Source organism: Moschus berezovskii, chromosome 3 (genome assembly GCF_049115385.1).
Source record: "Moschus berezovskii isolate FMDL1 chromosome 3, NW_MosBer_1.0, whole genome shotgun sequence".
NCBI lineage: Eukaryota > Metazoa > Chordata > Mammalia > Artiodactyla > Moschidae > Moschus > Moschus berezovskii.
In genome coordinates, this window is record NC_142462.1 from 47912619 (window position 1) to 47984707 (window position 72089).

A 72089-nucleotide genomic window follows, 5' to 3' on the forward strand; every position below is an offset into this window, starting at 1 on the left:
GGTTTTGTATCATGTTACTTGATGGAATTTGTTTACTAATTCTGTCTTTTTTTTCTTTTTTGGTAGAATCTTTAGGATTTTTTGCATATAATATCAAGTCATCTGCAGAGACAGTTTTACCTCTTCCTTTCCAATTTAGATATCTTTCTTTTTCTTATCTGATGGATGCAGCTCAGACTTCCAGTACTATGTGGAATAAAAATTGTGAGTGGTCAATCACCCTTGTCTTGTTACTGATCTTAGAAGAAAGTTTTTCAGTTTTTCACCATGGAATATGATGTTAGCTGTGGGTCTGTCATAAATGGCCCTTATTATGTTGAGGTACGTTTCCTGTAATTCTGTTGGAAGTTTTTATCATAAATAAGTGTTGAATTTTGTCAAATGCTTTTTGTATATCTCTTGAGATAATCATGATTTTTATTTTTCATTTTGTTAATGTGGTGTATAACATGGAATAACTTGCACATGTTGAACCATCCTTGTGTCCTTGGGATAAGTTCCACATTATCACAGTGTATAATCATTTAAACGTGTTGTTGAATTTGCCTTGTTAATGTTATGTTGAGAATTTTGCATCTGTGTCTACCAGGGATATTGATCTGTAATTTCCTTGTGCCTTTCCTTATGTGGTGTTGGTACGATGGTTTTGCTGGGCTTGTAATATGAGTTTGGCATGTTTCCTCTTCTGTTTTTGGGAAGAGTTGAGAATTTATATCAATTCTTGTTTGAACGTTTCGTAGAAATCACCGATGTTGTCAGATCCTGAACTTTTGTTTGGTGAAAGATTTTAGATTTCTTAATTCAAGCTGTTTAATAGTAATTGGGGTATTCAGTTTTCTGTTTATGATTCAGTCTTGGTAGGTTGTATGTTTCTAGGAATTTATCTCATTTATTTTAGGTCATCAAATATATTGACATAATTGTCAATATTAGTATCTAAGTAACCTTTGTTTTTCTATGGTATCAGTTGTAATATTTCCTCTTTCACTTATGATTTTATCTGAATTCTTTCATTTATTTGAATTTGTTTTGGTGCATGTAGCCAAGGTGTTTTTTGTTTTGTTTATATTTTCATAGAATCAGCTTTCAGTTTTGCTGATCTTACCTACTGTCTTTTAGTCCCCATTTGTTCCTGCTCTATTTTTATTTCTTTCCTTCTGCTAACTTTCATTTTCTAGTTCCTTGTGGATGAGAGAAACATTGGCTTTCAGATCTAGTTGTTTTATGTGCTCATCTCTCAAGTGCAGATGCTAAATGTTAGTATGTCTGATGTGGGGTTTAGACTTTTTCCTCCTTAGGGGGATGTTCCAGGTTAAATTTACTCTTGACCACTTCTTGACAATGGCAGGATTGTTTTGGATCCTCTTCTACCTGCCCTGATGTGGAGTTTTTCTCACTCATTCTATGTGTCGGAAAACTTGCTCAGCTAGTTTTTAGTTTTTTTGGAGAAAAATGTTCTTCACATTGCTGTAAGTTTGAAGTGTCTATGGGAGAACGTGAGTTCAGGAATTTCCTGTGTTGCTTCAGTTGGAACCAGAGTTAAATATTCTGATAACATAAATAATGAAGCAAAATAATAGATTTAAGCAAGAAATTATTTGTAGAAAAATGTCTGAATCCTTGTCACTCAGCTGTCCATTCGGTTGATTACTCCGCTGACTCCCCTCCTTGTACTTCTCTAAACATGCTGCTCAGGTGCTGGTGGCAGGGCTAGGGTGGGAAGGGCATGGGTATAAGCAAAAGGAAGTGAACTGCTAATACAGAAAGGTTTCACAATCTTATGGGGCCTTTCACTTTAAAGGGTTGTTAAGATATCTGTAGAAAAATATACAACATAACAGATGTTAATATTTCAAAAAAGTTTCAGAAATAAAAGTTTTAGAATCCTGTTCCCCAGTCTCTATCAGAAAGTGAACATATTTAATAATTTATCACAATCCAAATTTCCATTTTAAGAAGAAATCATCTTCTTAAAAGAAGAAGATTCCAATTGAAGGTTCCTATGAAGTCTCCAGCAATTAAATTATCCTCTTTAATACTTAGGAAGTGGAGTTATCAGTTCAGTTCAGTTCAGTTCAGTCGCTCAGTCGTGTCCGACTCTCCGCGACCCCATGAATCGCAGCACGCCAGGCCTCCCTGTCCATCACCAACTCCCGGAGTACACTCAAACTCATGTCCACAGAGTCGGTGATGCCATCCAGCCATCTCATTCTCCGTCGTCCCCTTCTCCTCCCGCCCCCAACCTTTCCCAGCATCAGAGTCTTTTCCAGTGAGTCAACTCGTCGCATGAGGTGGCCAAAGTATTGCAGTTTCAGCTTTAGCATCAGTCCCTCCAATGAACATCCAGGATTGATCTCCTTTAGAATGGACTGGTTGGATCTCCTTGCAGTATAAGGGACTCTCAAGAGTCTTCTCCAACACCACAGTTCAAAAGCATCGATTCTTCGGCGATCAGCCTTCTTCACAGTCTAACTCTCACAACCATACATGACCACGGGAAAAACCATTGCCTTGACTAGACGGACCTTGGTTGGCAAAGTAATGTCTCTGCTTTTTAATATACTATCAAGGTTGGTCATAACTTTCCTTCCAAGGAGCAAGCGTCTTTTAATTTCATGGCTGCAATCAGCATCTGCAGTGATTTTGGAGCCCAAAAAAACAAAGTCTGACACTGTTTCCACTGTTTTTCCATCTATTTCCCATGAAGTGATGGGTCCAGATGCCATGATCTTTGTTTTCTGAATGTTGAGCTTCAAACCAACCTTTTCACTCTCCTCTTTCACTTTCATCAAGAGGCTTTTGAGTTCCTCTTCACTTTCTGCCATAAGGGTAGTGTCATCTGCATATCTGAGGTTATTGATATTTCTCCCAGCAATCTTGACTCCAGCTTGTGCTTCTTCCAGCCCAGCGTTCCTCATGATGTACTCTGCATATAAGTTAAATAAGCAAGGTGACAATATACAACCTTGACGTACACCGTTTCCTATTTGGAACCAGTCTGTTGTTCCATGTCCAGTTCTAAATGTTGCTTCCTGACCTGCATACAGGTTTCTCAAGAGGCAGGTCAGGTGGTCTGGGATTCCCATCTCTTTCAGAATGTTCCACAGTTTATTGTGATCCACACAGTCAAAGGCTTTGGCATAGTCAATGAAGCAGAAATAGATGTTTTTCTGAAACTCTCTTGCTTTCTCCATGATCCAGCGGATGTTGGCAATTTGATCTCTGGTGCCTCTGCCTTTTCTAAAACCTGCTTGAACATCTGGAAGTTCACGGTTTACATATTGCTGAAGCCTGGCTTGGAGAATTTTGAGCATGACTTTGCTAGCGTGTGAGATGAGGGCAATTGTCCGGTAGTTTGAGCATTCTTTGGCATTGCCTTTCTTTGGGATTGGAATGAAGACTGACCTCTTCCAGTCCTGTGGCCACTGCTGAGTTTTCCAAATCTGCTGGCATATTGAGTGCAGCACTTTCACAGCATCATCTTTCAAGACTTGAAATAGCTCAACTGGAATTCCATCACCTCCACTAGCTTTGTTAGTAGTGATGCTTTCTAAGGCCCACTTGACTTCACATTCCAAGATGTCTGGCTCTAGGTCAGTGATCACGTTATCGTGACTATCTTGGTTGTGAAGATCTTTTTTGTACAGTTCTTCTGTGTATTCTTGCCACCTCTTCTTAATATCTTCTGCTTCTGTTAGGTCCATACCATTTCTGTCCTTTATCGAGCCCATCTTTGCATGAAATGTTCCCTTGGAATCTCTAATTTTCTTGAAGAGGTCTCTTGTTTTTCCTATTCTGTTGTTTTCCTCTATTTCTTTGCATTGATCACTGAGGAAGTCTTTCTTATCTCTCCTTGCTATTCTTTGGAACTCTGCATTCAGATGCTTATATCTTTCCTTTTCTCCTTTGCTTTTCGCTTCTCTTCTTTTCACAGCTATTTGTAAGGCCTCCTCAGACAGCCATTTCACTGTTTTGCATTTCTTTTCCATGGGGATGGTCTTGTTCCCTGTCTCCTGTACAATGTCACGAACCTCCATCCAGAGTTCATCAGGCACTCTATCTATCAGATCTAGTCCCTTAAATCTATTTCTCACTTCCACTGTATAATCATAAGGGATTTGATTGAGGTCATATCTGAATGGTCTAGTGGTTTTCCCTACTTTCTTCAATTTCAGTCTGAACTTCGCAATAAGGAGTTCATGATCTGAGCCACAGTCAGCTCCTGGTCTTGTTTTTGCTAACTGTATACAGCTTCTCCATCTTTGGCTACAAAGAATATAATCAATCTGATTTCGGTGTTGACCATCTGGTGATGTCCATGTGTAGAGTCTTCTCTTGTGTTGTTGGAAGAGGGTGTTTGCTATGACCAGTGAATTCTCTTGACAAAACTCTATTAGCCTTTGCCCTGCTTCATTCCGTGCTCCAAGGCCAAATTTGCCAGTTACTCCAGGTGTTTCTTGACTTCCTACTTTTGCATTCCAGTCCCCTAGAATGAAAAGGACATCTTTTTTGGGTGTTAGTTCTAAAAGGTCTTGTAGGTCTTCATAGAACCGATTAACTTCAGCTTCTTCAGCATTGCTGGTTGGGGCATAGGCCTGGATTACTGTAATATTGAATGGTTTGCCTTGGAAATGAACAGAAATCATCCTGTCATTTTTAAGATTGCATCCAAGTACTGCATTTCGGACTCTTTTGTTGACCATGATGGCTACTCCATTTCTTCTAAGGGATTCCTGCCCACAGTAGTAGATATAATGGTCATCTGAGTTAAATTCACCCATTCCAGTCCATTTTAGTTCACTGATTCCTAGAATGTCGACGTTCACTCTTGCCATCTCCTGTTTGACCACTTCCAATTTGCCTTGATTCATGGAACTAACATTCCAGGTTCCTATGCAATATTGCTCTTTACAGCACCAGACCTTGCTTCTATCACTGGTCACATCCACAACTGGGTATTGGTTTTGCTTTTCCTCCATCCCTTTATTCCTTCTATAGTTATTTCTCCACTGATCTCCAGTAGCATACTGGGCACCTACCGACCTGGGGAATTCCTCATTCAGTATCCTATCATTTTGCCCTTTGTCACTGTTCATGGGGTTCTCAAGGCAAGTATACTGAAGTGGTTTGCCATTCCCTTCTCCAGTGGACCACATTCGGCTGTGGTCCATGTGATCAGATCGGCTAGTTTCCTGTGATTATGATTTCAGTGTGTCTGCCCTCTGATGCCCCCTCACAATACCTACCGTCTTATTTGGGTTTCTCTTACCCAGGGCCGGCGGCCGAGAGGAGCTACCCCACGTCCAACAGGCGGTGGCTGCGCTGGCGCAGGAGGGCCGAGAGGAGCTACTCCACGTTCAAGGTCAGGAGGGGCGGCCTTGAGGAGATACCCCTCGTCCAAGGTAAGGTACAGCAGCTGCACTTTGCTGGGGCGGCTGTGAAGAGATTTTCCACGACCAAGGTAAGTGGAGTTATGCTGACTACTTATTTCCAATCGTTCACGTACGCTATCTTTCCATAACAAACGTAGTCCTCAACTGTGTAGAATGAATGTAGTATTAACAGTAGAACAGTAGCTGTAACCATGGCTCTATGAGCCTAGGTAGGTCCAAGCTCAGTTCTCTTCTCTGCATTGGCCTTATTTATGTTTCTGTTACTATATAAATGTTCATCCTTCCCTAGAAATAAGTCCTTGTCTTTGTATTCTCCTCTCTTGCCCCTGATGCTTCTCCTTCTCTAGATGTCTTCCATGCAGGCAATCCAGCCTATTGTTTTGCCCAGAGTAAAGTTCTGTTCAGTTCAGTTCAGTCAGTCAGTAATGTCTGACTCTTTGCGACCCCATGGACTGCAGCACGCCATGCCACCCTGTTCATCACCAACTCCCAGAGTTTACTCAGACTCGTTTCCATTGAGTCGGTGATGCCCTCCAACCATCTCATCCTCTGTCATCTGCTTCTCTGCCAGCCTTCAATCAATATCATCAGGGTTTTTTCCAATGAGTCAGTTCTTTGCATCAGGTGGCCTAAGTACTGGAGTTTCAGCTTCAGCATCAATCCTTTCAGGACTGATGAATATTCAGGACTGAATTCCTTTAGGATGGACTGGTTGGATCTCCTTGCTGTTCAAGGGACTCTCAAGAGTCTTCTCCAATACCACAGTTCAAAAACATCAGTTCTTCGGTGCTCAGCTTTCTTTATAGTCCAAAAATCACATCCATACATGACCACTGGAAAAATCATAGCTTTGACTAGACAGACCTTTGTTGGCAAAGTAATGTCTCTGCTTTTAATATGCTGGCTAGGTCGGTCATAACTTTCCTTCCAAGGAGTAAGCGTCTTTTAAATTCATGGCTGAAATCAGCATCTGCAGTGATTTTGGAGCCCCCCAAAATAAAGTCTGTCACTGTCTCCACTGTTTCCTTATCTATTTGCCATGAAGTGATGGAACCAGATGCCATGATCTTAGTTTTTTGAATGTTGAGTTTTAAGCCAACTATTTCACTCTCATCTTTCGCTTTCATCAAGAGGCTCTTTAGTTCTTCACTTTCTGCTATAAGGGTGGTGTCATCTGTATATCTGAGGTCATTGCTATTTTTCCCAGTAATCTTGATTCCAGCTTGTGCCTGATCCAGCCCAGCATTTCTCATGATGTACTCTGCATATAAATTAAATAAGCAGGGTGACAATATACAGCCTTGACGTAATGCACTCCTTTCCTATTTGGAACCAGTCTATTGTTCCATATCCAGTTCTAACTGTTGCTTCCTGATCTGCATACAGATTTATCAAGAAGCAGGTCAGGTGGTCTGGTATTCCCATCTCTTGAAGAATTTTCCAGTTTGATCCACACAGTCAAAGGCTTTAGTGTAGTCAACAAAGCAGATGTTTTTCTGGAATTGTCTTACTTTTTCAATTATCCAAAGGATGTTGGCAATTTGATCTCTGGTTCCTCTGTCTTTTCTAAATCCAGCTTGAACATCTGGAAGTTCATGGTTCATGTACTGTTGAAGCCTGGCTTGGAGAATTTTGACTGTTACTTTACTAGCATGTGAGATGAGTGCAATTGTGTGGTAGTTTGAACATTCTTTGGCATTGCCTTTTTTGGGGACTGGATTGAAAACTGACCTTTTCCAGTTCTGTGGCCACTGCTGAGTTTTCCAAATTTGCTGGCATATTGAGTGCAGCACTTTGACAGCATCATCTTTTAGGATTTGAAATAGCTCAGCTGGAATTCCATCACCTGCAATAGCTTTGTTTACAGTGATGCTTCCTAATGCCCTCTTGACTTCACATTCCAGGATGTCTGGCTCTAGGTGAGTGATCATATGGTCATGAAGAGTATAGTTCTACTGTGTATTCTCTCCACCTCTTCTTTATGTATTTTGCTTCTATTAGGTCCATATCATTTCTGTCCTTTATTGTGCCCACATTTGCATGAAATGTTCCCTTGGTATCTCTAATTTTCTTGAAGAGATCTCTAGTCTTTCCCATTCTATTGTTTTCCTCTATTTCTTTTCATTGATCACTGAGAAAGGCTTTCTTATCTCTCCTTGCTATTCTTTGGAACTCTGCATTCAAATGTGTATGTCTTTCCTTTTCTCCTTTGCCTTTCGCTTCTCTTATTTTCACAGCTATTTGTAAGGCCTCCTTAGACAACCATTTTGCCTTTTAGCATTTCTTTTCCCTGGGGATGGTCTTTATCCCTGCCTTCTGCACAATGTCACAAACATCCATCAATAGTTCTTCAGGCACTCTGTCTATCAGATCTACTCCATTGAATCTATTCCTCCCTTCCACTGTATAATTCTAAGAGATTCGATTTAGGTCATACCTGAATGTTCTAGTGGTTTTCCCTACTTTCTTCAGTTTAAGTCTGAATTTGGCAATAAGGAGTTCATGATCTGAGCCACAGTCAGCTCCTGGTCTTGTCTTTACTAACTGTATACAGCTTCTCCATCTTTGGCTGCAAAGAATATAATCACTCTGATTTCAGTATTGACTATCTGATGATGTCCATGTGATAGAGTCAACTCTTGTGTTGTTGGAAGGGGATGTTTGTAATGACCAGTGCATTCTCTTGGCAAAACTCTATTAGCCTTTGCCCTGCTTCATTCTGTATTCCAAGGCAAAATTTATCTATTACTCAAGGTATTTCTTGACTTCATACTTTTGCATTCCAGTCCCCTATAATGAAAAGGACACCTTTTTTGAGTGTTAGTTCTAGAAGGTCTTGTCGGTCTTCATAGAGCCATTTAATTTCAGCTTCTTCAGCATTACTGGTTGGGGCATAGACTTGGATTACTGTGATATTGAATGGTTTTCCTTGGAAACGAACAGAAATCATTCTGTCGTTTTTGAGATTGCATCCAAGTACTGCATTTCGGACTCTTTTGTTGACTATGATGGCTACTCCATTTCTTCTAAAGGATTCTTGCCTACAATAGTAGATATAAGTAGTAGTGGTCATATCAGTTAAATTCATCCATTCCAGTCAATTTTAGTTCACCGATCCTAAAATGTTGACATTCACTCTTGCCATCTCCTGTTTGACCACTTCCAATTTGCCTTGATTCATGGACCCAACATTCCATGTTCCTATGCAATATTTCTCTTTACAGCATTAGACTTTACTTCCATCACCAGCCTTATGCACAACTGGCTGTTGTTTTTGCTTTGGCTTCGTCACTTCATTCTTTCTGGAGTTATTTGTCTACTCTTCTCTAGTAGGATGTTGGGCACCTACCGACCTGGGGAGTTCATCCTTCAGTGTCCTATCTTTTTGCCTTTTCATACTGTTCATGGGGTTCTAAAGGCAAGAATACTGAAGTGGTTTGCCATTCCCTTCTCCAGTGGACCACATTTTGTCATAACTCTCCACTATGACCCATCCATCTTGGGTGGCCCTACACAGTGTGGCTTGTAGTTTCATTGAGTTAGACGAGGTTGTGGTCCACATGATCAGATTGGTTAGTTTTCTGTGATTGTGGTTTTCATTCTGTCTGCCCTCCAATGGAGGATAAGAGGCTTATGGAAGCTTCCTATTGGAGAGACTGACTGAGGGGGAAACTGGGTCTTGTTCCTGTGGGCAGGACCGTGCTCAGTAAATCTGTAATCCAATTTCTTTTGATGGGTGGGGCTGTGTTCCCTCCCTGTAATTTACCTGGAGCCAAACTATGGTGGAGGTCATGAAGATAATGGGGACCTCCTTCAAAAGGTCCATGCAGGCACTGCTACACTCAGTGCCCCCAGCCGTGCAGCAGGCCACTGCCAACCCACACCTCCACCGGAGATTCCTGGACACTCACGGGCAGGTCTAGGTCAGGCTCTTGTGGGGTCACTGCTCCTTTCTCCTGGGTCCTGGTGTACGCAAGTTTCTGTTTGAGCTCTCCAAGAGTCTATTTCCCAGGTCTGTGTAAGTTCAGGCAGCTTTGGGATTGGGCTAAAGCTCTGTGTCTGTTAATATATTCCTTATAGTTTATGTGAATATACAACTCCAGGGTCCTGAAGAGTGCCTTTATTCCAATGCATAATTTCTATCTCATATAAACTCTGGTGAGTATCTCCAGAGTTTAGCATCTCTTCCCTACTCGTGACCTATCTCCTACTTTACATACAGTAAACATGAATATTTGTCATGTATATTGTAAAGCAAAGCAAATAACACATTTCAGAAATCTTGAGAGTACAAAGTTACTGCCACCTCACCCTCTATTCTGCCATATAGAACCTATGGATCCCTGTTACCATCTGACTATGCTCCAAGAATGCTCAAGCTACTGCACAATTGTACTGATCTCACATGCTAGTAAAGTAACTATCAAAATTCTCCAAGCCAGGCTTCAGCAATATGTGCACCATGAACTTCCAGATGTTCAGGCTTCTTTTAGAAAAGGAAGAGGAACAAGAGATCAAATTGCCAATATTTGCAGATCATCGAAAAAGCAAGAGAGTTCCAGAAAAACATCTATTTCTGCTTTATTAACCATGCCAAAACCTTTGACTATGTGGGTCACAATAAATTGTGGAAAATTCTTCAAGAGATGGGAATACCAGACCACCTGACCTGCCTCCTGAGAAATCTGTATGCAGGTCAGGAAGTAACAGAGTTGAATATGGAGCAACAGACTGGTTCCAAATAGGAAAAGGAGTACATCAAGGCTATATATTGTCACCCTGCTTATTTAACTTTTATGCAGAGTACATCATGAGAAATGCTAATCCAAACTCAGCACACGCACATTCACACAGAAACAAACACACATCCAAATCCATTTTTCATGTAAAAAATCTATGTCTCACGTATTAAAGGAAATATATTTTCTACTGGGTATTTCTAATGTATTTTACTTATGTTTGAGTATGAGTTATTGTTCCTTTTATAAATAATATATAGAATTTAGAGAAAATATGGTGAGGAATGATAGAGTTTAGAATATGCATGTATTTACCTATAGACACATAAGTCAAAATCATTTTCCTGATGCATTTCTGTATGAAAATTTAGAAGTAAATCCTTGATTGGTTATGCAGTTCTGCCATGAGGTAGATATGTAATTTTCATCCACTTCTTTTAAGAGTTTCTACTTTACAGCATCCAGTCCTACTTAGTTTAAGAAGTGAAGTTTCCTTTGTATTTCTCTTAGACTAGGATGTCCACAGACATCCTAATGCAAAGAGAGTAGACTTTTAAGTATCTGAAGAGAATGTCTCGGATAGTACATTTCCATATAGTTCAGTTCAGTTCAGTTCAGTCGCTCAGTCGTGTCCGACTCTCCACGACCCCATGAATCACAGCACGCCAGGCCTCCTTGTCCATCACCAACTTCCGGAGCTCACTCAAACTCATGTCCACAGAGTCGGTGATGCCATCCAGCCATCTCATTCTCGGTCATCCCCTTCTCCTCCCGCCCCCAACCTTTCCCAGCATCAGAGTCTTTTCCAGTGAGTCAACTCGTCGCATGAGGTGGCCAAAGTATTGCAGTTTCAGCTTTAGCATCAGTCCCTCCAATGAACACCCAGGATCGATCTCCCTTAGAATGGACTGGTTGTGGGAGGTTACTTTTTCCCTCCCAATTAAATGCAAGGATATTACATCAATATGTTTTGAATATCTTCAGATTTTCAAAATAGCATTCTGAATGGGTGGTATCTCAGTGTGAGGTTTTCAGGGTTTAGCCTGGCAGCTAACATGAGGAAACTAAATTATTCTGGATTTTATTATCCAACAAACTAGTTACCAATAGTTTATGCTATAAACCTGTGTGTAAAACACAGAGAAGAATGTGGTCTATCTTCCTTTCTATGGGGAGCCTTTTTAGGAGGACTTGTGGTCTCAACCAGTAGTGAACCCCTGCGGAGAAAATCAGGGTTTCCTACCAACATGTCATCTAATGAAAAGGAAAGATCCTTCATAATCTAGATTTCAAGTCCTGCAACTCTAAAGCATGGCCAAGTATCGTTTTATTTCCTTTTCCCCCAACTGGCTCAAAAATTAGCTAAGGAAAAATCTTGTTAAGGTTGAATTTAGAAATAATATTTCAGAAGGAAAGAGAGATTCATAAAGAAATAAAAATTCAAATAGAATAATCAGATAGAAAACTAGAGTAAATGTTTTGTGACACAACAGGAATTGGACAAAGCACAGGGTTTTGAGGAACAGCATCTTTTAATGTTTGAAACCAGTCTTTCTGAGGTGACTATGAAAGCAAGAAATATTACAACAAATAACTGTGAATGCACATTATATACTTGATGATCTTCCACACAATAATATCTGCATTATCCTTTACACCTCTTAGTACTAGCACAGCATTCTGAAGTTTCCAAGCATAAGCTGTATGCAGCCTAGTAGAAAGATGAAAATTAGCTCAGATTTCCAGAAGAGCTGGGCTAGGAAAGCCCAGCTAGGTGGCTAGGTGGCTCAGCTGTTAAAGAATCCACCTGCAATGCAGGAGACCTGGGTTCAATCCCTGAATTGGGAAGATCCCATGGAGAAATAAAAATACTGGATCATACCCAAGCCACATCTGTAGAAACTGAAATCCATTCCATTCCATTGTGAACATGTTGAATTTTAAAAGGTGCTTTTATTGTTGTTCAAAGTATGGATTTTAATGACATTTTAATAATCCTTTGAAATGTGCTACTGCTCAGTGCAAAAAAAAAAAAGTGAGTGACACTAGTTCTTCAACTATAAGGTGTATGTTGCAAAAATAAAGCCTATTAAATCTTCATTTTGTAGGTCGATATTAATAACGGTCTTGGTGCATAAAGACTCATTTGCTTCCTGGAAAGGAAAAGAAAGGTAAGTACTTACCAGAAAGCCATGGAAAAATGAAACAGGTAATGTTTAAATTCTGTATACTGAAGGTGTCATATTTTCTAGTAATTAGCCCAATTTCTCAAGCTGGAGAGAAAAATTCTGTGATGCATTTCATGGATAAAGCAATTATTTTCCCATTCCAGGGAGCATGGAAGGTTCCTTCCCAGCTCTCAAGAGCTGCACACAATCAGATAAGGAGGGTTACTCATTAAATCCACTCTGCATGAGCATTTACACTCCTTGCTATCCCTTCAGACCATCCTCTGTTTAGTTGTGTATGTACTACTACTTTAGAAAAGACTGTAGGCTTATTCTCTTTGTTGGCTTATTCTCTTTGATCCATTGAGTAAAACCACACCTTCACTCTACCATCTTTGCTTTATTCCCTCTAGTACATCCATCTCCTTATTTTTCAATTATTTATAAATCTTCCAAAAGGCATAATTATTGTGATATTCAAAACTGAGTCTTGTTTAAGAAAATCTGTTATCTGTGATTCTTCTAAATCTAGAAAATAAATTAATCTACGTAGAAAAATTTTCTTCTCTATCTGTAAAAAAAAAAAAAGGATATGTCATTGTGTAAAAAGAGCAGTAAATTTTCCTTGTAACAATCAGATGTTAAGGCAAACCAGTATATTAATACATGTTGAGAAAGGAACTCTGGGAAGTTTTCAGTCTTTCACCTTCATATAGCCAGGTACAGAACCATGATAACTGATGTTCAGGGCTCATTAAGCACTGATGAAATTATAGAGAACAATATAGAAAACAATAGAGAACAATATAGAAAACAATAGAGAACAATATAGAAAAAAATTTACCACTATTGCACTTCATTTTGAAAAGCATGTTTTCCCACTTGAACAAACTTTTATTATATTTTAATTTTTCAGTGAATGATCTTTTTGTTTATTATATACATTGTCTGGATTACTTTGTTTAATAATAACTCATTTGTTATAGACTGATGACAGGTCTTAAAGGTGATGCAATATATCCTTTATATGTTATGATGTGAGTGTATTAGTTTAGCATTTTGAATACATTCTTATCAAATAAACTGTAGGCAGAATTGTTCCATCTTTTTAGTAAGTAGTGACAGAAGTCAGAAAGATTGAGGTGCCTTCCTACACTCAAACTCAAAATCTCATAATAAAAAAAAAAATATTGGTCCAAATTTTCCACTTCATTTTTCTTGACATTCACTTTGACTGATCCCACACTTTGCAAATGGACAATTTTGCTCTGTTTAAATTTATGACTTTCTGAAATGACTTCATAATTTACAATGGATGCTAATGAATCCTTGCTTATTGGAAACTCATAAAATATTATTAGGGACTAGCTGTGATAATTCATGTAAAATAGTTACCATGACTTTGGCACATACTAAAAGCTCAGTAATTATCAATAGAAGCTCCAGAATTTCTACATAAGACAACTTAATATCCGCAGTTGGATTGGAAGTATATAGCAAGAAGACTTGTTTTAAGTTATAGTTTTTCATAGCAAGTATATTGCTTTTACTTTGATCGTATATATTTTTTGATGTTCCTGGAAAGATGGCAGATAGAAACTATGGGTCACACCTATGCCGTGTATGATTATTAAAGAAAGGCTTAGGGAAGATACATTCAGGCATTCATTCCTCTGTGTACAAGAGGGCATGTGCAGTAGTATCTAAAACACAGAGGCTTAAAACACCTCTATGCTGCTGCTGCTGCTAAGTCGCTTCAGTCGTGTCCAACTCTGTGCGACCCCAGAGATGGCAGCCCACCAGGATCCCCCGTCCCTGGGATTCTCCAGGCAAGAACACTGGAGTGGGTTGCCATTTCCTTCTCCAATGCATGAAAGTGAAAAGTGAAAGTGAATTCGCTCCGTCGTGTCTGACTCTTAGCAACCCCACGGACTGCAGCCTACCAGGCTCCTCCATCCACCGCTATAGTTTTTGCCAAAACTCGAATCTGTCTGTATTTATCTGATTTTTCCTGTAAACTCTGAGTAACTTAATTTTACTGTGTCAAACATTGCTTGTCTTCTGTTTTCTTGTACTGTTATATTCAATTTAAGCTCATGTGTTGTAATCATTAATTAGGGCTTCCACATTACACATTTGTGGTGCACATTGTGATTTTGGATAGCATGTATATAGGCAAAAATCCTGTTTATATTAATATGCTATTTTCATTTTGAAGTGGCATATTTCATTTTATCTCTATCATTTATTGTTTTCATTTCTCATTAATTTTTAGCTTACTTACTTTTCCTTTTTATTTTCTTTTCCTTTGTAATTCCAGTCTCCCCAAATATCTACCATTTTCAATTTTACATAAATTTCCTTCAGTTCAGTTCAGTTCAGTCGCTTAGTCGTGTCCAACTCTTTGTGACCCCATGAATCACAGCACGCCAGGCCTCCCTGTCCATCACCAACTCCCGGAGTTCACTCAAACTCATTTCCATCAAGTTGGTGATGCCATCCAGCCATCTCATTCTCCGTCGTCCCCGTCTCCTCCCACCCCCAATCCCTCCTAGCATCAGACTCTTTTCCAGTAAATTTCCTTAGTGATCTGTTAATTAGCTGTAATTTTAATATAATTAGCTATAAATAAGAAAAAGTACATATATAGCTTTTGTGCAATATGTGTGACAATTTCCTATTTTAGCCCATTCTTCCCAGATTCATTGATGTTTTAATTTTCATTAAGTATCAAAACTTCAAGGATGTATCAGAAATGATAGTTGGCCAGACATGTGCAGAAATATTTACAGCCTAACTTGTAACCCCTTTTTGATGAAATAGCAAGTAATATATAAATGAATGTTACTAAAGCCATATATATAGTTATATATTTTACTTACTTATTTTGCATTCTTCAATCTACATGCACAGTATGATATTGTAAAAGCAATAAACATCACTGCACCAACACTCATTAAGGTCATTTCTACCAGGCCAAGGAGGTTTATTTTTCCAGTCACTTGATTTCTGAACATTTCTGCCTTCTCATCACCAATAGTGGCAGTCTGCAATCAAGATAACTATTAGCATTATTTCATTTCATTAGCTTAACAAGTTACTCAAAACTCTGCACTTTTGTATTAGTCCTCTTTGAAAACACTGTGTTAGTTATCTTTATAAGACAAGCCAATGAAAGTTCTTTTGCATATCAAAGGAGGCAATAAACGTCAAGGTTGAATATTTAGAAAGAGAAATACAATTTTCCTCCCTTGAACATGTTTTATGCACTGACTTTATTGATCTATACAACAGTCTCATGGAAATATCTTTAAGGTTTCCAAAGCATGTTTGCTAGTGACAGAGGGAAATGGCAAAGGTCAACAATTTCTTTCCTCTAAAGATTTCTGCAGTGCTTTTCCTAATTCTATGGTTAATGGACTCCATGATTTGTACTAAAAATATCTTGTCAGGTACTTGGATAGACTGCTGACACCTACTCTTACTTGGTCATTATAAGCTTGACTTGCTTTTATTAGCACTACAATATTCACAGTGAGTTCTTGGAGTTACATATATCCATGCCTCTTTCCTACCATGAGCAATATAACAAGAAAAATGTTTTCTAGTCATATTATGAAAATAATCTAAAAGTATAGCAAGTACTTCATCTTCCAGAAATAATAGCACTGGAAACTAATGTAACCCTTGATATTTCTGTGTAGTTTGGTTCTCTGAAAATATTTATATATTTAATAATATATAAACTCGCTCATATAAGTAATAGAAGCATATAAAACTTCAAATTCTATACATGTATATTTCAAACATTGAAAGCTTTTTCTATGTAGGAAACTTATTGTTTTTGGTGACTAATAGATAAAAATACTAACCTCATTAAGCCAAAGAATAGGCACCAAATAGTTGTGCTTCAGACCCTTTAATGCTCTGTAATAAACATTAAAAATAATTATGAAAATATATACTAATACAAATATTTAATACAAATGTTAGTAACTGCTAGTGTAAATAAGTGTTCAGAAATTTCTGAACATTTTAAAAAATTCTAAAAAATTACAAATTACTGAGTTTCTTGATTTTTTTGTTCCCTGTAATGAATCATTTAAATTTTAATGTCTGTTTCTCAGACATCTTTCATTCTTATAAATCTTTCTAATACAGATTTATAACTAGATTGACTTTTTATAAGTATATATTTTCCCTTTTGACAATTTATACCCAGTAAACTTGAATTTTAAAATCAATTGTTATGGAAATATTTGGACAGCTAGCAAAATGAGCCGTGTCACCAAATACTAATTCCAGAATATGTATAAATGCCATTTTAATATGTACTAGATATAATTCTAAATTACAGATAAAAATTACAAGCATTTAGTAATTATTTCATGATATTAAGCCAAAGAGAAGTTTTAATTTTGTACTATTTCCACTTAATTTCATATATATACTCAGTTTCTAATAAGAAAATATTAAAAATTTAATGAACCTATTTAAGAGACTCACACAATATTTTTTGCTGGCTTAACTAGTATATTGATCTGCATCCGTTGTGCAAATTGTAAAGTAAATCCAGTTATCTAAAAAGAGAGAAACTAAAATAACCACCAATTTCTTTTAAATAATTCATTTATAATATCCAAAACTTATTGTTATAGAAACTAAGCTGAAACTGTAGTACTTAAAATGTATGAAATTTATTTATTAATTAACTGAACATATTAAATATTATGTACATAAAACTTCATAATTACATTTTATATGTAATATATACACATTTTATGTGTATATATGCACACACACACACAATTTCTTTGTCCAAACTACTATCAAGATTTTAGTTAGACTTGTGATATTTATCTGAATTGGTTTTGGGAAATCAACAATAGTAGTGAAATCTAGAATTCATGTAGTCAATTTAAATCCTGAACTATATATAGTCAAAAATATATTCAGTCAGAACCCATGTATCATCAGTATAATTACAGCATTACTTCTAGTATTATTTAAAATGAAATGTGGCTACTAAAATTCTGGCATGCCATTTAACTTTTGAAAAGAACATTTGAAATAAAAGTCAAAACTGTTACAGTACAGGAAACGTAATAGATTTTTCTTGATGCTAATTATAACATATCTTGCTTTAAATGCACATATACCAATAAAATCTTTTAGTTCCTTGTAATCTACAGTGTCCCTTCATATAAACAATATTCACAGTTAAGTATAAAATGAGCGTAAAATTGTAATTTATACTAAGTTGTTTTAATTCAATTAGAATCATATCCATCATTTCTATTCATGAACTATGAACAATTAGAAATGTTTATAAAACTTTATATGTTGAAAAACTAAAATAGAATTACTTTGGCATTTCATAAGCAACAATAGGAAGACAACCACCATTATTTTCCTTGAAATAAAAGTAAGTGAATATATACACATCACTCTATGTAGAATAGATAACCAATAAGAGTCTACTATATACCACAGGGAACTACACCCAGTATTTTTTAATAAGTGAAAATAATCCGAAATATATATATATAAGTATATACACATATACATAAAAATATGACTAAACCACTTTGCTATACACCTGCAATTATATGGCATTGTAAATCAACTATAATTCACTAAAAAATTAATTTATCTAGATTGTGATGTAATAAATATGATCAGTAAATGTGATTAACAGAAAGAAGAGAATTTAATTTTCTTTCAGTAAAAAGTACTAGACCAATCAGATCAGTAATATATTTGCTTACAGGTTCAACATCTAAGTACGTGCTATGTTCCTCTTCATTTGGACTTAAGCCTTCAATAGGTTCTGCAATTTCAGGACTTGCATGTAGAAAATGAGGAAGTGAAATGTACACAGGTTTTCCTGAAAACAGTGTTTAAGAAACATTTGGGATAAATTGTTTTCCTCATTTCACATAGCACTCAGGAAAGATTTCCTTGAAAATAAAGTTTCTAACTTAAAAAAAAAAGAAAAAGAAACAGAGTTGCTTTGAATAGAAATTGAGGGATAAGGATGAGGGAAAAGTATCACATCTGATCACTTTTGATCAAAAATAAAACATAAACTTCTGTTGTTCATCCCTTAAGTGTTTATTTTCAATATATAAAGCTTAGCTATTGAATACAAAGTTATTAATACAATCATGTACATTCATGTTTCAGGCAGTAATATGTCTTTGAGAATTTATTTAAGAGGCTTTTCTTTCTTTATTCTCACCTACTCCAACATGAAGAAGGTGAGCAAAATAAGAGAGACTCCCAATTCATTGATTGAATCAACTTTTGTTTCAGAGACATCTTGAAATATGCTCACTTTTATTTACCATTTCCTAGAGTAAAAAAATTTAGAAAAATGTCAGATAAGTTGGGATGCTCAGAGTATTCTGGGAATTATTTTCGTTTTTCTCGATGTCTAAAAGGAGCAGAGATTCTGCACAGAAAAGGAAACCATTAAAAATGAAAGGCTGCCTGGAATGGGAGAAAATATTTGCAAAGCACATGGTGCTGGAGAAGACTCTTGAGAGTCCCTTGGACTGAAAGGAGATCCAACCAGTCCATTCTAAAGGAGATTGATCCTGGGTGTTCATTGGAAGCTGAAACTCCAATACTTTGGCCACCTCATAAGAAGAGTTGACTCACTGGAAAAGACTCTGATGCTGGGAAGGATTGGGGGCAGGAGAAGAAGGGGACAACAGAGAATGAGATGGCTGGATGGCATCACCGACTCGATGGACATGAGTTTGAGTGAACTCCAGGAGTTGGTGATGGACAGGGAGGCCTGGCGTGCTGTGATTCATGGGATCGCGGAGAGTCGGACACGACTGAGCGACTGAACTGAACTGAACTGATTAACATCCAAAATATACAAGGAATTCACACAACTGAAAAAATGACACAATTAAAAAATGAGCATAGGATCTAAAGAGACATTTTCCAAAGTAGCTCAGGGAAGTATCAGTGTGGTTTTATCTAAACAAAGTTTTGCAACACTGAAACAACTGGGGCCTTGAAAGTGGGACAAAAATGGGAAAAAAAAAAAAAATCCTACTATTACCCTTACTTTCTGTCCTTACTGCTTTCTCACTTTAGATTTCTTGTAGAAAAGGAATCCTGAGTGAAGTTTACATTTTAAAGAATATTGCAGATTAGGTCATGAATTGTGACATGAGAACTTTTGCATACCTTCTTTGCATTTACTAATATCTAGCACACCATATAAGGTGCAATCCTTGGAGATAATTTTTTCTGTGCAGAAACAATGGTTGTCTGGATTTTGAAGTGGAGATGCAAAAGTCCTGGATGGTAGAACAAATCTATACACAGGGATTCCTTTTAGATTAATTTCAGCTCCAAACACAGCGTAAAATGACCTAAACACAGATAAGAAAGAGCTTCATTTGGGGAACCTCAACTTCATTCTGGAGATTTTTTTTTTCTTATTTTAAATTGTATATTATCGCTTTAAATTAGAAAAACTGGATATAATCTTGTTAGAATTCTTGCTTAATTCCCTTCTAGAAAAAAAGTTCTTGTGATCCTCTGTCCATGGAATTCTTTCAGGCAAGAATACTGTAGTGAATAGCCATTCTTTCTCCAGGGCATCTTTCCAACCCAGGGATCAAACCCATCTCCTGCATTTCAGGCATATTCTTTACTGTTTGAGCCACCAGGGAAGCCCATTTAAAGATATACCTGGGCTCAATACCTGAGTATGAACTATTTTTACCTTTGTTTTCCAGGTCTTCTGAAAATAATTTTTATTTCAAAATTACTATGGAGTAGTTATATTGAAGGTATTTTCAGAGCTACTTTCTTCTATAGATTAAATATTTATGTGACTGGGCTTCCTTTGTGACTCAGGTGGTAAAAAATCTACCTGCAGTGCAGGAGACCTGGGTTTGATCCCTGGGTCGGGAAGATCCCCTGGAGGAGGAAATGGCAATCCACTCCAGTATTCTTGCCTGAACAATTCCCTGGACAGAGAGTTTCAAATTCTTTTTCAGATTCTTTTCCATTATAGGTTTTAATAAGATATTGAGTATAGTTCCCTGTGGTTTACACTAAGACCTTGTTGTTTATTTTATATGGAGTAGTATGTCTATGTTAATTCCAGAGTCCTAGTTTATCCCTCTTCCACTTTCACCTTTGGCAACTGTCAGTTGATTTTCTATGTGTGTGAAACTGTTTCTGTTTTGTAAATGAGTTTATTTGTACCATTTTTAAAGATTCTACATATAAGTGATATCATATGATATTTGTCTTTCTCTGACTTACTTCACTTAATAAGGTAATCAGTAGATTCATCCTTGTTGCTGTAAATGGCATTGTTTCATTCTTTTTATGTCTCGAGTAATGGTCCATTGTATATATACACCAGGTCTTCTTTATCCATTCATCTGTTAATGGGCATTTAGATTGCTTGCATATCTTGCCTGTTGTAAATAGTGCTGCTAAGAAATTGGGGTGCATATACCTTTTCTAATTAGAGTTTTTGTCTTTTCTGGGTATATATTCAGGAGTAACATTGCTGGCAACACTATTTTTATTTTTTAAGGAACCTCCATTCTATTTTCCATAATTGCTGCACCAGTTTGCATTCTCAACAGTATAGAAGGGTTCCTTTTCCTCCACATCCTCTCCAGAATTTATTATTTGTAGATGCTTTGATGATGGTCATTCTAACTGGTGTGAAGTGATACCTCACTGCAGTTTTGATTTGCATTTCTCCGATAATTAGCAATGTTGAACATTTTTTTCACATGCCTGTTAGTCATCTGTATGTCTTCTTTGGAGAAATGTCTATTTAGGTCTTCGGCTCATTTTTTGATTGGGTTGTTGTTGTTTTGGTATTGAGCTGTGTCAGCTGTTTGTATCTCTTGGAGACTAAACACTTTTGAGTTTGACTGTGAATAATTTTTCCCAGTCTGTAAGCCACTTTTAGGTTTTGTTTATGATTTCCTTTGCTATGCAAAAGCTTATGAGTTTTATCAGGTCCTGTCTGTTTATTTTTGCTTTTAATTCTATTGCCCTGGGACACTAACCTAAGAAAACATTGCTACTATTTATGTCAGAGAATATTTTGCCTAGGTCCTTTTCTAGGAGTTTTATGGTGTTATTTCTTATATTTAGGATTTTAGGCCATTTTGCATTTATTTTTGTGTAATTGTATGAGTGTGTTCTAGATAAGTTACTCTGTTTCAGATTTTTCTTATTTTTGAGGAAGACCTGTATTGCTATAAACATCCCTCTTATGACTGCAGTTGCTGCATCTCATAGATTTTGTTTGATTATATTTTCATTGTCATTAGTCTCAAGGTATTTTTAATTTCCTCTTTGATTTCATCATAGATCTATTTTTTTTTTTTTAGTAACATGTTGTTTAGTCTCCATGTAATCATTTTTTCTCATGTCTCTTTTTTTGATTGATTTCTAGTTTCATGCCATTGTGGTCATAAAAGATGCTTAAAGTAATTTCTAAGCATCTTAGAAATTGTTACATTTGTTTGGGCTTATTATATGTCTTAGTATGTGGTCTACGTTTTAGAATGTTCCATGTGCACTTGAAACAAATACACAGTCGTCTGGTTATCTTAGGATGTAATGTTCTAAAAATATCAATTAAGTCTAATTGCTCTGTTATGTCATTTAGTATCTCTGTTGCCTTATTGATTTTCTGTAAGAACAATCCGTTCCTTGATGTCTGTGAGGATGCTGTGAACATACTGAGAATGAGGCTGCTTATGGTGGGGCCATGCCCTACCATTTTACCAGTTTTAGCAAAAGAAAGAATGTCTTGCTTAGAAATGTAAAAGAAGAAAATGATTTTCATTATGCAAAGTATTCTTCTACAACTTTCAATTTTTTTAAAAGCTTAATAACATATTATGAATTCTATATTTATTTTTGATACATCAAGAAAAACTTCCTAGAGAATATATTTTATTTTTCTCAACTGCAAGGAGATCCAACCAGTCCTTTCTAAAGGAGATCAATCCTGGGTGTTCATTGGAAGGACTGATGTTAAAGCTGAAACTCCAATACTTTGGCCACCTCATACATCGAGTTGACTCACTGGAAAAGAGTCTGATGCTGGGAAGGGTTGGGGGTGGGAGGAGAAGGGGACGACATAGAATGAGATGGCTGAATGGCATCACCGACTCTATGGACATGAGTTTGAGTGAACTCTGGGAGTTGGTGATGGACAGGGAGGCCTGGCGTGCTGTGATTCATGGGGTCGCAAAGAGTCAGACACGACTGAGCGACTGAACTGACTGACTGACTAACTGACTATGATTATTAAGTATGAACTTCTGGGTCTGTGTTTTGTCACTTGGTGAAAGAATTCTGTCTTACAGGACTATATCAGTGACTGTCTTACCTGCAAATGTCAGAGGAAAAGAATTGTAGTACCCGATTCTTCTCAATGAAAGGTGGAAATGTGGCTCCGTCTATTTAGAAATCAAGCCAATGGCAAGGGATTAGGTGGAGTATGTGTCCTAGAAAAATCTAGAAATCTTGATTTCAGCTTGGTTAAGAGAAATATAATGCAAACTGTACATATAACATTGATATTCTCCAGTAGCCACATTTTAAAAATAAAACAAGTATCAGGTATATTTTATCTCACCACCATATCCAAAATATAATTTTAACTTGTAATCAACATAATAATTAACAAAACTCCAGATCTAATATTTACTTACAGCCTGTCTCCATTTGTACTGGCTGCATAAGTGTGAATATGACTAGTAGCTACCATATTCAACAAGTCTATATACTATACACATTCACTGGTATCCATTCATATTAACTTTTCCTACTCCTTAAAAATAAAGTTTAAAATGTGTACAATGGCAAATCCACATGTTGTTAAAACTGATTGTGTTTATTTTTTGAAATCCTCACCAAATGGCAAGCCACTCCAGTACTCTTGCCTAGAAAATCCCATGGATAGAGGAGCCTGGTAGGCTGCAGTCCATGGGGTCGCTAAGGGTCGGACACGACTGAGCAACTTCACTTTCACTTTTCACTTTCACACATTGGAGAAGGAAATGGCAACCCACTCCAGTGTTCTTGCCTGGAGAATCCCAGGGACAGGGGAGCCTGGTGGGCTTCCGTCTATGGGGTCACACAGAGTCGGACACGACTGAAGTGACTTAGCAGCAGCAGCAGCAGCAGCACTTTTCTTACCTTGAGGTTCATTTGGAACCCCTGTTTGGTAAATGTTGTTCTTACTTTAAATAGTGATTCATTCATCTGCCCTAACAGCAGATTAATATTTTTAAGTCATTTATTGAATTCTCTCACTAAATAGAATTTCCTGAATATGGTTGGGGAAAGCACACATGAAACTGAAACTAAAAAGGACATTTGTTGAGTTTATTGAATCTCTGGTATGGTTATGAGGGCTTCCCAGGTGGTTCAGTGGTAAAGAATCTGTCTGCCAACCAAGATATGTGGGTCCGATCCCTAGGTCAGGAAGACCCCATGGAGAAGGAAATGGTAACCCACTCCAGTATTCTTGCCTGGGAAATCCCATGGACAGAGAAGCCTGGCCCACTACAGTTCATAGGACATCAAAGAGTCGGACACAATTTAGCACGTGCATATTATAGTTATAATCCATGGCATACAGTGGATATAAGAAGAAATAGCTAGATAATTCCTCCATTTACTCCACAAATGAATATCACCAAAATGAGCCACCACTGAATGTGTTTGTTCAAAACAGTAAACTCTATTCTTCAATTATGAATACATGCTCTTTTTTGGTAACTGCACTAACCTTGTAATCTTACTGCATTACACTTATACTCTTGTGATAAGTGAAATAAAACAGATGTCACAGTGAATTATGAATTAGATCATGATATTGAGAGAATGGAATATTGAATATTAGCTTAAATTCCCAAGATTGTTCCTGAATGGGCATTGTCTATGACTGCCTTCCCAACACTTTAGTAATAAAAGAAAAGAATGCATTGAAAATCTTTAAAAAAAAATCATATGAAACATCATTGAAGATTATGTCATAGAGACCAGCTATTACAGTGGGTCATGATCAGGACTGGAGAGTCCCTTGGACTGCAAGGAGATCCAACCAGTCCATTCTAGAGGAGATCAGTCCTGGGTGTTCATTGGAAGGACTGATGCTAAAGCCGAAACTCCAATACTTTGGCCACCTCATGCAAAGAGTTGACTCACTGGAAAAGACTCTGATGCTGGGTGGGATTGGGGGCAAGAGGAGAAGGGGACGACAGAGAATGAGATGGCTGGATGGCATCACCAACTCGATGGACGTGTTTGAGTGAACTCTGGAAGTTGGTGATGGACAGGGAGGCCTGGCATGCTATCATTCATGGTGTTGCAAAGAGGAAGACATGACTAAATGACTGAACTGAGATGAATTGAACTTTGCTTATCTTATGAATTGATCATAAGATAACTGATGTTAGGTAGGCTCTCTTTCTTTAATACATTCAAATGTAAACAAATATTATCAGTTTATGTCTCTTTAAGTTTGTTGAAGAAGGTAGAGGAAGTATTTCAAAATCATGATTAAAACTCCTTAAAGCCTTTTCATTTCATTAGTCTCTTTTCCTAGTGCCATAACCAAGAATCTCTTTCACAGGGTTTCATCAGATATCCTGGCCTGTCTAATCAACCTTTGCTCCTAGTTTATTTTACTGCTATTTTCTTCTTACTTTTAACTTTGTGCCTGATGCTCATGTATTTATGTTATTATCATTAATAAGTCCTCTACCTCCTTTTTAAAACAAAGTCTTTGTTTCTTAGTTTTGAACAAAAAATGTTTAATATTTTTTCTTAAACCCATAAAGACCCCTTTACTATTTAGAAGCACAGTATATTTCAACTTCCTAGGTGGCTCAGTGGTAAAGAATCTGCCTGCTATCCAGGAGACACAGGTTTGATCCCTGGGTCAGGAAGATCCCTTGGAGAAGGAAATGGCAACCCATTCCAGTATTCTAGCCTGGGAAATCCCATAGACAGAGGAACCTGGTGGGCTACAGTCCATGGGGTCGCAAGAGAATCAGATAGAACTTAGTGACTAAATAACACTGTCTGTGTTGTTCTGTCTGTGTCTGAGGGTACAGTATGAAGTTTATGCTTATGAAATTACTCGAGTTAGTGGTATTGGTACACTTGACAATTTATTGGCAGAAAGAACTACTTAGAAAGGAATTTCTTCATACACTTCATGACTCAAAGCACACTACAAAGCAAAGTTAACAATGGTTTTGCTGTTTTTTTTCTACGAGTGTTAAAAATTAAGTAAAGTAGACAAGTAAATATGCAAAACTCATCAGCACATTTGGAAAAGTAAACATTTCCCATGTTTGCTTTTTATTCCCTACCTTTTCATCTAACTTTGTATTTAACATTTTTCATCATTATTATATTACTTTTCTATAAAGTATTGCCTAACTGACTTTATCTCAGATATGCTGATGACACTACCCTTATGGCAGAAAGTGAAGAGGAACTCAAAAGTCTCTTGATGAAAGTGAAAGAGGAGAGTGAAAAGGTTGGCTTGAAGCTCAACATTCAGAAAACAAAGATCATGGCATCTGGACCCATCACTTCATGGCAAATAGATGGAAAAACAGTGGAAACAGTGTCAGACTTTATTTTTTTGGGCTCCAAAATCACTGCAGATGCTGATTGCAGCCATGAAATTAAAAGACGCTTACTCCTTGGAAGGAAAGTTATGACCAACCTTGATAGTGTATTGAAAAGCAGAGACATTACTTTGCCAACCAAGGTCCGTCTAGTCAAGGCAATGGTTTTTCCCGTGGTCATGTATGGATGTGAGTTTTGGACTATGAAGAAAGCTGATCGCTAAAGAATTGATGCTTTTGAACTGTGGTGTTGGAGAAGACTCTTGAGAGTCCCTTGGACTGCAAGGAGATCCAACCAGTCCATTCTGAGGGAGATCGATCCTGGGTGATCATTGGAAGGACTGATGCTAAAGCTGAAACTGCAATATTTTGGCCACCTCATGCGACGAGTTGACTCACTGGAAAAGACTCTGATGCTGGGAAAGGTTGGGGGAGGGAGGAGAAGGGGACGACTGAGAATGAGATGGCTGGATGGCATCACTGACTCTGTGGACTAGTTTGAGTGAACTCCGGGAGTTGGTGATGGACAGGGAGGCCTGGCGTGCTGTGATTCATGGGGTCGCGGAGAGTCAGACACGACTGAGCGACTGAACTGAACTGAACTGACTTTATAAACATTATACTGTTCTTCAGGGCTTCCCTAATAGCTCAGATGGTGAAGAATCCGCCTGCAATGCAGAGATCCTGGTTCGATTCTTGGGTTGGGAAGATACTGCAGAGAAGCGATAGGCTACTCACTGCAGTAGTCTTGGGCTTCTCTGGTGACTCAACTGGCAAAGAATGTGCCTGCATTATGGGAGACCTGGGTTCAATCCCTGGGTTGGGAAGATCCCCTGGAGAAGGGAACAGCTACCCATTCCAGTGTTCTGGCCTGGAGAAGTCCATGGGGTCACAAAGAGTCAGACGTGACTGACTTTCACTTTCTGCTTCTTAGCAACTGAAAGCTCACTTCATGGCATTTGATTCAAATAGCTTTTTATAATTGTACTTCTTCAACTAGTAGGCATATATTTGCTTTACTTCAAGGAGAATAATAAATTGGATCTAACCATACTCTAAATCTAAGTACATAGTACTTTTTCCTAACTCTAATTCAGAATGTTCATTTTTATATACATTTCTCATGGTTAGAATACAGGTAACCTTATTTTTGTTGCTGTTATTCTTTTCTCTCTCTTTCTGACCATCTTATTCAAAATAGAGCTCTGCTTGAAAGTTCACTGATTCTACTTCAGCTTGAAGTCTTTGGAGGCATAACTTACCTTTTGTAATTATATTGATATTTTAATTCTTTCCATTTTAAATGATTATCTTTACAGTATTTACAAAAGGTGTAATCACTACTCTAAACTTCTCTAATGTTTTACTTCTGTGGTAGGAAGGAGTTCACTACATATGTACAAAGCAAACATTTCCCTGGAATGCAGTAAAGGCTCATCCTTGATGGCTCATTTTGAGAAATTTCATCACATTACACATACATTTACTAAGCCTACATAAAAATAGAGACTCTGAGTTACATTGTAGGGGTACAGAGATATGTAAATGCATACCCTATACTCCCAGAACATTGTAGAATATGGAAGTTGATTTTTGGGAGAAAGCGGTTGGTTTCACTGTGATTATTACCACAAACCATATGCTCTTTTGGGTTTCCCTGGTGGCTCAGATGGTAAAGAATCTGCCTCCAATACAGGCAACCCAGATTCAATCCCTGGGCAGGGATATCCCCTGTAGAAGGGAATGGTTACCCATTCCAGTATTCTTGCCTGGAGAATTCTTCGGACAGAAGTTGCAGCCCATGGGGTTGCAAAGAGTTGGACTGGACTGAGTGACTAACACTTTCTTTTTCACTTTCATATGCTCTTACCTGTACCATTAATCATGCCACAGTAACTTGGCCAATAGGAGAGATGCCTTAGGGATAAAAAGAAAAAAAGAAAATGACCACTTGAAGAGCACATTTCTCACATCACTTCATCTATTATGATTCAGTAAGTCTGCTAAAATAATAACTATTGATTAGCCTAGATGTGAACACATGTATACCCAGGGAAGATTCATGTCAATGTATGGCAAAACCAATACAATAATGTAAAGTAATCAGCCTCCAATTAAAATAAATAAATTTAAAAAATAAATTAAACAGTTGAGAACAAAAAAAAGAAATGTTTTAAGCTATTTGGCCTATGTTTTGCTTGAAGTCTGCATCTTGTTGAGATAAAGGAAGTGCCTGAAACCATTAAGTGACCAGATTATAAAACAAAAACTGCCAAATGTTGTTAATTGGAAACAACATGGACAGAAACATTTCTGCAAAAAGAAACTTGAGAAATACTTGTCCAAAGTTTTGACCTTTTAGAAGAAAGTTCCCTACCTAGGGAGAAATGGATTATTTTATTTATGTTTTATTCACACTGAATAGGATGACAGTATTAAGTGGTTAACTGATATAAACTCAGTATGAAGGATAAGAAGGGAGTGTGGAGGAGGAAAAAAAGAGAAGCAGATGTTGGATCAATAGAGATTAGAAACATGGATAATCAAGTTATACTTTCCACTTCTTTTAACTCTTGTGTGAACTGGCATTTAAATAGGGCAAAGTTTATTAATTTATGCTCCGATACCTACATAAATTATATATATATATATATGGAAACAATGAAAACAATAGTGGTGATAGTTTCTCTGCATACTCAGACACTTTTTGGTGATGGAAAATGAGTTTTTCACACTCCTAACATATCAACCAGTAAGATGTCAAGGCAAGCTGTTGCTTCTTTTTTAAACAGAATAAGCTGCTCAGTCTGCCGTGTTTAGTCTTGCCATGGTCAGTTAAATTAACCTGGTCCTAATCTCAAACTCTTGTGAAATTCTTACTCCAATAAGGAGCACTTAGTAATTTTCCTCAACACATCTCTCTAATATTGAAATGGAAGCAATGCTTACTTTCCTTCATATACAGACACCGATGTGATTCCCCTAAAATGAGCATTTAGAAGTGTTTTTCTTTTTCTCCATTAGACTTTTCTATTAAAAAAAAAAATGTGATTTTGGTCTCTGTAGAAGAAAAAGGATTACATGAGTATTTAACTGTTTTATGCAATTTTTTAGATAAGAACTCAGTGTCACATAATGATTAATCTATAAAAATATTTCATCTCTTTTGATTTGGATTACTTTATTCTTTGTCAGGAAATCACTGATCTAAAACTCATTTTAACTTTGAAGAGAAAAAATTCTGTCTCCCTTGATATTTATTGAGGTTCTTTCTATTTTAGACATGTGATGAATTAGGTGTCCTCCAGATAAATAGGCAGGAGTTAGGGAAAAGCAGTTAGGGAAATCATGGCTGTATGAACATATCTCATTCTACTACTGCTTCACAGGAGGTGTGCTTTTTATTTTTCAAGTTTAATATGTCAGTTTTAGAACAGAAAATAATAATTCCATTTTGTGTTGATAAATATTTTAAAAAGCTGAGTTATCAATAAAATCATTTTGAGAAAATTTTGAAAGGGAAAGTCATGAAAGCATTGACATGGATTCATTAAATTGCCATATTTACAGACATACTTTGTCATGTCCTGGGAAGGAGCAGTTTTTATATTTCATGCTCAGTAAAAAATAAAACATCCATAAGATATACTGGATGCTAAAATGATGAGTTGACATATTGATTTTCTTCCTTTTCATTTGCAGTTATGTAATTTTAGGGTGTATGATAATATCAGTTATGCAGCAGAGATGGAAGTAGTCCCTTTGGATTTCTTTATGTAAGAAAACTTGTTCATCAATATCAATCCTCCAGTGGGGATGATACTCAACAGCTATGCACTAGTGTGATCAGTTGTCACAACTAAAGGGTTAATGCCTTATAGACCAGGAGTTTCTAGGGCTGAGATACAGGCAGCTCTGTTCCATAGGTTGGTGCCTGTGCCTTACCAGTTGGTAAATAAGTTTCTTGTCTGCCTTAGAGTATCCTAGTCACACACACACACACTTTGCTTGAATACTTACTTTTTGCCTTTATATGTGTCAATTCTGGCAACTTTGCTTATGTCATCTTTTCCACTGAAAATTTTATAAACTCCATCTGCAGTGTTGTTATACTGAAGAGATTCATACAAGAAAAAATTACTTCTAAAACAAGTCATGCTTTCCAGATTATAAAATATGTAATCAACTCACTTTTGCATTTCTCAGACACTGGTTGTTCACAACTATTTTATGTGATTTGAAATATATAAGCAAATAATTTTTACAATGACTGATTTTTAGTATTTTTATAAAAACAAGATATAAAAGGTGCAGAAACAAGTGCTAGATACTGAGACAAAGGAAGAAAACATATCAGAAGCTGACATGATCCAACTCCACTATTGCTTGTTGTAATTAAGCCAGAAAGGCCATTTTGATCACTAATCCTGTTATATTGAGGTGAGGGGATAGGGAACAAATCCTATGAGACCATGTCATATTTCTAGAAATTTTCTCTATGTTATGGTCTTTAAAAGTGTTTACTAAAGATTAAATGGGCTTCCCAGGTGGCACTAGTGGTCAAGAACCTGCCTGCCAATGCAGGAGATGTAAAGAGAGGCGGGTTTGATCCCTAGGTCAGGAAGATCCCCTGGAGAAGGGAATGGCAACCCACACCAGTACTCTTGTCTGGAGAATCCCATGGACAGAGGAGCCTGGTGGGCTACAGCCCATGGGGCCACAAAGTCAAACATGACAGAAGTGACTTAGGATGCTTGCAAGCACACAAAAATAAAATTGTTGTTGTTGTTCAGTCACCCAGTTGTGTCCAGCCCTTTGTGACCCCATGGACTGCAGCATGCCAGGCCTCCTTGTCCCTCACTCATCTCCCGAAGTTTGCCCAAGTTCATGTCCATTGCATTGGTGATGCCATCCAGCCATCTCATCTTCTGATGCCCTCTTCTCTTTCTGCCCTCAACTGTTCCCAGCATCAGAGACTTTTTCAATGAGTCAGCTCTTTGCATCAGATGACCAAAATATTGGAGTTTCAGCTTCAGCATCCATCCTTCCAAAGAGTATTCAGGGTTGATTTCCCTTAAGATTGACTGGTTTGATCTCTTTGCTGTTCAAAGGACTTTCAGGAGTCTTCTCCAGCACCACAGTCCAAAGGCATCAATTCTTTGGCATTCTGCCTTCTTTACAGTCCTGCTCTCACAACTGTACATGACTACTGGAAGATCATAGCCTTGACTATACGGACCTTTGTCAGCAGAGTAATGTCTCTGCTTTTCAACACACTCTATGTTTGTCATAGCGTTCCTGCCAAGCAGTCACCTTCTGATTTCATGGCTGCAGTCACTGTCTGCATTGATTTTAGAGTCCAAGAAGAGGAAATCTGTCACTACTTCCACTTTTCCCCCTTCTATTGCCATGGAGGAATGGGGCTGGATGTCATGATCTTAGTGTTTTTTTAATATTTAGTTTTAAGCTGGCTCTTTCACCCTCATCAAAAGGGCCTTAGTTCCTCTTCACTTTCTGTCATTTAGGGTGGTATCATCCACATATCTGAGGTTGTTGATGTTTCTCCCTCCTATCTTGACTCCAGCTTGTGGAATCCAGCCTGGCATTTCTCATGATGTGCTCAGTGTATAGGTTAAACAAACAGAGTAACAGCAGAGAGGCCCATCATACTCCTTTTTCAATCTTGAACCAATCAGTTGTTCTATACAGGGTTCTAACTGTTGCTTCTTGACCCCCCTCCAGGTTTCTTAGGACAGGTAAGATGGTCTGGTATTGCCATCTGTTTAAGAATTTTCCACAGTTTATTGTGATCCACATAGTCAAAGGCTATAGCACAGTCAGTGAAGCAGAAGAAGATGTTTTTCTGGAATTCCCTAGCTTTCTCTAGGTTCCAGTGAATGTTGGCAATTTGATCTCTGGTTCCCTTCCTTTTCTAAACCTAGCTTGGACATCTGGAAGTTCTTGGTTCACATAATGCTGAAGTCTAGCATGCGAGATTTTAAGCATGACTTTACTAGCATGGGAGATGAGTGCAATAGTCTGACAATTAGCACGTTCTTTAGTTAGCTCCTTCTTGGGAATTGGGATGAGGATTGACCTTTTCCAGCCCTTTGGCCACTGCCAGGTCTTCCAGATTTGCCGACATACTGAATGCAACTCCTTGATGGCATCATCCTTTAGGGTTTTGAATAGTTCTGCTGGCATCCATCACATCCACTAGCTTTCTTAAAAGCAGTGTTTCCTAAGGCCCACTTGACTTAAAGTTTGGATACACGAGGATTAGCCAAGGAAAGAATTAAAAGTATTTGAGTTAAATACTAGAAAGCTGATCGCCGAAGAATTGATGCTTTTGAACTGTGGTGTTGGAGAAGACTCTTGAGAGTCCCTTGGACTGCAAGGAGATCCAACCAGTCCATTCTAAAGGAGATCAATCCTGGGTGTTCATTGGAAGGACTAATGCTAAAGCTGAAACTCCAGTACTTTGGCCACCTCATGCAACAAGTTAACTCACTGGAAAGGACTCTGATGCTGGGAAAGGTTGGGAGCGGGAGGAGAAGGGGATGACAGAGAATGAGATGGCTGGATGGCATCACCGACTCTGTGGACATGAGTTTGAGTGAACTCCGGGAGTTGGTGATGGACAGGGAGGCCTGGCGTGCTGTGATTCATGGGGTCGCGGAGAGTCGGACACGACTGAGCGACTGAACTGAACTGAACTGAACTGAATTTATTATCTCTTAATGCTATCTTAATTGATATATAACCTTGCATTTCTAAAAACTGTAGTAAAATAGCAACAATGAACTGGAGACTATAACTATTTTGTGTAGTGACAAGCGCCATCATAGTCAAAATTTCAATTCAGTAGTCAGATTAACTTATTTATAACTCAAAACATTAAGGAACAACTAAGTTCACCACAAAATTCACATTTTTTCTTAATTTCCATACTGTTATTTCATCACTTTAGTAGATTACTAACCAGCTATTAATAATTCTATGAAAATATGACATTGCTGATATATCAGGTTCATTGTGCTCAATTTTGGCCAAGTTTTAAATATTCATTTAAACAAATTTGTAAGAAGTCTAGAGGAGGAGAATGATATGATGAATATATTCAACAGAAATTTAAAAAATGTGGCATTACACTTGATATTTTTAAGATGGGAAGTCGAAACTGAAAAATTGCTCAAAGCCTTAGCAGCTTACAATCTAATTTTAGACAGCTGTATATTTATCAGAGTAGAAACTTGATTAGATGTAGGTTTCCTAATTTTAAATTTAATTGTTAAAAATTAATTTGTTTCATGCAGATAAGTTAATTTTCCCAACTAGGAAAGCTAAATCCATGTGAATAGAGATTTTAAAAACTTACAGTTATGTATTCCCAGATCATAAATAGGATTAACATACTAAATGATAAAATTATGAATTGCCAATGCCATTATATTTATACAGTCAGAGTCTAGCAATATCAATGTTCATATTTGTTACTCACAGGATAAAACACACCAACTGTGGTAGGAATAGAGTATGGAACCGAACTCAAGAATGGATCCTTATAGCCCCACAATAGTTCTTTCAGAGTTCTCTTTTGAAACATAAAAGAGTTTGAGTTTTTGATAAATACATTGAGTATTATCTGAACAAATGTGCTTGGATAGAGATGGGGTGTAGCCTATAAAAAAAAAAGGGACTGTGTAAGACACCAGTTGCAGTATTGATTTTTTACAAGAAATAATAAATAGTACTTCCCTGGTGGCTCAGAGGTTAAAGCATCTGCCTCCAATGCAGGAGACCCGGGTTCGATCCCTGGGTCGGGAAGATCCCCTGGAGAAGGAAACAGTAACCCACTCCAGTATTCTTGCCTGGAGAATCCCATGGACGGAGAAGCCTGGTAGGCTACAGTCCACGGGGTCGCAAAGAGTTGGACACGACTGAGCGACGGAACGGAATGGAAGTTTAATAAAACTTTTAATTGTATCTCTAAAATTACTGCCAAATCTTTGCAAGATTAAAAGTGTCATGTTTCTTCTATTACATTTCTTTCTTGGTGTGAGCCACAGGAAGAAGACTTTCAGTTAAATCCTACTTTTTGAAATGATACACTTTAAATGGTCTTATCAATTCAGTTGATTATTCTATAATCTTGTCATATTTCCAAATGATTGTAATTAGAATATCATGAGAATACATTTTCATTAGAATTACAAATGATATCTGATTATAGTTCTAACCATGAAATTAACTACAGAGGATTCTAAAGTATTACACAGTCAATGGTTTTGTTGTCTACTCACTGCTACAGCCAGGTTGAGAACAGTGAATGTGTCATTCTCTGTTCCAACTGATAGCGAGGGTTCAAAGATGGCACCTTTGGGCCGTAGGAAAGAGACTGTGTGGGTCTTAGAGTCTTGGGTTATAATATCCTTGGCTAGATAACGGACTCTGAAAAACAGAAGTTAAAAAAAAATTCAGAAAAACCATTGTCACAAATGCCATTCATTCATGCAGTAAATAATTTTTTTTAGTATGTAGATGGTCTGAAATTAGGCTAAACAAGTAAGTTAAAAACATATATATGCCAAATGCTGAGTCTTGCAAATCAGAGAAGGTCAGGGAGAGGTGTCTTATTTGTGCATAGCAGGGAAGAAAGAATGTGTGTTATTATAGGAGTTTACCTAGATTCTGTGGGAAAACACAGAACAGATACAAACCCAGGCTAGGGATGGTTATGGTGTGGATAATGGACAGGATACAATTCCACATAAGTAGGCTGAGGGACAAATAGAAGTCTAGTTAAGCAAAATAGTGTTGAAAATAGCATGTATAAGAGGTAAGAACATGTTGTAATTTTGCATATGCAGATGTTTCAATATATTTGGTTTACAGAGTCAGACTAAGGAGAGTGGTGGAAATAAAATTACTAAAGTAAACATAAAAGGTTGTACCCCATACTCAAATATTTAGTTTTTTATCCTGAGATTCAGGAGGAGACAGTAGAGAAGTTGAAGGAAGGGACAGTAAGAGCACATTTCCTTATTAGATGGTCTGTTCATAGTGAACAGACTTTCCTGCACCGACTTTGTCAAAATTTCCAGCATTTTAATGAAAATTAAAGATACCTAATGGAATATAATTTCCACTTTACAGGTCAATTTCCCTCCATCCCTTCCTCATATATTGTATACTTACTAGTTCTGAGCTCCTGGCTGTAACATCTCTAGGCAAATTACCAACCACTTTTTTAGGAATGTGGTAAAGGGTTGTTATTATGGAAACAAAATCTTTTGCAATTACAAGATATTTACTGAGATAAAATAAGGTATACATTGCACTATCCTATATTTGATTGTCTATTATTTGAGGTTAAAATAGGTTATCTATTATTATCTAAGATAAAGACTGAAAAAGTCATGGGACTGAAATGTTTAAAATATAACAAATAAAAAAATCACATTTCAGTCAGGTATAATAAAAATGTAAAATTCACGTAGGGTAGGTATTATGAGTGTTTTTTATCCCCAACCACAGTGCCTGGTACTTGGTAAGTTTTCAACAAAAACTTTTTGAACAAATAATTAATGTTTCACATTATCTCAAAAAAGAATTCAGAAAAGATAGAGATATATTTTACTGTTAATATAATTTCTTCAAGGTTTTATCATTTACTTTTCTCTGAGTCCTATAGACATGCAAAGAATATAAAAATCTGAAACAGCATCCAGGATAATCTATTATCAATTACTGTCTTCTCTTAGATAGTTGTATTTTAAATTTAGATTATCTATTATTAACATTTAAAATTAAAGTGCCCTAATTTTCAGGAATATTTATGTTTATAATAATTGAGATGATAGTAAAACAACTGTGACCAAATTCTAGTTTTACTTAGTTGTACTTACAACACTGTACCAGTATATGGCACTCACTAAGAGAAAAATCCTTTAAACTGAGGCCTGTGTTTAGAAAGAAAGTACTTGTAGAAAGAGAACATAATCACTCAATTTTTTGTTTAAAAATTAGAATACAGGGAATTCCCTGAAAGTCCTTTGGTTCACTTAGCAATTCTACTTCAGGGGAGCACAGGTTTGATCCCTAATCGAACTGAAATCCTAATCCTTGGCTAAGTTTAGTATCTCTTCTTACTTTCATAGTTAGAAAAGTCACAGTCTTGTAATTTAGATAGGAGAAAATGTCCACAAAAATCTTAAAGTTACCAGATCCTAGGTCTGTGCGAACATGGTAAATCATTTCACAGCTCCTGGAATGAGTTTTTTAAATTTAAAGGATGAAATTTTCTTGAAAATTATTTCCCATTAGTGCTGATACCTAAGATTCTTTTCAAAAGTGTGTTAAACCGTTAAGGCATGCAAAATAAAGGTACAGCTTATTCAGTCTCAGTCCTGGACAAAATAATAGTACTAACTGAATAAAAGCACCCTTAAGACCTGGAAAATAGTTTGAATAGAAATCCTTAGCAAGTATTGTAGTTATGTAAAATCAATTTAATGCTGTGATTCTCAAATTTGAGTTTGTATTGAAATCCCCAGAATATTTGTCAAACTCATTACTAGGCTCAAAATCAAGTATGTCTGATACATTTGGTCTAAGGTGAGGCCTGAGAATTTGCATTTCTACCTAGTTCCCAGGTGATGTTGATGTTGCTGGTCCGGAAACCACATTTTGAGAACCACTCAAAAACCACTACATTTTAAGTTTTAGGATTTTAAAATACTCTGGGTTTTAAATTTTTTTTTAATTTTTATTTAATAAATGGTAAAAAGCACAATGCCAAAAACATTAACAGTTAAAATTTCACCAAATGAAAAAATACTATAGAATACACAGTTGTAAAAAGCTACATTAAGCTATTTTACGACTGCCTCAGGCTGTAAAAAGAAAAAAAAAAAAACTGATGCCATACCTAAGTTATCCCTCTCTCAAAATAATGCCATTTATGTTATAAACCATGAGCACCCCATCAAAAGATGGGAACTGCTTTTGTTAATTCATATATATATATATATATATATATGACTGTATCACTTTGCTATACACCTGAAACAAACACAACTGTAAATGAAATATAGTACAATATAAAATAAAAATAAGTAACAGACCTTTGGGACTTTACACCGAGTTAGAGTTCCTATCAGAGGGATAACAGCACCACAGCCATACTGAATCCTCATGAAGGAGGCACACGAACGACTGGATTACAAGAGTTACAGGAATGAGAGCTGCTCACTTCCCAGAAACTACAGCTCACAGAAAGCCAACAAAGACACGAGATACAGACCATTCACTTATGAATGTGTAAAACTCAAGAAAGTCCAGTTCACTCCTACAACATGTTGAAAGTGCTTCAGAATTCACACAATACTAATTCTCTTATGGTTCTGGTTAAATTATATATACCAGTTTATAACAAATGGTAAAATCTGTAATTCTGTTCAAAGTTTTAAAAGATTACTTAAGAATAGTTTCTTGTATTTCTATGCCACCTTTATAGTTCTGGTTTCTCATTTCTTAATTAGTAAATTCAGCATGCAGGTTCTATCCCAGGCTACTTTATACACTTCCGGAAGGAACGGCCTCTTAAATCCACAGGGTGTTGAGGTGGGGAGCCCCTAACCACGTCAGATTCGTTTCACATATGATAATATACATGTTTCAATCCATTCTCCCAAATCATCCCACCCTCGCCCTCTCCCACAGTCTGAAAGACTGCTCCACACATCCGTGTCTCTCCTGCTGTCTCGTATACAGGGTTATCATTATCCTCTTGCTATATTCCATATATATGTGTTAATATACTATATTGGTGGGTTTTAAATTTTTGATAGACTTTTTAAATTTAGCTTGCATATTTTAGAGCTGTTTTTTAATTTTCTATTTTACTTTATTTTGTAACATTTATTTTATATAGGAGTATAATTAACAGTGTTGTGCTAGTTTCAGTTTTACAGCAGTGATTCAGTTATATATGTACACATACACACATACATATATATATAATATATGCACGTTTATACGTATCTATTCTTTCTTCAAATTCCTTCCCCATGTAGTTTATTACATAACATTGAACCAAGTAACCTGTGCTATATGGTAGGTCCTTGTTTGTTGTCTATTTTAAATATAGCAGTGTGGATAGGTTGGGAGTTTGGAATTGACCTGCAGACGCTGCTAGAGTTGAGAACAAATGCCACACAAACACTGGTAACTTTTTAAATATTGATCTGTTAATTGATACTGGTAAATTCATAGTAAAATCTGTTTTTCTTATACTCATTAAATCCTTAGATTAGGGTTTTATTAATACATAGGCAGAAACAAATATTTTAGTGTATGTTAATGGCAAGAAAGTAATAAATACATTTCAATACAGTGACATTCGTCAAGTGGAAGCTTTTTCAGAAATACATGTATTCAAGGAAAGAGTGCCACGTATTTGGGGGACTCACCTGTATGTGTAAGGACCTCTTTGCTTAACTTTAATTTTGCTGCTATTAACTGCCACTTCGTCTGGATTCTGCACATCAAATATCCAAAATTGTCTGTAAACGTTTGCACCTGCTTTAACCCAATTTTTAAAAGCAATTGTACCTTCTTCAAGGACAGATTCCTGTGAAAAAGAAAACAAGTTTGGGTTACTTCTTTGCAGTTAATAAGGGCACTTGTGGGAGCTGCAAACCTCAGTCAATGAAAGGACTAAGGTCAAATACCTTGCATATGAGAACCTCTGTAACCTGCCACATGAAACAGAAATGTTTTCAACACATTACAGTTGACAGTCTCTTTTAGTCGATCTTTTACAAAGAGAATCAGTGTGTAATATTGTATACATGTCTGGTGCTTGTAAGACCAACCACTGCAAGGTTTAGAGAAATCTTATTTCAATACTGCAATAGTTTCTAATAATTATTAAGCAAATTTTATTAAACCTTTTCCAAAATGTTCTTACCAGGTTGAACATTAACTTTTCTACCCTCAGAAAGTTGAACTAAGGAGGCAAAACAGAACTGAGACAAAAATCTAGTGATACTGGAAGTATTTTCATTTTTCATGCTGTAATAATCATTTTACATTGTGTACATTGGAGCTGCTACAGTGAGTGAGACCCTCCTATGTTTTACAACCAATTTTCCTTGAAAAAGTCTCAATTGTATCTTGACATCTTATTTCTATAGTAAGCCCAAAATAAAGACAAAATTATGTATAGAAAAAGTATTATGGCTTGTTTAAATGTAAAGGTGTTGTGAGGATGTTGAAGCTGAAATTGGTGCTAAAGAAGAATTAGATGTTACTTCCCATTTCAAGGAAGCACATGGCCATATACATTATTATTTTCATGTTGTAACTATCTTAAAGACTAATAACAATTGTTTATCATGTACCCCCAAGGCACATATCTTATTAAATATTCTTAATTAAAGGAACTTCTAAGTAGTTACAGAATTGAAAAGGAATTGTGGTAGAATATAGCTGGCAGGACAGAAAATTTATTCATTCTAATGCTTATACACTGAATATCAAAACACAGTATAAGCATATCATGTTTTTGTTCTAAAGGCTGTGAATCATTTTGCCTTAATAGTTCATTTGTAGATTTTTTTTTCAACTGGGAAAGTGGAAATACAGAACTGAAATGGATACATTGAATTATCAGATGCTAGAGTTAGGGTCTGGAGAAGGCAATGGCACCCCACTCCAGTACTCTTGCCTGGAAAATCCCATGGATGGAGGAGCCTGATAGGCTGCAGTCCATGGGGTCGTGAAGAGTCGGACACGACTGAGTGACTTTACTTTCACTTTTCACTTTCATGCATTGGAGAAGGCAATGGCAACCCACTCCAGTGTTCTTGCCTGGAGAATCCGAGTGACGGGGGAGACCGGTGGGCTACCGTCTATGGGGTTGCACGAGTCGGACATGACTGAAGTGACTTAGCAGCAGCAGCAGAGTTAGGGTCACCTAATCCCATCCATTTTTTTAGGGTTCTATAGAAAACATATGTCTGACTCAATGCTGCTGCTGCTGCTGCTGCTAAGTCACTTCAGTCGTGTCCGACTCTGTGTGACCCCATAGACGGAAGCCTACCAGGCTCCCCCGTCCCTGAGATTCTCCAGGCAAGAACACTGGAGTGGGTTGCCATTTCCTTCTCCAATGTGTGAAAGTGAAAAGTGAAAGTGAAGTCGCTCAGTCGTGTCCAACCCATAGCGACCCCACGGACTGCAGCCTACCAGGCTCCTCCATCCATGGGATTTTCTAGGCAAGAGTACTGGAGTGGCTTGCCATTGCCTTCTCCGTCTGACTCAATGCTGTGTGCCAATTTACTAGTAGATAATGGAGAATGCCAAGAATGGAGGAAAACAATAGAATGGAGGAAAACAATAGAATGGAAAAGGCTAGAGATCTCTTCAAGAAAATGAGAGATACCAAGGGAACATTTCATGTAAAGATGGGCATAGTAAAGGACAGAAATGGTATGGATCTAACAGAAGCAGAATATATTAACAAGAAATGGAAAGAATACACAGAAAAACTCTACAATAAAGATCTTAATGACCCAGATAACCACAATGGTTATCTAGAGCCAGATATCCTGGAGTGCCAAGTCAAGTGGGCCTTAGGAAGCATCACTATGATAAAAGCTAGTGGAGGTGATGGAATTTCAGTTGAGTTATTTCAAATCCTAAAAGATGATGCTGTCAAAATGTTGCACTCAATATGTCAGCAAATTTAGAAAGCTCAGCAGTGGCCACAGAACAGAAAAAGGTACATTTTCATTCCAATCCCAAAGAAAGGCAATGCCAAAAAATGTTCAGACTACTGCACAGTTGCACTCATTTCACATTCTAGCAAAATAATGCTCTAAATTCTCCAAGCTAGGCTTCAGCAGTACATGAACCTAGAATTTCCAGATGTTCAAGCTGGATTTAGGAAAGGCAGAGGCACCAGAGATCAAATTGCCAATATCTGTTAAATTATAGAAAAAGCAGAGAGTTCCAGAAAAACATCTACTTTATTGACTATGCCAAAACCTTTGACTGGCCCAACAACAAACTGTAGAAAATCCTTAAAGAGATGAGAATACCAGACCATCTTCTGTGCCTCCTGAGAAATCTGTGTGCATGTCAAGAAGCAACAGTTAGAACCGGACATGGAACAACAGAATGGTTTCAAATTGAGAAAGGAAAGGAGTACGTCGAGACTGTATATTGTCACCCTGCTTATATAACTTCTATGCAGAATACATCATGTGAAGTGCCAGGCTGGATGAAGCACAAGCTGGAATTAAGACTGCCAGGAGAAATATCAATAATCTCAGATACGCAGAAGACACTGACCCTTATCGCAGAAAGTAAAGAGGAATTAAAGAGCTTCTTGATGAAAGTGAAAGAGGAGAGTGAAAAAACTGGCTTAAAACTCAACATTCAAGAAACTAAGATCAGGGCATCTGGTCCCATCACTTCATGGCAAATAGATGGGGAAACAGTGAGAGACTTTTTTTCTTGGGCTCCAAAATCACTTCAAATGTTGACTGCAGCCATGAAATTAAACGGTGCTTTCTCCTTGGAAGAAAAGTTATGACAAACATAGACAGCATATTAAGCAGCAGAGACATTACTTTGGCAACAGAAGTCCATCTAGTCAAAGGTATGGTTTTTCCAGTAGTCATGTACGGATGTGAGAGTTGGACCATAAAGAAGGCTGAATGCCAGAGAATTGATGCTTTTGAACTGTGGTGTTGGAGAAGATTCTTGAGAGTCCCTTGGACCTCACGGATATCAAATCAGTCAATCCTAAAGGAAATCAATCCTGAATATTCATTGGAAGGACTAATGCTGAAGCTCCAATACTTTGGCCATTGATGCGAAAAGACCCTGATGCTGGGAAAGATTGAAGGCATGAGGAGAAGGGGACGACAGAGGACGAGTTGGTTGGAGGGCATCACTGCCTCAATGGATGTGAGTCTGTGCAAGCTCCGGGAATTGGTGATGAACAAGGAAGCCTGGAGTGCTGCAGTCGGTGGGGTCCCAAAGAGTCAGACACGACTGAGCAACTGAACTGAGTGGAGAATCAGATCTTTAACTCCAGTGTCGTGCTATTTCCATCAGTAAACTTTGACTAATATTATTATACAAATTCTATCCACCCTTTAGAGGGGAGACCTCTAGTCTTATTTACTTTCTTAGATTGCTTTAACTACTTTGTCCTTAGCATTACGTGTAAAATTATAATACTTCTTTTCTTACTGTTTTATCATTTTTATGTTTATTCTCCATCCAGGGAAATTAAAGCTTCTTAAAAAACAGAAATATACTGAAAATGCTTTTCACTTCCTCTCCTCAGTACCAATATATTCTGTCTGCAATCAGTTGCAAGCAGTTTCTGTGTTCAGAAAATTTTCTTCTATGTGTATGCATTACGAACATGTATGTGTGTGCATGCTGAGAGAAAGAAATCTTTAATTCCTTTCTTTGTGTTCTGCAGTTAATAGGGAAATTTAAAAAAATATGTAAAATTTTGTTACACAATAATCTCTAAACATTTATCAAATGATATGAACAACATCAAGGTAATGAATTATCCTTCATAAAAACTGGCAAAACTTTTCCTTTTTCTTAAGTCCTTTGGCAGTTTCTGCTTTCCACATTCATGGCAACTCATACCATTGACTTTTAGTTTATCTAGCAAGATTGTATAAATCTGCTGTCTCCACATAAATTTGCTAGGAATCATAGTCTAAAATATTGTTAGAAAAAAGTTTCTACCATGCAGTCCTTAAAAAGTTGCTTAGAAATAAAGTTAAATATATATATATATATTTATATATAAATTAATAAATTGTTTTAGGCCATTTCAAGTGCTAGAGTCAGGGTGTCATCTTTTAGAATTGAAAGGTATCATAGAATCACAGATCTATATTTTAAAAGTTAGATAACATCATGAGATGATATTCTGATCTGTTAAAATTAGGCACTTTAATTCTACTTCCTTTTTTTTTTTTAAATGGTGTTTGTATGCAGATAATAACTTTCCCAATTGTTATTAGTCTATTAAATGAAGCTAGTAATGGTAATGATTTCAATGGTAAACAAAACTGACTAGTACTAAAACTTGTATATATTTGTCAAATAAACAGCATTAAACTAAGTGCTCTTGAGGTAGAGGTAAGGCACTTGGCTCACTGTGGTGGTGATGGTTTAGTTGCTAAGTCATGTCCAACTCTTGTGACCCCATGGGCTCTAGTCTGCCAGACTCCTCTGTCCATGGGATTTCCCAGACAAGAATACTGGAGAAAGTAACCATTTCCTTCTTCAGGGATCTTCCTGACCCAGGGATCAAACCCACGTCTCCAGAATTACAGGTAGATTCTTTACTGCTGGGTTTACATATAATTCAGAAATGAAACTTCTACTGTTGGCCAGTTTCTCTGACATTTTGTTTCTACATTCAAACTCTCTAGAAAGCAAACCTGCTGTTCAGTTTTATATGTAATCTCTATAGTAATGATAAAATCTGTCTGAGCACCGACCTTTGAAATACATACTGATGTTCATATCAAATTACTTGTAAAACCTCTGTCCTTTATTCTTCCAGGGAATACATTTCCTTCACTAACTCAACTGGATATCTTACAGTTTGCAATTTTTACTCCTCTCTCTCCCTATTTAATCCTTTTATCCCAGCGCATCCCATCACCCATCAGTTCTGTGTATTCTACCACACTAGACCAGAGTGCCTTTTGTTAGTGCAGACCGAGCATTAATCTTTCTAAAAGGGAGTCTTAAATGGCATGAAAAAGAGCCACAAAAACAAGCATTGTGGAGGCTAAATAATATGCTTAACGACTAATGGACCTCTGAGGAAATATAAAGTCACCTGAAGACAAATGAAAATGAAAACATGACAATTCAAAACTTAAGGGATTCAGCAAAGCAGTTCTAACAGAAATTTATAGCTATACAGGTTTACATCAGGAAACAAACAAACAAAAAAATCTCATTTAAACAACCTAATCAGACACGTAAAGGAATTAGAAAGAGAGGAATAAACAAAACCCAAAGATAGTAGAAGGAAAGAAATCATAAAGATAAGAGCAGAAATAAATGAAATAGATACTAAAAAAAACCCCAATGAAACTAAAAACTAGCTCTTGAAAATGATGTTTAAAAATGGTAAGCCTTTAGCTAGACTTATCAGAAAAAGAGAGAAATGGCCCAAATTAATAAAATCAGAAATGAAAAAGAAGTTACAACCAACACCACAAAAATACCCCAAATCATAAGAGACTACTATGAACAACTGTACACCAATAAAATGGATAATCTAGAATTAAAAATGGAAAAATTCTTAGAAAGATACATTCTCCCAAGACTGAGCCAGAAAGAAATAGAAAATACCAATAATGAAATTAAATCAGTAATTTAAAAACTCGCAACAAAATTTCAGGATCAGATGGCTTTACAGATGAACTCTAGTACTAAACATTTAGAAAATAATTGAAACCTATCCTTCTCATACTATTCCACAAAATTGCAGAGGAAGGAGTACTTCCAAACTTATATTATGAGGCCAGCATCACCCTGATACCAGAACCAGACAAATATATTACAAAACAAGAAAATAGAAGGCCAGTATCTCTGATGAACACAAATAATAAATGTTGGTGAGGATGTAGAGAAAAGGGAACCCTCATACATTGTTGCTGAGAATGTAGATTGATTCAGCAAGGGTGGAGGTGTCCACAAAATCTAAATAAATAACTCTATATGACCCAGCATTTCCATCCTTGGATATGTATTCAACAAAAACACTAATTTGAAAAGATGCATGCTCCCCAATGGTCATAGTTGCATTATTTACAGTTGCCAAAGTATGGAAGCAACCTACATGTCCACCAATAGATGGATGGATAAAGAAGATTTGGTATCTATATGCAGTGGAATATTACTCAGACATAGAGAAAGAATGAAATTTTGCCAATTGAAGCAATATGGATGAATATGGATGGCATTATGCTAAGTGAAATTAATCAGAGAGAGAAAAACAAATACTATACGATATTAGGAAAAGTAAAAGTGTTAGTCAAGAGTCATGTCTGACTCTTTGTGACTCCATGGACTGTTGCCCACAAGGCTCTTCTGTCCATAGAATGCTCCAGGCAAGAATACTGGAGTGGGTTGCCATTCCCTTCCCCAGGGTGTCTTCCCAACCCAAGGATCAAACCCAGGTCTCCTGTGTTGCAGGCAAATTCTTTACCATCTGAGCCACCAGGGAAGCTCGTGATATTACTTACAGTGGAATCTAAAAAAATACAGCAAACTAATGAGTAAAACAAAAAAGAAACAGATTCGTGGATAGAGAGAACAAAGTGGTTACCAGTGAGGAGAGAAGTTGGGGCAACATAAAAATAGGAGAAAATGTTTATTATGGAATTATATGAAATCATGTATATGAAACTTTAGAAAATTTTAAAGTACTGTAGAATTTAAAGTATATTTCTTTCAATAAAAATGGTATGCTGCTGCTGCTGCCAAGTCACTTCAGTCGTGTCCGACTCTCTGTGACCCCATAGACGGAAGCCCACCAGGCTCCCCCTTCCCTGGGATTCTCCAGGCAAGAACACTGGAGTGGGTTGCCATTTCCTTCTCCAGTGTGTGAAAGTGAAAAGTGAAAGTGAAGTCGCTCAGTCATGTCCGTCCCTTAGTGACCCCACGGACTGCAGCCTACCAGGCTCCTCCATCCATGGGATTTTTATGTGTACCAAAAAGCATATCAACATAATTTTTGAACATAATTAAAAGCCACTACTTCTACTTACCTGCATACCTATGATAGTTTTTTAATCAAAAATTGGATATTTAGATTTAAGATGACAGTGCATTAGTGTAGATATGAATCATACTATGACCATTTCTCTATAATATAGAGTTTCAGTGGTTTATTATGTTGGAGACCAAAAACTGCCAGTTAACGTGAAATACAAAAGAGGCACCCTGAACAAAATGGCGATAAAAATGAAATGAATCAAAATGACAAGAAATATTCTTGATAGTACTTGTACCTTTTTAATTGTCTTCTCAATAAGCATGTCTCCAACTGGCATTAGAATCCCTCCGAACAGAGCCACAGCTGCACCGATGACAGCCCCAGTGATGAGCCCACAGTTTCGGTTGCAGCCCATTTTTCTTGCAGGGGAATTCTAAGTAGAATGAGTAGATCCTATTGTAACAAAGAATATATTATTCTAATATTTGAAGACATGTTCATCTGAGATATTTTGGTTGCAACAGCATTTTTCAAAATGGGGTTGACCTAATGTTGATAAATGGAATGTGTTTTGTAGCTTATAAACAAAATTTCCCTACTTCAAAATGCCCTGACAAAGGAAAATAAAAATGCCAACAGAATGGATGCTACAGACTAAAAAGACAAAAAAAAAATTTTTCAATCTTGTGAGGATAATAAAAATTATAATTTGTTATGATCTCAGGTTTTGCCTCCCTAGCTTTGTTGTGGTAGAAATACGATGATGATGATTTTATTACTATTTCTGTCCACTTAACCATTTAGTTTTTTTGAAGAATTAATTGCATAGGTAAGGAAATAATAAAAATTAGATTTTCCCCAGAATGTAGAAAGACAGAATTATACGCAATTTTTCATGGCAGTTTATTTATTTTTTATCCATTATGATTTCCCTCGCCTGTGCCTAATACCTAAGACTCTTCCACTGTATATTAGGATGAACAAACAGATTCACATTGAGGTCCTGATGAAATGGATATCATCATTAGTGTCATATGATTTTTCCAATGTAGACAAACACCACACAAGGTTAAACAAATGATTCATTTTTCCTATGGATTTTTCAGTATTCCTAGACAAGTAGAGTGGGTTTTTTAAAATTAATTTCTTGGGGATGGAGGGTTACCTTTTATGGCTTTGGCCAGGGTGGTCATAATGCAGTGAAACAAGTTATGTAAACCTGATAATAATGACTAGATAATTCTCAGGTAGAATCCCCTTTGCTAAGTATAATTGTGCATCCCCTTACAGTTTTCATGGAACCATAAAATTAGTCAATATTAATGTCCTTTGTGATTCTGACGGAATATGAATTGTTCTAAACATTACTGAACTCCTGTTTCTAAAATGATATATATGTGAGTATTTGCCTGTTTTGAACTATATGCTGTCATAGTCGAGAATATACCAGACCTATCCTTGAATCATTTCCCTTTATTCAAGCAGCCCCATGGACTACAGGGAAGGGTCCCAAGAACGTCCACTGAATGATCCAGGGAGCAACAGGCTCTTCAGTGTTTTCCTCTCCAAACCTGAAAACTCATTATTATGACTTTCAAGGACCCTGAGCCCAGAGATATCAAGTCATGGGCAGACTGGGTACTTCCTAGGTTCTGTCTGCTTTGACCTAAAGTTGAAGTGAAGTAGTTCACACAGCCCACTGCTGATGAATCAAGTGCAAGAAAACACTCAGTAATTTATTCTATTGAATTGCATGGCTGGACAGTTACTAGTCTAACACTGGTCTGGATCATATAAACAAAGAAGGAAGTTTTGCTGTAACATTCCTGCATACATGTACTGAAAAGTGAGATTGAATTTATCTACTCTTTCAAAATTTGAACTCCCTGACTCACTTTTGTTACCTTGATATAAAGAATAGACAAGATATTTCACATGAGTTTTGTCCTGCTCTATCAGCAGCTTTGCTGTCTATGGTTTCACTTACCCATGGTCAAATAAGGTCAACTGAGTGTAGCTGAAACCATAGAATAGGGGAAGTTCTACTTATGGCTTGGTGCTATCTATGATTTCAGCCACACGATGAAAGTTTTAGAAGGTATCTGCCCACACCTGTGGAAAAAAGAGGGACTGCTGTACTCGTGTTCATTTATTATGCTTCAGTATCTTGTCACCATGAGTAAATGTTGCCATTCTAATCGTACTTTAACCTTATACTTCATACTACAAAATTCCAAATAGAGTTGACCCTTGAACAACACAGAAGGGTTACAGACATGGACCCTGTACACAGTGGAAAATCCCTGTATAACAAACAGTGTAGCCCATCTTATCTGTGGCTCTGCATCCATGGATCCAGCCAGCTACATATGGTGGATCAGGTTGTACTGTGATATTTACTGAAAAAATTCTGTGTAAAAGTACACCCACAAAGTTTAAACCTGTTATGTTCAAGGGTTACCTGTAGTTTTATTCACCTGCAGCAAAAGAGGGACAAACACATTATGCAAGACATACCCTGGGTACATAAGAGAGAAGTTCATTACTCAGCACATTCTACTCAGCTGCTTTTCCACTAATGTTTGTATTCAAAAAGCAGTGTTGTTTGTATCCACTCTTCTCTCAAATGCAGCTATGTAGAGCATATAATATTTCTGCCTTACATGTTGGGTTGTCTTAATAATGTAGCTTCTTACATATTGAAATTTATTTTACCTGCTAACTTTAAGTTTTGTTCATTATTGTTATTTCTTTGTCATAAGAAACATTAAGATATAGATATTTGTAGCAATTTATTGCTTGCTTAAAGTGCTTAAATTTAGGAAACGAAGAATAATCACAGGTTTAGGAAAGAAAACTAATTATTGGGACTTAGGTCAGGAAGGAAATGGCAACGCACTCCAGTATTCTCCCTTGGAGAATCCATGGACAGTGGAGCCTGGCGGGCTACAGCCCATGGGGTCGCAAAAGTCTTAGCGACTAAACCACCACCACCAGGTCAAGAAGAGAAAATAAAAAGGCAGATTTGATTTACAAGGTATCACTATCGTATACCTTTCTTGAATCTGTAGGGAGATTAGCTCTACCATTTCAGAGATTATGCATTTTATTCCTTTCGTAGAATTCACGAGTATATCTACATGTGGGCTATCCTTGAAAGAACTAAGAGTTTCTCTGGTTTTTCTTTTCTGTCAAATCAATGGAGTGTTTCTGGAATGAACATGCAAGCATTATGCCTTTCCACTATATTAGAAATCTGGTGGCAGAAACTGAGACTGAGCTATAAGAAGCTTCTCCAATAAATAGGTCAGAATATTAGAGAAAGTTGCCTGAAAATCTGTAATAACTCCGATATGTGGATAGTTCTATGTTCCCTGGGAAATGCCACCAAGTCAAAACTTGTTGTGACCCCATGGTCTGTTCATGGGCTTTTCCAGGCAAGGATACTGGAAGATCCCCTTCTCCAGGGCATCTTTCCAACTCAGGGATCAAACCTGGGTCTCCTGCATTGCAGGCGGATTCTTTACCATCTGAGCTACCAGAGAAGCCCAAGAAAAGTCTTGGCCAGAGGTAAAATTTCCTGGGTTGTGAGCTACAATACTTTAAAACAATTTTGGGTTACAAAAGTATATACTTGTGCCATCAATGATTGCCAGGACCTAGATGACCCAGTTTTAGAGTTTTGGTTATGATTACTGCACAGCAGGTGGAATATGAATGATGAAAGTTCCTATTTACACTCTTACATAATTTCTAGGTGTGTTTACAAAGCTGTGATTCCCTAGCCATGAATAAGATGTAGATTCACATCCAGCTGGTTAAATCAGTCATTTAAATCTTCTGTTTCATCATGTGGAAACACAAGGTCATTAGACTAATACTCATTTTACACACAATCCCAGTTTATAAAGATAGTTAAGAGGAAAGCTATTCTGGTCAAAGTATGGACTCTGAGTCATCCCCAAAGAACCCAAGGGCTCTGTGGAAATGTTTAAATAATTAGGTTAGGGGATCTCCAACACCTTTTCTCATTGAAATTACTACAAACCTTCCAATTTACTTGTGCATTTCCATCCTATCAGAATATATGGAGATAAAATATATAATAGAAAAAAAAACATAGACATAAAATAATACACTTCACTAAATGATACCTCTCACATATTAGAACTTACAAATGTTTTGGTGACAGTCTTAAAAAATTAAAACAATAAATGCATTGGACTTCATGTAGTATGCTAAAGATTCTTCTAGAAATAATCTTATCTTTTAGAGTACTTTTGGAATACTTGATTACCGGGACTGCTATAAGCTTGAAATGATTCCCTTAGAGTCATATTGGTTTAAACAGAACTATCTGAAGCCATTTTTGATGCACCCAAGATGGAAATACTATTATCTTTTTTTTTTTCCTACCTCAAGTTTTACTATAAGTTGTAAGATACTATACAATCTGCAGGAATTTTACTGATTCTGGACTTTGAAGTCAAATAATTTAGGTCAATTCTGGGTCTTAATATTATATAGTTTCTCTGTGGCTCAATTTTCTCTAACTGGATATCATATATATCATGTAAGCTTTCAAGTGTCAGTTCAGCTCAGTCGTGTCTGACTCTTTGTGACCCCATGGACTACAGCAGGCCAGGCTCCCTGTCCATCACCAATTCCCGGAGCTTACTCAAACTCATGTCCATTGAGTCGGTGATGCCATCCAACCATCTCATCCTCTGTCATCCCCTTTTCCTCCCACCTTCAATCTTTCCCAGCATCAGGGTCTTTTCAAATTTCAAATGTCAAATCAGATTAAATGAGATAAAAATTCCTATCACACCACGTTATTTTTATTTCAAATGTTATTATGACATATTATTTTAAACAATCATAACAGTAAAATATTATTGCATATTGACCAAGTATTATTTTTTAAATCTAATAAACATAGTTTACACACGTAGGAATGATTATTTGCAAAACACTTGAGACTACCATAAAATCTGATGAGATGATCTGTCCTTTATATATACAGAAACTAAGACTATCATGCAAATAAAATCGCAGCTTCTAGATTGGAACAGTGCTCTTTGAAACTTTCACGTATGACTTGGGCCAGTGAACCAGAAAAAGAAAAACACCTTGTGATTAAATCAGAAAATAGAGAACCAATTCCTTCAGGACCAATCCACGATTCAAATATATTTGAATAAACTTTGCCAGATATTTTCATGAAATACATAGGTAGCATGCGACGAGTTGACTCACTGGAAAAGACTCTGATGCTGGGAAAGGTTGGGGGCGGGAGGAGAAGGGGACGACGGAGAATGAGATGGCTGGATGGCATCACCGACTCTGTGGACATGAGTTTGAGTGAACTCCTGGAGTTGGTGATGGACAGGGAGGCCTGGCGTGCTGTGATTCATGGGGTCGCGGAGAGTCGGACACGACTGAGCGACTGAACTGAACTGAACTGAACTGAACTGACATAGGTAGCAACTATAACTTCCAAGGTAAATTACAAATTTTTCAGTACACTCTGTCCTAATACCTCTCCAGTTATAATTTTGGATCCTCCCAGGTTAATCTGCTCTCTGGTGATTATGTATTGGATTTTTCGTTCTGGTCTTATAATGATTCTGGTAAATGAAAAAAAATTCTATATATTTTTCTTCTCAAAATCCACTTGACCACTGGACCTTCCACGTGACAAAATTTTTGCAATTTTTTGATCTTTTTTTTAACTGATATTAAAAGCAATGTTTCTTTTACTATTTTAATACCACATAGTGAAGAAAAGACTGAAAAGTACTTGCAAAGATTTTTGAAAATACCTTTCAATATATAACTTGATAATTCCAGAAACTGAGATACAGAAAATTTATGCCATTACAGTTATGTATGAATTCCATTACCAATTAAATTATAACTTTAAATTTCTTCAGAATGATTTATTCTTATTTAAACTTGGTATCATCAGTCAGGAAAATAATGCACTGATATTTGTCATAAGTTTCCTAAATAGCTAAAATCATTCATACTGATTTGTTTTTATTATGTTACCAAGTTTTATATAGTTTATACAAAATTATTAAATTTAGAATCATTATTTAAAATTAATATAATTTACCATTCCCAGTAGCAATTATAATAGCTTTGTTCACTTAAAAATAACATATCCAAAAACACATTGCATTTTTCCATGTAGACAAATGTCAGATTCACCAAAATTTGGGTAATTCAGATAGAAAGTTAAACTAATAACTCTAAAATAATAAGTAGTTAATAATTGCATAGAAGAAAGCATGTTGCTGTAAGAGTAACAAATCATTTATAAGAAATAATTCTATATTTATTTATATTAATGCTGATTTTCATTCATAATTTAAATGAAAAGTCATGTATAAATAGCTTAAGTAGACAATGAAAGTTCTGCAGTTGATCACATTGGATAGTACATTATTTTAAATATTCACAAATATGTACAGATAAACATAAGTTTTTAAACAAGAAGCAAAATGCCATAGACTAGTGGACAAGGTTTTAATATTTTTTTTACAAATAAAAGTTAAGAAGATTGATAAGTTATAAAACAACAAAAACCTAATTTTTTTAAAAAAGCCTGATGACCTCAAGAAAATTCCTGCTTACTATTGTTGTTCTGTAACTTCTTAAGAGTTTTTATATAGTACTGTCATCTCCTACCATTTGGAAGATAGAAATCTTTTATTAAAAAATGAAAAAAACATTGACTCACCTTTAAAAAAGATTAAAAAGGATTTTTCAGTCAAATGCTCCAACGTTTGAACAGTTAATTCTTAGTAGGATCAAATGATATTCCCTAGAAAACCCTACAGTGAAATCCTGATTTCAGTTTATGATTACATAAAGTTTGAAAGTTTAAATATTCTTTAAGGAAAAAGAAGAGAGAGATAGACAATGCCACATCTCAGTGAGTGTTTCATTGCAAGAGAAATTTTAAAAAAAATAAAGAAACCCACATTCATCTCAATATTGATATGGATCCTTAGGGTCTATTTTTTGTTTTCTGATGAAGATCCATTGCCCATATCTGAGATCCTCTGAAGTTCTTTGTTTGCAAGCGTGTGTGTGCGCACGCGCACTGTTTTCCATCCAAGCATATCAGATACCAGAGAGACAAAAGGAACTAACTTGCTGAGTGGCCTTTAGTACACTCAGTTTTACTACACAATCATTATTTCAGATGATAAACTAAGACCTGGGGATGGGTAGGAAGTGCAGATGAGAGAATTATTAGTCTGACTTTCCTGCATGATATAACTTGAAAAACTCATTTCATGAAGTTTAAATAAAGTACACTTTCCCATGCAGCATTAATCTAAAGGGTGTTGAGGCTAATAACTGCAAAACAAAACTGGAGACTGTTGGTTGACAAGGATGACAAACAAACTTTAAAAAAGGAAATAGCCTATTGTTCTAACTGGAAGTTCTTCACTATCATTTTCTGTTAGTTTTACAGAAGTTTCATGACCACAGAAAAATTCTTCTATGCAAACTAAAAATCATTAAATTTATCTTCAATCTCTTCAGATAAAAAGACAACCATCACATAACACTTAAATAATTCTACTATTTAGGATGAACTTTTAATGTAAAAAAAAGTGTTACATAAGTTACTTTAAAATAAAGTCATTATTTTAAAATCTAACCAAATAAAAGGCCTTGCACTTTGAGAGAAAGACCCTCCCAGGTGGCGCTGGTGGTAAAGAACCTGCCTGCAAGTACAGGAAACATAAGAGATGAGGGTTCGATCCCCTGGAGGAGGAAATGGCAACCCACTCCAGTATTCTTGCCTGGAGAATCCTATGGATGTAGGAGCCTGGTAAGCTATACTCCGCAGGGTTGCAAAGAGTCGGATATGACTGAAGCGACTTAGCTTGCCCACAAACTTATATCCGTATGTATATGGACTAGTGCATACAGTGAATCACAACTTCTGCTACTTACCTCTTTTAATATCAGGTACCTTGGAGATATTCTCATATTATCAATAGTGTTAACTGTTATTTTTTTTCAATTATTGAAAAATAGTCCGTAATAAAAGTGTATTGTGTTATAAATAACCCATATATTTAATGGAACTTTTGATTTTTCCTGTTTACTGACCTTATAAAAACTAGAAATTCATATGTGTGGTTTTATTTATGTACTTGGGCCTAGAAAACAGCAAAACTGAAATTTCTCGATCAATAATACATACTTTCTTTTGGTAGAAAGAGTATTAGCAAATTTCTTTTTATACATGTACCCAGCAGTGTTTGTAAATGCCTGTCTCAATATATCAAACACACTGGTTCATACTGAACTTTATTTTTAACAAGTGCTTATTTTATTGGTAAATAATTTAGTGAAGTTTAATCTATTAATTATATTGGCATTTGTATTTTAAAGTAATTCTGCTAATATACTTTCTCATCTTTTTTTTTCCTTGGGGTTTGTTTGTCCTTATTAATTAATAATGAAATAGCTATTCTTTTAACATTTGACCCTTTAAAAAAGATTTTTTTAATATTTTAAACTTTATTTAAAATTTCAATTTTTATGAAATTTAATAAATAAACTTTCTTTTATAAACTTTAATAAATAAATTTTCTTCTAGCTTTTGTATGGTTTCAGAAAATCCTTTAGGACAGTATTTCTCAATCAGCTGAATCATGGACTTTATCCCTTGTGAAGTGAAAAAGGATGAGTAAAGTACATTGTGTAATTGTAAATATTGCAACACATTTAGGAAGTAGATGACAGATGCATAATAAAGAGTCCTAGATGGGGGATCACAGAGTCCAATTTCTGACCACAGCTTTATTAATAATAATAGGTTTTATGAACTGAGCTTCATACAGTCATCATATTCCTGATTTTCTTTCTTGTTAAAGAAACTAACTCTAGAGCCTACCTATAGTCTCAAGCTGAAGATTAGATCATATGGTAGATTTAAATTTAAGATGTAAAGATGAATGCAGATTTTATATAGTAGATAAAAATGTTCAAGTGATTCATTCTTTTTTTGGAGTCTAACAAATGAAAAGAATTTTATTATATGCTTTGCAATTCTAGATTGTATGGGCAGTCAAAAACCCATACACTTTAATGATGATACGGTCACAGAGTTTGTATCTATTGGGAGCTTACTATCTGTCAGTTATTGAAAAAAGTGTTTCACATATGTTATTTCATTGACCTTGTATGCTCTTTAGACAACTAGTTGAGGTCACACAACTAATATATGCCAAGACAAGGATTAAAACCCCAATCATCTGACTGAAGAGCCTATATACTTTTCTGAAAGAAAAAATATATATACATATATAAATGAGTTCTTGGTCAATACCTAACTTTACATACTCTTTTTAAGACATTTGTACAAACTGAATAACAGTTTTAAATAACCTGATGTTAGAAAGTTATATCTAAATTCAACAGACAAGAATTGAAAATGAGTATATTCTGTATGTGACAAGTAATAAAGTTATTTTGAGATTAAATAAAACAAATTTTATCCTAAAGACCTGTAAACTCCACAGTACACCTGCACTGTAAAGTATTTCACAGTGTTAGTTGCCAGTATAAAACAGTAAGGAAAATTTGTGTCGTCACTTTTATCCTTGGGGTAGCTAATCATGGATATTTACACACACATATTTGTGCATATGTGTGTATAGGACACATAATTATGTATGTATCTATATATACATGAACGCCTATATTTTCAATCACTGCCTTGTTCATTTACTGAAGTATTAAGCCAGTGATAGGCTCTACCTGATTTATATGGTGAGTAGGGGCTTCACATGCAGGAATAAAAATAAATACATATATACGCAGTTTAAAAAGAGAATATTAAATACACAAAGCATATTAAGTACACAGTAATGCCAATGAAAGCTTGAGAGATTAAAATTGAGTTTTCTATACAACTTTTAAAAGAAAATTTCAAGGACATTGCTAAAGATAAAATGCATAATATCAAGGTCATTAAAGTTTAGACTTAAGCCTTGTGGTCTAATGAATAAAAACACCAGATGAAAGTAAACCTACTTCATCAAAGATATAAAATAAACTTACCCATATATTTCATAGAATCTGTGGTAGGAGCTGTGTGTAAAAGACCGATTAAAGCAAGAGAGCCTCAGTGTATGTGGATAGTTCTCACATGGGCAGAGCTAGATCAATATGTAATTTCAAAGGCTACCTAAAAATCTTGGCAGACATCATCTTTACTTGTTTGCACAGTTGACTCAACTCTCTAAGGAGAGGGACAAAAATCATTTTTAGGTTCTTATCTATATATACATACATATGTGTGTGCACATATATATGCATATGGCACACACATGCATGCTTACGTGTGTGTATACCTTGTACTTCCCTTTGCTTTCTGCCTCAAAATTTTATGTGTAACAGGAAATTTTTTTTGTCTTTTAAACTTTTTATTTTGTACTGGGGTATAGACCATTAAGAAACAATGTTAACTGTTTGATTGTTTCAGGTGAACAGGGAAGGAACTCAGCCATACAGGTACATGTATCTGTTCTCCCCTATACTCCCCTCCCATCCAGGCTGTCACATAACACTGAGTGGAGTTTCATGTGCTTTACAGTAGGTCCTTGTTGGTTATCTGTTTTAAATATAGCAGTGTATACATGTGTACATGTCCATCCCAGAGTCCCTAACTATCCCTTCCGTGCCAGCCTTCCCCCAGTTTCTCTGTTGGTCTCTTTCTGCTTTGTAAGTACATTCATTTGTATAATTTCTTTTTATGTTCTACATATAAGGAATGTCATATGATATTTCTCCTTCTCTGTCTGACTTACTTCACCTATTATGACAATCTTTAGGTCCATCCATGTTGCTGGAAATGACATTATTTCATTCTTTTTAATGGCTGAGTAATATTCCACTGCATATATGTGTCACCGCTTCTTTATCCATTCCTCTGTTGATGGCAACCTAGGTTGCCTCCATGTCTTGGCTATTGCAAATAGTGCTGTATCCTTTCAGATCATATTTTTCTCTGGATATATGCCGAGGAGTGGGATCGCAGGGTTATATAGTAGATCTATTAGTTTTGGTTTTAAAGGAACCTCCATACTATTCTCCATAGTGCCTGTACCAATTTACATTCCCACCAAAGTATAGGAGGGCTCCCTTCTCTCCACATCCTCTCTGCATTTATGTAACAGCTGTCTCTGCCACAGGTGACAATACTCCTTATCTCCTTTTTGTGAAGAAAATTGCCATGGCATCAACAGATTGATATCTTCTGAATTTCATAACAGAGTAATCTAGATATTGTACAATAATGAATAGAGTTTCCCACAGAATGAGGATATATTCAATGTAAAGGAAGATTAAATCATTGGTAAGATATTTCACATTTAAGGGAAGTTTCAGAAAGTTACAGAGGGAAATTGAAGTCATGTTTAGAATTCGCTTAAATGGTAGCTATGTAGTTACAGGAAAGTGCCATGTGGTACAAAAAGTTAATAGTGCATTTACTACCATAATCAGATGATAAAAGTTAGCATGTCAGTGCAAGCCAAAGAACAGAGAAAACAACTATTTCAAATATTGAGAACATTTTGTGTACCTTAGTCTGCCCTTGTGTTATTCAGTCACTCAGTCGTGTCTAACACCTTGAAGCCCCATGGACTGCAACACAGCAGGCTTCCCTTTCTTTAACCAACTCCTGGAGCTTGCTCAAAATCATGTCCATTAAGTCAGTGATGCCATCCAACCATCTCACCCTTTGTCATCCCCTTCTACTCCTGCCTTCAATCTTTCCCAGCATCAGGGTCTTTTGTAATGAGTTGGCTCTTCTCATCAGGCGGACAAAGTATTACAGCTTCAGCTTTAGCATCAGTACTTCTAGTGAATATTCAGGATTGATTTCCTTTAGGACTAACTGGTTTGAAACTCTCACATCTGTATATAACTACTGGAAAAACCATAGCTTTGACTAGATGAACCTTTGTTGGCAAAGTAATATCCCTGCTTTTTATTGTGCTGTGTAGGTTGATCGTAGCTATTCTTCCAAGGAGCAAGTGTCTTTTAATTTCATGGCTGTAGTCACCATCTGCAGTGATTTTGGAGCCCAAGAAAATAAAGTCTGTCATTGTTTTCCATTGTTTCTCCATCTCTTTGCCATGAAGAGATGGGACCAGATACCATCATCTTCATTTTTTGAATGTTGAGTTTCAAGCCAGCTTTTTTCACTCTCCTCTTTTATCTTCATCAAGAGCCTCTTTAGTTTCTTTTTGCTTTCTGCCATAAAGGTAGTATCATCTGCATATGTGAGGTTATTGATATTTCTCCTGGCAATATTGATTCCAGTTTGTGATTCATCCAGCCTGGCTCTTCACATGATGTACCCTGAATAGAAGTTAAATAAGCAGGGTGACAGTATACAGCCTTGACATACTCCTTTCCCAATTTGGAACCAGTCCATTTTTCCATGTCCGGTTCTAACTGTTGCTTCTTGACATGCATATAGATTTCTCAGGAGGCACAGAAAGTGGTCTGGTATTCTCATCTCTTTAAGAATTTTCCAGTTTGTTGTTCAAAGGCTTTAGCATAGTCAATGAAGTAGAAATAGATGTTTTTCTGGAATTGTCTTGCTTTGTCTATGATCCAACAGATGTTGTCAATTTGACTCTGGTGCCTCTGCCTTTTCTAAATCCAGCTTGAATGTCTGGGAGTTCTTGGTTCATGCACCGTTGAAGCCTAGCTTGGAGAATTTTGAGCATTACCTTGCTAGCATGTGAAATGAGTGCAACTGTGTGGTAGTTTGAACATTCTTTGGCATTGGAATGAAAACTGGTCTTCTCCAGTTCTGTGGCCTCTGCTGAGTTTTCCAAATTTGCTGGCATATTGAGTGCAGGACTTTAACAGCATCATCTTTTAGGATTTGAAGTAGCTCAAGTGGAATTCCATCGCCTCCACTAACCTTGTTTGTAGTGATGCTTCCTAAGGCCCACTTGACTTCCCATTCCACGATGTTGGCTCTGCGTGCATGATCACACCATCATGGTTATCTGGGTCATGAAGATCTTTTTGGTATAGTTCTGTGTATTCCTGCCACCTCTTCTTAATATCTTCTGCTTCTGTTAGGTCCATACCATTTCTTTCCTTTTTTGTGCCCATCTTTGATAGAAATGTTCCCTTGGTATCTCTAATTTTCTTGAAGAGATCTCTAGTCTTTCATATTCTGTTGTTTTCCTCTATTTCTTTGCACTGATCCCTTAGGAAGGCTTTCTTATCTCTCCTTGCTATTCTTTGGAACTCTGCATTCAGATGTATCTTTCCTCTTATTTCCATTCTTCCCTCCACACTTTATATTCCTGTACAGATTAAGGATATTACAATGATTTTTCTTTTAAGACCAGGAAATAAATTGTGTGAAGCAAGCAAAATAGCAACATCCAACAGTATTTTTTGAAAAATTCACTTTGTACTCCTAATCATTATTTTTTTAATTTCCTTTAGAAAATTGGTTTTTAATTTTTACAATGTTGTGTTGGTTTCTGCCATACAACAACATGAATCAGTCATATTTATACTTACCTTGCCTCCCTCTATCCCGCTCCTGCAGGTCATCACAGACACCAGACCAGGCTCCCTGTGCTACACAGCAACTTCCGCCAGCCATCGTCTGACCCCTGATAGCATATCTGTGCTGATGGTACTCACTCATTCATCCCCTTCTCCTTCTCCCCCAGTTTGTCCTTAAGTCCGTTCTCTACATCTCTCTCTCCATTCAATTCAGTTCAGTTCAGTCGCTCAGTCGTGTCCGACTCTTTGCGACCCCATGAATCACAGCACGCCAGGCCTCCCTGTCCATCACCCTCCCTGCAAATAGATTCATCAGTGCCATTTTTCTAGATTCTTCTTCTTTTTCTACATGTCTTGCTGAGTGTGCTAAGAAAGAAATCTCCTAGCTGCCTGTTATGTGGGCCTTTTCTTGGGCTTTTGTTTGCAGTGGGGACCCTGGAGGAATGATGTAACATCTCACTCCTGCCCCTGAACCATAAGAGGTGTTGCTTACTGCTTGCTGTGAAAGTGATGGATCCCTGAAACTCAGTCTTCCTGAGCTACAGTATAATCTTACTATGTTCCCAACATCCATTTGAGCTTGTTACATCTCCCGTGTGAGACTTGAGGTCCAGGGGAACTGACTCCTGCTTTTTACTGAACTATAAGAGAATCTTTTGTCTTTGATCCAGGAGTATCATGTGTCTTTTGCCAACATCCATGTACAGTTTAGATTAACTTACTTGTAACTAGGGTAAATTCAAATCCAGGATAAAACAGTTACAACATGGTAATAATGAACTTTCAGTGCTTTCTATATTAATTTGAATAATCTTTCCAGGGCTACTAATTTTGACAGAGGAGAAGTATGAGTTATAAGACAATCAACTTACAGATATTATGACCCACTAAAGTTACAAGGTCTTAATTAACGTTTGAGTGCTTACTCTATATTTTCACTGTGGAAAGAACTAAAGTTCTTTAACTTGTTTAATGCATTAACTTATTTAATCCTCAAAACCACTCTATGATGGAGATATGAGTACCTTCATTTTACAGGTGAGGAAACTGAGAAATGGAGGGATTAATTAATTTTTATAAGGTCACACACTAAGTGGTGGGCCTGGAATTCAAACCCCAGGCACCAGAAGCAAATTTCTATCTATGATATTTAAAGAAAGGAGATAAAGAAATTTTAAATTTCTTCATAATAGAAACAAGAACAGCTGTCACAAAACATAAACACCAAATTGAAGAAGGATTTTTTAAATATTAAGAACCTGAGTTTGCAAATGTCTACCCATAAAAAGAAAAGCAAATCTAAATGTCGTTGTCCAACAAGTATAAGTAAAATCTGGGAAGAGAGTAAATGAGTTTGGGCCCCACCAATTCAAGATATGGTTAATACTCCTTATTTAATCATTCAGATAGTATCAAGCAGATCAGTCCCATTCAGATGTTAACATGGATCTCTAATCCCCAAAGTCAGAGTTCTTGTGTGGCAAAGCAGTTCAGTCAGTTGAAGGGAATCTATTTTGTGTAGCCCCAGTTTTGTGTGATATATACTTTACATAGCTGTAATGTGTGTGTTAGTTACTCAGAAGTGTGAGACTCTTTGCAACCCCATGGACTGTACCCTGCCAGGCTTCTCCATGCATGGGATTCTCCAGGCAAGAACACTGGAGTGGGTAGCCTTGCCTTCCACCAGGGGATATTCCTAATGCAGGGATCAAACCCAGGTCTCCCACACTGAGTCACCAGGGAAGTAATGTGTTAGCATAATTGTAGTGTTCCAGGAAACTATCAGGTTAGCCAAGCTACTGAAAATGATTACTCACAATACAAAGATCTCTGAAACTTAAGGACCTTCTGCTGCAGGGATCACCAAACCATGAAACATAGGCTAGTACTACTCCACTCTCTGTTTTATAAATAATTGTTTCTTGGAACACAGCCATACCCAATTGTTGGGTATTGTCTATAATTGCTTTTGTGCTCCAGTGACAGAACTGAGTAGGGGCAACTGCCACAGGGGCTGTATGACCTACAAAGCCTGCAGTATTTCCTGTCTGGGCCTTTACAGAAAAAGTTTTTAGATTCCTATTTCAATGCCTTAAACACATTTTCATCAATGACAAATATGTTTTGTTTTTAGTTTTTATTGGAATATAGTTGATTTACAATGTTATGTTAGTTTCTGCTATACAAAAATGTGAGTCAGTTATACATATACCCACTCTTTTTTAGATTCTTTTCCCATATGCGACATTATAGAATATTGAGTAGAATTCTCTGCTACACAGTAGGTCCTTATTGGTTTTCTGTTTTATATATAGTAGTGTGTATATGCGGAGAAGGCAATGGCACCCCACTCCAGTACTCTTGCCTGGAATATCCCATGGACGGAGGAGCCTGGTAAGCTACAGTCCAAGGGGTTGCTAAGAGTCGGACATGACTGAGCGACTTCACTTTCACTTTTCATTTTCATGCATTGGAGAAGGAAATGGCAACCCACTCCAGTGTTCTTGCCTAGAGAATCCCAGGGATGGAGGAGCCTGGTGGACTGCCATCTATGGGGTCGCACAGAGTCGGACACGACTGACATGACTTAGCAGCAGCAGCAGCAGCAGTGTGTAAATGTCAATCCCAGTCTCCCAATTTATCCCTCCTCCCACGTACCCCTTGGTAACCATATGTTTGTTTTCTTCACCTGTAACTCTTATTCCTGTTTTTTGTAGATTGAAAGGACTGATGGTAAGGCTGAAGCTGCAATACTTTGGCCACCTCATGCGACGAGTTGACTCACTGGAAAAGACTCTGATGCTGGGAAAGGTTGGGGGCGGGAGGAGAAGGGAACGACCGAGAATGAGATGGCTGGATGGCATCACCGACTCTGTGGACGTGAGTTTGAATGAACTCCTGGAGTTGGTGATGGACAGGGAGGCCTGGCGTGCTGTGATTCATGGGGTTGCGGAGAGTCGGACACGACTGAGTGACTGAACTGAACTGAATAAGTTCATTTGTACCCTTTTCTAGATTCCACATATTAACAATATCATATGTTATTTAAAGATCTTATTCAGCATGTATATAAAAGTGAGTGAAACATGCTTCATGTTTAGAAATGAACTCTATTTTAATATACTGAACTTTTTTTTTCATTTCTACAATGCGACAGTTTCAACTAATTGACCATAAATGTTTATTCTATTTAATGATGTCAGTGGTTAAAACCAGACATCAACTTGCTCATTTATAGTTATGTTTAGGGATTATTTTCTTCCCTTAGGGATACATGAATTTTCTCATTTAACTTTTCTCATGATATACTTTTACTAACTGTTCATGGCCTTTGGTTTACACAGATCTTGATCTATTTATTTTTCTCAACAAGTTTAAGTCTTTCTCAACCAAATGATTTTAGGCAACTACTATCAAATAGATGTTGAAAGAAACTTATTTGCCACCTGGGTCTTATGCAGCATATGGTACTTGTAGGTTTTTTCTTTTTTTTAATTTAGCAAGCCTGTTGAATGTTTTCTTCATATTTTGCTTGCTAAATTATTTCAGATAAACAGGCACTTGTTTTTCATCCTAACATAAAAACTATAAAGTTGTGTAAAAAAATTACCTTGATGCAACAGTGCCTTCCAAGTACATGTGTAGGCACTCTTCCAGTGGTCTTCAAACCAAAAAAATCCCCAAACTTTCGATGGTTGAATAGTATAATTTTAAAATCAATATAAAAATACATAGTGAGAAATTAGGGGAGAGAGATGTAGTAGGTTTACAGACAAGATGCACACAGGATGAAAGCCTCCCTGTACATGAATCCTGAGGCACATGATCAAGCAGCGAGTCTAAAATACTGAAAGTGCTTGGGGTCAAATTCCACCCTTTTATTGTTATATTGGAGAGACACAGGGACAAGTATGGCCACAGCTGTAGACAAGTAGTGACCTGATGGACGGCATAGTTTTTGTTTTTCACTTGTTACTGACTGCGGACAAATGGGACACCTCTATGTGTGTACGCGTGCCAAGGTGCTTCAGTCATGTCCGACTCTTTGCGACCCTATGGACTGTAGCCTGCCACACGCCTCTGTCCATGGGATTCTTCAGGCATGAATACTGGAGTGGTTGCCATGTCCTCCCCGGGGAATCTTCCTGACCCAAGGTTCGAACCTGGGTCTCCTGCAACTCCTGCATTGCAGGCAGATTGTTTACTGCTGAATCATGGGGGAAGCCCAGGATACCTCTTTGCCTCCTATACATGTAGAATCTTAAACGTTTGCTGCTGCTGCTAAGTTGTTTCAGTCGTGTCCGACTCTGTGCGACCCCATAGATGGCAGCCCACCAGGCTCCCCCGTCCCTGGGATTCTCCAGGCAAGAACACTGGGGTGGGTTGCCATTGCCTTCTCCAGCTTAAACGTTTACTGACTCATGTTTATTTGGTGTTTCCATCCCTTCTCTTTTCAACAAATACTCTGCATCTGATGAGTCGTGCTGGCCTCTACCTTCAGTTTCATCTGTCCTTGTTATTTGTTCTTTGGTTAGCAGAACTGAATACGCTTAAAAAAAAAAAAACTGTACAATTTACACACAGTTGTCTCTCAATATCCATGTGTTCTCCATCCACAGATTAAGCTATGTTTGGAGTTCAGTGTGTACTTGCTGAATCTTGGGATGCAGAGGGTGGACATAGAGATCCATTATACTATGCCATTTTATGTAAGGGCCTTGAGCATCTCTAGATTTTGGTATTCATTGAGGTCTGGGCAAATCCCCTGCAAAATACCTAGGGATGACTGTATAACATTACCTTGGTTTCAGGTATACAGCATAGTTATACAGTGTGGTGATCACACCACAATAAATCTGAAATGAAGTGAAAGTTGCTCAGTCGTATCCAACTCTTTGTGACCCCATGGACTGTAGCCACCAGGCTCCTCTGTCCATGGGATTATCCATTCAAGAATACTGGAGTGGGTTTCCATGCCGTTCAGGGGATCTTCCAAAGCCAGGGATCAAACCCGGGTCTCCTGCATTGCAGACAGATTCTTTACCATTTGAGCCACCAAGAAAGACCCTACTATAAGTCTAGTTAACAACCATCACTGTAAATAGTTACAATTTTTTCCTCTGATCTTTATCAGATTTCTAAGATTGATTGTCTTAGCAGCTTTCAAATGTGCTATACAGTATTACTAACTAGAGTCATCATGCTGTACATGTTCAAGCCTTATTTTATAACTGAAGGTTTGTACTTTTTGACTTCCTTTCCTGACTTCACCTATGCCTACCCCTTGCCTCTGGCAACCACCAATGTATTTTCTGTATTTATGAGCTTAATTCCTGCCCACAATAGTAGATATAATGGTCATCCAAGTTAAATTCACCCATTGCAGTCCATTTTAATTCACTGATTCCTAGAATGTCGACGTTCACTCTTGCCATCTCCTGTTTGACCACTTCCAATTTGCCTTGATCATGGACCTAACATTCCAGGTTCCTATGCAATATTGCTCTTTACAGCACCGGACCTTGCTTCTATCACTGGACACATCTACAACTGGGTATTGGTTTTGCTTTTGCTCCATCCCTTTATTCCTTCTAGAGTTATTTCTCCACTGATCTCCAGTAGCATACTGGGCACCTACCGACCTGGGGAATTCCTCTCAGTATCCTATCATTTTGCCCTTTGTTATTGTTCATGGGGTTCTCAAGGCAAGTATACTGAAGTGGTTTGCCATTCCCTTCCCTTAGAAGAAATGGAGTAGCCATCATGGTAAACAAAAGAGTCCGAAATGCAGTACTTGGATGCAATCTTAAAAACAACAGAATGATTTCTGTTCGTTTCCAAGGCAAACCATTCAGTATTACAGTAATCCAGACCTATGCCCCAACAAGTAATGCTGAAGAAGCCGAAGTTAATCGGTTCTATGAAGACCTACAAGACCTTTTAGAACTAACACCCAAAAAAGGTGTCCCTTTCCTTATAGGGGACTGGAATGCAAAAGTAGGAAGTCAAGAAACACTTGGAGTAACAGGCAAATTTGGCCTTGGAGCACGGAATGAAGCAGGGCAAAGGCTAATAGAGTTTTGTCAAGAGAATGCACTGGTCATAGCAAACACCCTCTTCCAACAACACAAGAGAAGACTCTACACATGGACATCACCAGATTGTCAACACCAAAATCAGATTGATTATATTCTTTGCAGCCAAAGATGGAGAAGCTATATACAGTTAGCGAAAACAAGACCAGGAGCTGACTGTGGCTCAGATCATGAAATCCTTATTGCCAAATTCAGACTTAAATTGAAGAAAGTAGGGAAGGGAAAACAACTAGACCATTCAGATATGACCTCAATCAAATCCCTTATGATTATACAGTGGAAGTGAGAAATAGATTTAAGGGACTAGATCTGATTGATAGAGTGCCTGATGAACTTTGGACGGAGGTTCGTGACATTGTACAGGAGACAGGGACCAAAACCATCCCCATGGAAAAGAAATGCAAAAGAGAGAAATGGCTGTCTGAGGAGGCCTTACAAATAGCTGTGGAAAGAAGAGAGGTGAAAAGCAAAGGAGAAAAGGAAAGATATAAGCATCTGAATGCAGAGTTCCAAAGAATAGCAAGGAGAGATAAGAAAGCCTTCCTAAGTGATCAATACAAAGAAATAGAGGAAAACAACAGAATAGGGAAAACAAGAGACCTCTTCAAGAAAATTAGAGATTCCAAGGGAACATTTCATGCAAAGGTGGGCTCGATAAAGGACAGAAATGGTATGGACCTAACAGAAGCAGAAGATATTAAGAAGAGGTGGCAAGAATACACAGAAGAACTGTACAAAAAAAGATCTTCACGACCAAGATAGTCACGATAACGTGATCACTGACCTAGAGCCAGACATCTTGGAATGTGAAGTCAAGTGGGCCTTAGAAAGCATCACCACTAACAAAGCTAGTGGAGGTGATGGAATTCCAGTTGAGCTATTTCAAATCTTGAAAGATGATGCTGTGAACGTGCTGCACTCAATATGCCAGCAGATTTGGAAAACTCAGCAGTGGCCACAGGACTGGAAGAGGTCAGTCTTCATTCCATTCCCAAAGAAAGGGAATACCAAAGAATGCTCAAACTACCGCACAATTGCACTCATCTCACACGCTAGTAAAGTCATGCTCAAAATTCTCCAAGCCAGGCTTCAGCAGTATGTGAACCGTGAACTCCCAGATGTTCAAGAAGGTTTTAGAAAAGGCAGAGGCACCAGAGATCAAATTGCCAACATCCGCTGGATCATGGAGAAAGCAAGAGAGTTTCAGAAAAACATCTATTTCTGCTTCATTGACTATGCCAAAGCCTTTGACTGTGTGGATCACAAGAAACTGTGGAACATTCTGAAAGAGATGGGAATCCCAGACCATGACCTGCCTCTTGAGAAACCTGTATGCAGGTCAGGAAGCAACAGTTAGAACTGGACATGGAACAACAGACTGGTTCCAAATAGGAAAAGGTATACGTCAAGGTTGTATATTGTCACCTTGCTTATTTAACTTATATGCAGAGTACATCATGAGGAACGCTGGGCTGGAAGAAGCACAAGCTGGAATCAAGATTGCCAGGAGAAATATCAATAACCTCAGATATGCAGATGACACTACCCTTATGGCAGAAAGTGAAGAGGAACTCTAAAGCCTCTTGATGAAAGTGAAAGAGGAGAGTGAAAAGGTTGGCTTGAAGCTCAACATTCAGAAAACAAAGATCATGGCATCTGGTCCCATCACTTCATGGGAAATAGATGGAAAAATAGTGGAAACAGTGTCAGACTTTATTTTTTTGGACTCCAAAATCACTGCAGATGCTGATTGCAGCCATGAAATTAAAAGACGCTTGCTCCTTGGAAGGAAAGTTATGACCAACCTTGATAGTATATTAAAAAGCAGAGACATTACTTTGCCAACCAAGGTCCATCTAGTCAAGGCTATGGCTTTTCCCGTGGTCATGTATGGATGTGAGAGTTGGACTGTGAAGAAAGCTGATCTCCGAAGGATCGATGCTTTTGAACTGTGGTGTTGGAGAAGACTCTTGAGAGTCCCTTATACTGCAAGGAGATCCAACCAGTCCATTCTGGAGGAGATCAATCCTGGATGTTCATTGGAGAGACTGATGCTAAAGCTGAAACTGCAATACTTTGGCCACCTCATGTGACGAGTTGACTCACTGGAAAAGACTCTGATGCTGGGAAAGGTTGGGGGCGGGAGGAGAAGGGGACAACGGAGAATGAGATGGCTGGATGGCATCACCGACTCTGTGGACATGAGTTTGAGTGTACTCCGGGAGTTGGTGATGGACAGGGAGGCCTGGCGTGCTGTGATTCATGGGGTCGCGGAGAGTTGGACACGACTGAGCCACTGAACTGAACTGAACTGAACTGATGAGCTTAATTTTTTTTTCTTTTGGATTCTGTTTGTTAATGAGATCATATCATGTTTGTCTTTCTCTGTTTGACTTATTTCACTTAGCACGATGCCCTCAAGATTTGCTCATATCATCACAAATGGCAATATGTCACTTTTTATGGCTGAATACTATTCCATTGTGTTTGTCTATCTATCACAATTTCTCTGTCCTTCCATTCCTCAACGAACACTTGTTTCCAAATCTTGGTTTTCATCAGTAATGCTGCAACAGTATGGGGAATGCATATATCTTTCAAAATTAGTGTGTTTTCTTCAAAAAATGCCCAGAAGTAGAATTCCTGAATCTTATGGTATTTTTAATTTTTTGAAGAACTTCTGCTGTTTTTCCATGTTTTGTGCTCCAATTTATATTACCAACAACAGTGCACAAGGGTTTCCTTTTCTCCATATCTTTTCCAACACTTGCCATTTCTTGTCTTTTTAATGACAGCCATTCTAATAAGTGTGCAGTGGTATCTCATTGTGGTTGTGATTTGCAGTTCAACTACCTGTTAGGCCATTTGTATGTATTCTTTTGAAAAATATCTATTCAGATCTTCTTCCAATTGTTTAACCAGATTTTTTTTCTATTCATTAAGAATTTTTTGTTCTTTATGTATTTCACATATTAGCCTCTTATCAAATACATGATTTGCAAATATTTTCTCCTATTCCATAGCTTGTCTTTATTTTATTGGTTTCCTTTACTCTGCCAAAACTCTTGAATTTGATGTAGTTCTATTTGTTTTCCTTTTGTTGCAAAGTTTGAAAAAAAAAATCAAGATTTTTGTCAAAGAGTTTACTGCATGTGTTTTCTTCCAAGAATTGTATGGTTTCAGGCCTAACATTCAAGTCTTCAGTGCATTTTGAGTTAATTGTTGTGTAAGGTGTAAGATAGTGGTCTAGTGTCAGTTATTTACATGTGGCTGTCCAGTTTTTGCACCAACATTTACTGAAGAGATTATTCTTTCCCTGTTATATATTCTGAACTACTTTGTTGTAAATTATCGACCATATATGCATAGGTTTACTGCTGCAGTCTCTGGTCTGTTTCATTAATATGTGTCTGTTTGTTTTTATGCTAATAATATCCTGTTTTGCTTTGTAATATAGTTTGGATCAGGGTGTATGATGCCTCCAGCTTTGGTCTTCTTTCTCAAAATTGCTCAAAATTCAGAGTTTTTATGGTTCAACAAAGGTTACAATGTTTCAGGTATACAGCAAAAGATTTAAACACACACATATATATTATTTTTCAGATTCATTGCCATTGTAGATTATAAGATATTGAATATAGTTCCCTGTGCTATACAATAGGTCCTTTTTGTTTATTTTATGTACAGTATCATGTATCTGCTAATCCCAGATTCCCAGTTTATTCCTCCCCTCTTTCTCCTTTGGTAACCATGAGTTTGTTTTCTCTGTGAGTCTATAGTACAATTCTCTTTCTCTGACTGACTTCTCTTAGTATGATAATCTCTAGGTCCATCCATGTGGCTTCAAATGGAATTATTTCATTCTTTTTGTATGCCTGAGTATATATTCTGGTATAAATTATGCACGTTTATATTATCTAGTGTGCTCATAGTTTTATGTCCTTTTGGCCTGCAAAGCCAAGTGTTTTGAGGTGTGCCTTGGGTGGCACTTGCAAAAATCAATGCTTCAAACAAGCAAAATGTAGTTCTTTTCTGAAAGATACTGGTGAGGTATAGTGAGGCAGAATGAGCACACAGAGATGGTGTTTGCCAGCTTATGTTCTAGATAAATGCTAATCCTGAAGTCTGCCCCTGAGGTCAAAGCTCCAGATCAGGCAAAGAGGTCTCTTTCACAGAAAGAATGGGAGTATTTCAGTCTGTTGAATGTTCTGTGTCCTTGGCATGGCAGTCTGCCAGGAGCTGTCAGTTCAAATGTTATAGTCCCATGAGAGAAACAAAAGCCCCACTGGCCTCTAGAGCCAGGCAATCAAGAGCTATCCTCTGGGAAGCACTCTCCAAATCCAGAGCACCAGATGTAAAAATCGAATCACCAAATCTGTGTAAAAGCTCCCCTCTGAGAGACTTTGCCAACAAAAGGCCATCTAGTCAAAACTATGGTTTTTCCAGTAGTCATGTATGGATGTGAGAGTTGGACTATAAAAAAAGCTGAGCACTGAAGAATTGATGCTTTTGAACTGTGGGGTTGGAGAAAACTCTTAAGAGTCCCTTGGACTGTGAGGAGATCCAACCAGTCCATCCTAAAGGAAATCAGTCCTGAATATTCATTGGGAGGACTGATGCTGAAGCTGAAACTCCAATACTTTGGCCACCTGATGCAAAGAACTGACTCACTGAAAAAGACCTTGATGCTGGGAAAGATTGAAGGCAGGAGGAAAAGGGGACAACAAAGGTTGGATGGCATCACTGACTCAATGGACATGAGTTTGAGTAAGTTCTGGGAGTTGGTGATGGACAGGGAAGCCCTGTTGCCACTGCTGAGTTTTCCAAATTTGTAGGCGTATTGAGTGCAGCACTTTCACAGCATCATCTTTTAGGATTTGAAATAGCACAGCTGGAATTCCATCTCTTCCACTAGCTTTATTCGTAGTGATGCTTTCTAAGACCTATTTGACTTCACATTCCAGGATGTCTGGCTCTAGGTGAGTGAGCATACCATCTTGGTTATCTGGATAATGAAGATCTTTTTTGTACAGTTCTTCTGTGTATTCTTGCCACTTCTTCTTAATATCTTCTGCTTCTGTTAGGTCCATACCATTTCTGTCCTTTATTGTGCCTATCTTTGCATGAAATGTTCCTTTGGTATCTCTCATTCTCTTGAAGAGATCTCTAGTCTTTCATATTCTGTTGTTTTCCTCTATTTCTTTGCATTGCTCCCTTAGGAAGACTTTCTTATCTCTTGTTGCTATTCTTTGGAACTCTTCATTCAGATAGATGTATCTTTCCTTTTCTTCTTTGCCTTTCACTTCTCTTCTTTTCTCAGCTATCTGTAAGGCCTCCTTAGACAACTATTTTGGCTTTTTGTATTTCTTTTTTGGGGAATGATTTTGATTACCACCTCCTTTACAATGTCATGAACCTCTATCCATAGTTCTCTAGGCACTCTGTCAGGTCTAATCCTTTGAATCTGTTTGTCACTTCCACTGTATAATCATAATTTGATTTAGGTCATATCTGAATGGTCTAGTGGTTCCCCTAATTTATTCAATTTAAGTCTGAATTTTGTAATAGAGAGTTTATGATCAGAGCCACAGTCAGCTCCCAGTCTTGTTTTGCTGACAATATAGAGCTTCTCCATCTTTGGCTGCTAAGAATATAATCAATCTGATTTTGGTATTGACCATCTGGTAATGTCCATGTGTGGAGTCATTTCTTGCATGGTTGGAAGAGTGTGTTTGCTATGACTAGTGCATTCTCTTGGCAAAACCATCTAAAGATGTTTCCTTAGATGTCTCCAGTAACTAAATTCTCTTCTTTAATACTTAGAAAGTGGGGTTTGTAAAACTATCTTCCACTAATTACCTATCCTGTCATATATAGTACCATCTTTCTATAATGACCATAGTTCTCACCTGTGTAGACTGAACGTAGTGTTAGAGCAGAACAGTAGCTGTAGCCTTGACTTCTGGACCCTAGGTAGGTTGAAGCTCAGTTCTCTTCTCCACACTGGCCCTATTTATGCTTCTATTAATGTGTAGACACTCATTCTTCTCCAGAAATAAGCCCTTGTCTTTGTGTTCTCCTCCCTTGCTCCTGCTTATCCCTCTCTAGACATTGTCCAGGGAAGATAATCCAACCCATTATTTTGCCCAGATTAAAGCTCTGTAGCTATTAGTACATTCCTTATAATTTGTGTAATATATTAAACTAATGGATGCTGAATAGTGCCTTTATTCAATAAATAGATAATTTCTACCTCAGATGAACTCTGGGAAAAATCTCCAGTGTTAATATCTCTTCCCTGCTCCTGATCTATCTTCTGCTTTACATGCAGTAAATATGAATATTTGTCATGAATACTGTCAAACAGATCAATGAACTCCTTCCATAAGGTTCAGAGAGTCAAGTTACTATTGCTTTACCCTCTACCCTGCCAAACTGATTAGCTCTATGACCATCTGAAAATAACATTTTCAAATTTCACAGAGCAAATGACAAAGCTAAGTGAAATGCTGCTGCTGCTGCTAAGGTGCTTCAGTCATGTCTGACTCTGTGTGAACCGATAGACGGCAGCCCACCAGGCTCCTCCATCCCTGGGATTCTTCAGGCAAGAATACTGGAGTGGGTTGCCATTTCCTTCTGCTAAGTGAAATATTTATAGCA

The 72089-nt window shown here is 37.2% G+C and overlaps 1 protein-coding gene across 2 annotated transcripts; it reads right to left on the reverse strand.

Annotated features, from left to right (window-relative positions):
- Positions 1-11667: 11667 nt before the first annotated feature.
- Positions 11668-55921, reverse strand: LOC129552343 (platelet glycoprotein 4-like). Of its 2 annotated transcripts, none has more exons than XM_088833957.1 (14): positions 55849-55921; positions 46046-46203; positions 38438-38598; positions 34268-34415; positions 33466-33645; positions 29985-30076; positions 27835-27881; positions 22703-22772; positions 19507-19694; positions 18069-18187; positions 16807-16880; positions 16173-16227; positions 15183-15347; positions 11668-12285 (listed from the first exon to the last, which is right to left on the reverse strand). In XM_088833957.1, the coding sequence occupies exons 2-13, from the start codon at positions 46163-46165 to the stop codon at positions 15183-15185; spliced, it is 1419 nt and encodes a 472-aa protein (XP_088690083.1). In that variant the 5' UTR covers positions 46166-46203; positions 55849-55921; the 3' UTR covers positions 11668-12285. The 2 variants fall into 2 exon arrangements, with proteins under 2 accessions (XP_088690083.1, XP_088690084.1); XM_088833958.1 differs by having other exon boundaries at positions 11668-12871.
- Positions 55922-72089: the final 16168 nt, after the last annotated feature.

Coding starts and splice junctions, on each gene's coding strand:
- LOC129552343 (XM_088833957.1), bottom strand. CDS start 46,165: ATGGGCTGCAACCGAAACTGTGGGCTCATCACTGGGGCTGTCATCGGT. Junction 34,416..38,437: donor AGAGGTCCTTACACATACAG/GTGAGTCCCCCA, acceptor TCTGTTTTTCAG/AGTCCGTTATCTAGCCAAGG. Junction 15,348..16,172: donor CTATTCTTTGGCTTAATGAG/GTTAGTATTTTT, acceptor TCTTGATTGCAG/ACTGCCACTATTGGTGATGA.